The sequence below is a fragment of the Mirounga angustirostris genome, unplaced genomic scaffold (genome assembly GCF_029215605.1).
Source record: "Mirounga angustirostris isolate CCGP_5_RB_7025 unplaced genomic scaffold, mMirAng1.0.hap1 SCAF_3, whole genome shotgun sequence".
Taxonomy (NCBI): domain Eukaryota; kingdom Metazoa; phylum Chordata; class Mammalia; order Carnivora; family Phocidae; genus Mirounga; species Mirounga angustirostris.
In genome coordinates this window covers 95,853,946-95,926,034 of record NW_026991711.1, presented here as the reverse complement: position 1 = coordinate 95,926,034, position 72,089 = coordinate 95,853,946, and positions in this window count along the sequence as shown.

Sequence of the window (72,089 nt, the reverse complement as noted above, 5' to 3'; positions counted from 1 at the left end):
TGTAAATAGTGTATTTACAGATATAATTAGCTAAGTTAAGATGAGGTCACTGGATTAGAGTGGGCCCTGAATCTAATGACTGGTGTCATTATAAGAAGGCCGTGTGAAGACACAGAGAGAGAGAGAGACAGGGAAGAAGGCCATGTTACAACAGAGGCAGAGATTGGAGTGTTGCAGCCACAAGCCAAGAGGTACCAAGGGTTGTCAGCAACCACCAGAAGCTAGGGGACAGGTATGGAACATGTTCTTCCCCACAAAGTGCTGGCACCTTCGTTTCAGACATCTGACTCCTGAACTGTGAGATAATACATTTTTGTGTTTTAAGCCACCCAATTTGTGAAAAAATTTTAATGGCAGCCCTAGGAAACTAATCTAATATCTTTTCATGTTTCAGATTATTGATTATATTTTTTAAAGTTTACTTCTGATTCCTGCATTTTATTTCCTCCAGGTTCTTTTCTTCACTTGTTTATTTATTTGTTTGTTTGTTTGTTTGTTTTGTGGTCTCTGACTTTTCTGTTGGTGGTTTCTTCAAATTACTGGTGACCCTTGTCTGGCCTTCCATGTTTAGGAGTGAGGCACCTGAAGTTAGTTGGAAGCTCTGTGTATTAGCCTGGTGGGCTTCTCTGCAGAGCATTTAAGCAGTGAGCTACTATTTTCACTGAGAGAACATCTAATGTCAACCTATTAACCTGGCTGTCTATGAGACCCTTAGGTTTATCTCAAGAATTGTCCTCAAACATCCTACCTTGTAACCATAAGCCAAGCTACTGGAATTTTTAAAATAAGGAAGAATAAAGTATTGAAAATACCGTCATGGACAGATTTTCACTCAGTTCCCTTATTTTCAGCCCTATGTCCCAGCAACTCCCACACCAAACTGTGCTTGTGTCCCCAAGTCTGGAGATTCTCAGATTTGATTTCCCCTAAGAGAAGGCCACGGTCTCTAGGCAAGGGGCTTGGCAGGGAGGGATGACTGGTTGCCTGGCTGCTCAGGGTATTTGGAAGGCAGGAGCTCCAACTATTCCACGTACAACTACCGAACTAGTTACCCTGGCATTGGTCTTACATCCCATGTCTTCTTTATGAGGTTTTACATTTGGAAGCCTTGAGCCTTTTCAAGGGTGTTCACGGCAAATTGGATCCCCCCTTTTTTTTTTAAAGATTTTATTTTATTTATTTGACAGAGAGAGAGACAGCGAGAGAGGGAACACAAGCAGGGGGAGAGGGAGAGGGAGAAGCAGGCTTCCCGCGGAGCAGGGAGCCCAACACGGGGCTCGATCCCAGGACTCTGGGATCATGACCTGAGCTGAAGGCAGACGCTCAACGACTGAGCCACCCAGGCGTCCCAAATTGGATCCACTTTTAATAAGTATCATCCTCTGTGGGTCTCCAGATTGAGCCTCCTCCATTCTAAATCAATCATCCCTCTTCCATCTGCCCCGAAGTCTGTTGGAAGTTCTCATTTGCTATTGTCTCCTGTCCAGATCTTTTGGTCTTTGTGGCTTGAAATCTTTTAAATTTTTCTTTCCCTGTTGTTTTTCCTGGTTGGGAGAGAAACTAAGTACAGATGGTCAGTCCATCCTGTTAAATCGAAAGTATTCTTCCAATTTTCAAACGATAGCTCACATCTTAAAACAAAACAGAATCTTAAAACAAAACAGAAAGCAAGTCCAACAAAGAACAGTCAGGGTCCTTTCTGGCCTGTGGGTGTTTTGATCTCTGCCAAGGGCTCACTGTGGAGAAAAAAACAAAGATGGGGTATAAAGCCACCATGGCAGTGGCAACGGGGCTGCCAGTATCAGGAAGGCACCAGAAGGAGAGGGTAAATGGGCCACTCTGCGGGAGAAAGAGGAGCAGCAGTGCTTCCCGGCCTGGGACCCAGTATCAGCAGGCCTAGACTGAACCTGCCAGACAAACTGAGGGAGTCGTGAGCCCAGGAGTGCTGGACAGGCCTCTTGGCAAGAGATTTTATGGGGCTGTGTTCATTATTGATTTCTTTATTACAAATGATCCCAGATTTAGTGGTTCAAAACAACGAACACTTATTATCTCACAGTCTGTGGGTCAGGATTTCAGAAGCAGTTTGGCCCATGGTTTCTCATGAGTTGCAGACCAGATGCTGGCCAGGGCTGTCATCAATGGAAAGGCTTTCCCGGGACTGGACGACCTGCTTCCAAGCTCACTCATGTGGCTGTTAGCATGAGGTGTCACTTCCTCCCTGGCCGGTGGCTGAGGCCTCAGTTCATTCATAAGTCTTGTGTCCATAATGGGATGGCTGGTTTCTCTCAGTGAATGATCCAAGAGAACAGGAAGGAGGCTGTAGTGCCTTTTATGACCTGGTCTCCCAAGCTGAACATCAGCACCTTCACTGTATTTGTTGGAAATGAGTCACTAAGTTCAGATTACTCATGGGAAAGGGACTTAGGCTCACTCTGAAGTAAGAACATGAAGGAATTTGTGGACGTTTTAAAACCACCACATGGGCCTCTTTGGATACCTTTTCCTTCTGTCCTTTTTTAATCTCTTCTCTTTTTACTCACCTTATCTTTGGGATGAGTATTTTCTGCTTAGAAGTCCCCACTAATTTTGGGAGGTGGGAACAAACCTACATAAAGCAGATTATCTTATTTAATCATTACAGCTATCCCTTCAGAACTTTCTGAGGTACGTACTGGCCTCATTTACAAAGTTCATGCATTCATTTAACTAATATTTCTCGAGCGCGTGCAATATTTCAGGCTCTGTGCTGGGTGCCCGGTGGGGTAGAGTGCTGAACAACACTCAGCGTCTGACCTCACCTATGTTCTCATGCCGTTTCCAATTTTGGGGTGGGGGAGGTGGGTGGGGACTTAGAGGGAAGTCGAGATATGTGCCCAAGGTCATAGAGCTGATAAGCCACCCTATACTGCCTTCGTCAAAAGGAGGGTAATAAGGGCAGGGACTGAGGGCAAAGAGGGAGAGGGTTTCTTCTTGGCTGCCCAGCACTACTCACTGCCGAGGAGAGAAGGAAGGGATAGGAGAGTCTTCAGGCAGAGAGGAAGCCATGCAAATGTCAGAGTGCCTACTGGGTCAAGGCTTTGGGAAGCAGACTCCTTCAACCCAAGGAGTCAGCCATATGTGTGTCCTGGGAAGGACCGACAGGACAAGAATGGTTTTGGTCTTCCTCACATCATCTGTGCAGACATCTCTCCCTTCTGCCTCCCATGGGACTTGGTCTGGACTTTTTCCAGCCAATGCATTCAAGGACTGAGCATCCTGTGACCTCGGGCCTCAGAAAGAGATCCAGGGTCAGTCCAGATGCTAACACGTGCCGGCATTCGGGGAGAAGCTTATTACAAGTTTGGAAACAAAACTTGGACAGTCTCAGGGGATTAGAGCAGGGGCTCAAGCAGAAGGGAGACATTCCAAAAGCCAGAGTGAAAAAGAGGAAGGAACACTTGAATTTCCAGATGGGGTGGGCTGATCCTGGAGCTGTTGGAGCCTGGGTGGCTGTTGGGAGCTTTTCTGCTCTGTTGCGGTTGTAATTACAGCGTCTGAAAGCTTGCGTGACATTGCTAATTTTAGAGAAAATAGGACACTGATATCTGTAAGAACACTCAGGCTCAGGTGGCTGATTAGTGCTTCCACGTATCGCAGAATCAAACCCAGAAATAGTGTAGGCATTAGGAAATATTATTATTAGAAGAATATTCGTAACGACGGAAATGAAAAATGTAAATGCCAACTCTTTAGAGAGGTTTAAAGAGATTAATTGGAATAATAAAACAACTGGAAGTCAAATTGGTTATGGAACTGTGCTTCGAACTGATGAATTCTATTTGAAGTCTTTTTTCCTTTGGCACATTCTTTTTTGGCTCAAATGTAAAAATAAATTAGTGAAACATCAGTGAGTGAGCTTCTCGAAACCATGAAGGACTGTGTGATTTGCGATATGCTGACCAAGTATTTCCCATTCGCTGTAGGAAAAAAAAAAATGTTCAAAAGAAAGAAAGCTGTGAGAGGAAGAGTGTAGGGTAGGTATAAGGGCAAACTTGTGGGCAGAAAGTGAGACCCAGAAATGGGTTATCAAAGATCATTTAAGAAATAATTTCTACAGAGAAACTGGAGATGCCGGCTTGAAAACAATAACAGTGGGATAGTCTTATGACCACAACTAGAAATACTGTCAACAGGAAGAGGGTTTTCAGACCCAAAAAATGAAATAATGGAGGTGGGAGATAAGAAGGGAACAGTGTTTAGGCAGGGCATAAATAATGCACGGTCTTATTTGTTTGTTTTGACTACGAGAATAATTCACACGCAAAGAGTGAAATTAATCATTATTGTCAGGGATAATAGCCTGAAACAAATTTGACCAGAACTGTGTGTTATAGCACATAGATGCAGGCTAAAACCTTATCACGTTCTCTGACATGGCAGTGGTCAGAGTATAGTCTTAGAGTTTGTAAGTTTAACTTTCAAGAGGGCTGGGAAGACTAGGAACTTCGCAGCCAACAGTGATGGGTTGGAATCGCGTGAGTTTCTGCCCACTTTATTTTGCAGCATCCCCTGGTACCTCTGTGTAAGGAGAATTACAGTGTTAACACTTCGGGCTTGGCGAGATTGATGAGGCCATGTGTGTACAGCCTCTTGGCACATATTACACACCTGCTGGTATGTCTTCTTTCCCTGTACTTGAAGGGAAAACCACTTGTGAAAGGGAACTTACAATGTGATATGTTGCCATCACCTAAGCTGCCTGGGCCCCAAGCCTCGGGTCTGATCTCCAAGGTTTATGTCTTTTTTTTTTTTTTAAAGATTTTATTCATTTACTTTGACAGAGAGAGACACAGCGAGAGAGGGAACACAAGAAGGGGGAGTGGGACACACACACTTTTTTGTCCTGGCAAAGGCTTCCCAATCAGAAACCGCATCAGCCACAGGAAGCTTTCTAGGGGCAGGGAGTGGGGCAAGGTACACTTGGCCTTCCCGCAGAGCAGGGAGCCTGATGCGGAGCTTGATCTCAGGACCCTGGGATCATGACCCGAGCCAAAGGCAGACACTTAACAACTGAGCCACCCAGGCGCCCCTCCAAGGTTTATATCTTGAGCAAGACTCTGGAAAATCAGAACTTGGCCTATTGGACTGTCCCTAAGCTTGGGAAAGCTTTACCTGGAAATCCAATACCAAAGTGTTCTGGATTTCATGCTGAAGATATTAAAGGGAAACTATTAGAATGATTAAATGAAAATAGAATATGTGCTAAATATCTGTGATTCTTAGACAGTAAAATTACTAAGTCATTAATCATATTTTATAAAATATATGCAGACAGCCTGGCTCTAACCCTTACTGGCTGTGTGGCCTTGGCAAGGTCACTAAACTCTTACTCTCCGTTTTCCCAGCTCTAAAATGGGGATAATAATAGTACCCACCACACAGCGTTGCTGAAGGGACTGAAGGAGATGATGTGTATAAAGGTGCTTAGTGGAGTGCCTGGCACAGATCGGGCACTGCATCAACACCAGATAAGAGGTAAACAAATAAAATCCTCATCCTTCTTAAAGTGTAAAGGATACGCGGAGTCTGTGCAGCCCTTTGGTGACTTTTGGCTCTCAGCCTTGGATATATAATTAATCACAGTACAACGAACTCTCGATTATCTGCACTAGTGAAGGGCAGAGGTGTAGATATAATAAAAAACAAGGGGCAGTCTAAAAGTCATTTATATCTTTGGCTTTGGAACAAAATCAGAGAAAGACACATGCACATGTGTGCACGTGCGTGCATGCACGTACACACACACACACACACACACACTTTTTTGTCCTGGCAAAGGCTTCCCAATCAGAAACCGCATCAGCCACAGGAAGCTTTCTAGGGGCAGGGAGTGGGGCAAGGTACACTTGGCCTTTAACAAAGGATATAAAGGATAAATAAGGCATGTTTTAAATTTTAAAAATACAGAATATACACAAATATAGTTATCATTACTGTTAATAATAGTTTACTTGCAGATTTTTGACAGTTGACTAAAAGCATGAATCAGAATGCAGGAAGCAAGCTGTTTCTATTCCAACTCCCTGGGACAAACCATGTACTTGTCTGCTGCTCCATCCTACCCAAATGAAATAGAATTTTGAGCTGATTACAGAATATGATTCACTTTTATATTCCTCTAACATACCTAACTAATATTGTGCTTGCCACAGAGTAAGAGGTCAGAAAACATTCCAAGTGCGAACTGATGTCTTTCTGGGAGATAGCTGTTTGGGCGAGTGTTGAATTTAGACCTGAGACAGAGTCCTCCACATGTCTGAGAATTCTCAGGCAGTGCGTGAACAGCTCCATTTCACCTGAGATGGTTTTCAGCTTTACATTCTTGAAGCTCGTGGCCCCTTCTGGAGGGCTTACCCTGGCTCTTTTGCTGAAATACTTGACAGTGATAGTGTAAAGGAGAGGGTTGGAGACTGAGAATGGTACAGAGAAAAGATGTACTAGCAGCCTCACCATGAAACCTGCAAGAATTTTCAGAATCCCCCCCCCAGGGGAAAATCCCCATCTCTTATTCACAACTTTATTCACTTAACCAACATTTGCTTAGCATCTCCTGCAGATCAAGTATTGTTGCTAAACACCAGGGAAATAGACATCCACGCATTGTATCATAATTGCTTATAGGCCTTTTTCACCTCCTGCACTCAACTCTGATTTGCATTGGCATGTGCCTCCTGTAAGTGCTTAACTGCTTGATTTTCTTTCCTTTCCTTGTTTTTTTCCCTCCTTCTTCTCTCTTTGAATATATAAGGGCAAGCTTGTGTCTTGTTCATCTTTGTGTCCCTAGCACTCAGTCCTTGACGAATGAGAGAATGAAGAAGTGAAGGGATGAGGATGCCACAGAGCCATTTTCTCAAGGAACTCATTGCTTGATCAGGGAGGCGGCATGTCAGTAACTGTTTGCAGAATAGTACACAAGGTGCTGTTACCAGGAATGGCTCAGAGACAGGGTCTTCATCTGTTTGTGTGGGCTGGGTAAGGCTCACAGAGGAAAAAATGCATGGCTGGGGTCTTGAAGCAGGCTAGGATTTAGCCAGGTTGAGAATGAAGAGGAAGGCATTCCAACAAAGATAAGAAGCCTGTGCCTTTGCAGGGCATGTCAACGTATGATCGGAGGAGAGTGTCTCCCGGGAAGAGGAGCGGGAGCAGGGGTGGGAGGATGGGCAGGACCCTGGGAGTCAGTTACCCCCTCGTTCTTACCAATGGGCCACTGTGGATTCCTGTATTAAAGGCTGATTGCTTGAACATTTCCCTTCTCTCTCTGAAGTGTAGGTGACAAATCCTCTCGAGGACAGTCTTTCATGCCTTTCCTTGGCTCTGTAGCACCCGATAGGGGTCAGGGCATGAGGCACGCACAGTCAGGCCCTTTGGCCAGACTCCTGATTCTCAAGAGAGGAGGGTCATCTATACCTTGCTCTTGCACTACTATTCGGCCACCGGGTTTTATAGGGTTTTGACAAAGATTATACCCTTTGTCTCTGTCTGTCTCTCGCTCATCATCCATCCATCCACGATTAAGAATAGCAGTCACACAGATGACCTATTTTTCAAAAACGTATGCTCATCAGTCAGTGGGGAAGATAGCAGCATTGGGGTCTTCCAACACATGACTTGCATTGGCGGGTGTCACCGGTGAGAGTTTAACTGCTTGATTTTCTTCCCTTTCCTTGATTCCCGCCCCCCTCGCTTTGAATGAATAAAGATGTCGCCGTTCTTCCATCCAGATCGCACTCGCTGATGCTAGCTATCTCAACTGTCCACCCAGAGATGTCATCTACTGGGGCAAACCACCCAGGGCTGGGGAGAGGAAGAGGGCGTGAGAGAATTTGCCCTTTTCTGTTTATCTGGGACCTGCTGGAAGGCCGCTGCCTCCCCTTTCTGTCAGCTGGGTCAGGAGGCTTGCTTAATATCCGCCCCCAACACGAAATATTTAGCGCTGGGCAGGCAAATGGAGGCGGGGGTGGGAGGAGGCGTGGAGGAGTGGGGGGAGGAGTGGAGGAGTGGGGGGAGGTGGGTGGAGATGCGCTGGGCTCTGTGTTGGAGCGTTGCCGCCCACAATGGGAGGGAGAGGAACAGAAAAGGCCAGGCACAACATAAATATTTCCTATTATGGAGAAACTAAAGTCACAATGGAATCTGTCATGCTTGTGATATGAGAGATGGACAATATTTCGGGACTGTTGCCATGCTGGCACCTGAATGGAGTTTATATTTTGTTTATGGAGCTGAATCCGAAGCCTTTTATTTATTTATTTATTTATTTATTTATTTATTTATTTATTTTTGGTCCAGCCTGTGTAATTCTTCTTCATGGGAGCTCGAAATGGCTGCGGAGCAGCTCAATATTCCATTTATTTTATTTATAAAAGAAATTCAAAGGCTGAAAAGATGAAGTAATTGACTTACTGGGATGACAGTTAAACCCACTAAATTTAATCTTATCCTCTCAAGTACAACATATCGCGCTTACAAATTATCACCAGGCACCAGGCAACCCCGAGCTCCTCACCTAATGCAAATGGACTGGAGGCCTCTGTTATTGTATTATCTGACTTTACTATCAGCATTAATCCGGCTTAGCTCACTTAATGATGCCACTTGTGGCGCTCTGAAGGCAGCGGAGAAGTCTATAAACTACTTCCATTAAAATGCAAATCGGGCCCTCGGAGAAAATCAGTGACACAAAAGTGGGCGAATCGGCCCCGCGCGGCCCCGGCTGCCGCCGCCCGCGTGATGCGGGGGTAATGACTGATGTGCTGATTATCCGGCCCGCAGCGGCCCGGAGAAAGGGAGCCAGCCTTGCTCGGCGCGCCACAAAAGTGCTCGAACAAGCCGGGGCATTTAATTTCTGAAGAGATTTATATTTTTTTGTTGTCAGGAAATGAACAAATACTTATCAATGTAAAAACTCCTATCTCCCATCTCCCTGCCAGGTTTTTCATACTGATATTATTTGCACCCCATAACACAGGAAATGAAAAATCTTCGCTGCCTTTTACCTCCGCCACTGTATCTTCACATTCTCTGCGAACAGATTGCCTTCTCCCCCCTCCCCAAGCCCCCACCCCACCCCCACCCTCCGCCTCCCTCCCGCGGTAAACAGAAAAGAAAACTTTTCTGGGCTCAGGATTGAGAAATGTCAAGGCTTCGGATTTTCCAGCCCCGGGGACTTGGGTTTCAGGGACCATGTGAGGGTTGCCTCCTCCGCCCCTGTTGGGGTTGGGGGGGGATTGAAAAGAGCCGGGAGGGCTGCGAGGACCCGGCGCTCAACGGTAACATCTGTTTTACTTAAGCAGCCTGATTCCGTTTTAGGATGAAAAAGTATTCCCTTTCAGCACGAGGAATCATGGGCTCTGGGTCTTGTATTGATTCAGAAGAAGGCCTAATAAAACACGAGCAGGTGATTTAGTTTCATATTTTGATTCCTCTGTTTAAACAGTTTCTCTCAAGTTCTCCTGTGTCAGCTCGGGGGATCGCAGCATCTCGGCTTTGATGTGGGAGGAACACAAGGGCCAGCCCAGCTTGGCCTCCTCCTCTCTTGCGGGTGATGCCCGAGTCCAAGGGCAATGCATTTCTCACAATCCCACAGGCAGCCAGCCCATCCTCTGCGGTCAGGCTCTCAAATCTGCAAGGATTTATGGTCCTTGCAGAGGGATCAATACTACATTTTAAATATTACAATACCTTTTATCGAGACGATATTACAACAAAAACATTTTCTCCTGTCATGGGACCCAATAAAAATTGATTTCGGCCATCTCATTGGTGGGGTCCCCCTGAGCTCTGGGTTTGCCACATCGGGGGATGAGTGGGCTCACAGGGCCGGCGGGTCCTGCCAGGAGGCCTGGGGCCTGAAGACCGGGGTGATGCAGCCTGTGATTGATACAGGGTGCCCCGGGGAGGACTGGCTGGGAGGTAATCTCCGGGGAAAGTGGGCTCAAATGGGGAGGGCCTGAGATTTATCATGAAGCCCTCAGACAGGGCCAGACCATCTTCTGTGCGAGCTTCAGTCCTCTCCAGGGCTGGCCTCCCTCGCTGGACAAGGCCCTCCCTGAGGGCACGAGCTGCGTCCGTTTGCTTTCCTAGGCCCTGCAGTGTAGGTCCCAGTATGTACTCCATGAGGGTTTGTTGAATGACTAAAAGAGTGGAGGAAGAGACAGTATTATACTCTTACCCTCTATCTCTGCATAGGCTCAAGAATCGCCTATTTACAGATACAAATGGATTATCCTCACACAGAGAGAAAGATTCCCTCAGGCCTTTTAGGTGTACTCGAACTTGGCCAGCCCTGCATGGTGCAAGTATAGAGTTGCACCTGAAGTTGTATCCTGGCTTCTTCACTGCATTGCTGTGTATCTTGAGAGCGTTCCTGAGTGGTTCTAAGCCTCAGTTTCTTCATGCCTGGAGAATCGGCCATATTGAAGTGTCGAGGTTCTGATGAGATGCTCAGAGGAAGCATCTAAGGTGAGACCCTTCTTCGGTGAGCTGGATGAGGTGTGGAGTGACAGGGGTTCCCAGGCTGCCTGTTACCAATCCATAACAGAAAACAAATGAATGCAAACCATTTCTTCAACTTTAAATGTCAAATCGTGTATTTTCTCTTTTCTTAAAACTTTGGCACATGTCTTCCTGTAAGTGGTTCCCATGTAATGAAATTGAATATATCCAAGTTTCAATGTGTTGCTCGTTCATTATCCCACAGATATTTATAACTCGCTCGCCACATTCCAGGCACTGAGCTAGGTGATGCGATACCGCAGCAGCAAGAAAGATGAGATCGGGGTGCCCAGGGGGCTTCAATTCTATGGGGAGAGGTAAAGAAAATAAGCAAATGAGTAAATAAAGACTATAATGGCAAATTGTGATAAATGCCATGAAGGAAATGGAGAGGGTATTGTGATAGGGAATGTTCTAGAAAAAAAATACTCTCATTTCTGGGTAATTGACCTGAACAGATGAGAGAATGAGTGTGTGTGTGACACCCAGCCAGCATGTACAACAGCTGGCTCCAGGTATCTCTTGCTGCATAACAAAACACCCCAAAACTTAGCAGCTTAAAATATCAACAACATTTATTTTGCCCATGAGTCAGAATTTGGGCTGGGCTCAGAGAGGACAGCTCATCTCTGTTCTGCTTGCCATCAGGTGGGGGATATCAAAGGCTGGGGCTTGGGTCATCTGGAGGCACTCTTATCTGCACATCAGGAGGATAATGCTAGCTCTTAGCTGGGACCTCAGCCAGGGCTGTGACTGGAACGCATTGCCTCCCCAACAGGCTACTTGGCTTCCTCATGGCCTGGGGGCTGGGTTCCCAGGGCCAGCGTCCTGAGAGAAAGAGCATCATGTGGAACCTTGTATGGCTTTTTGTGAACTGGCTTTGAAGTCCTGCTCTGTCACTTTTGCTGCATGCTGTTAACTAGAGGTGAGTCACTGAGGTTGACCCATATTCAAGGAAGTAGAAATAGACCCTGTCCTTCCAGAGGAAGAGTGTCAAAGAATTTGTGGATGTACTTCTAAACCATCTCCTCAAAGGGATGAGAAGCATTAATTTGGAAGATGTTATGAAGTGTACTTTACCTCCATGCATCATCTCCTCCCCCAGGCGATTGTCTCCCGTCTGGTCTTGCTCTTGTCTAGTCACCCTACCGTGGCCTCTGGACTAAACTTCTGGTTTTCCTCTGATTGTTTTTTTGTCATTTTGTCACTCTCTCCCTCCAGGACTCTCAATGGTCTCTTAGAAAAAGCCCAGGTTCCTTGTTCAGACTTCCAAATCCTTGTTTATCTGGCTCAGTCTTCTTACTTATTTTACTTCCTAAACCAACAGAAAGAGGCTGAATTTGAGGGTGAAACCACTCAGCTAGGTTGGGCCAAGTATTTTTTTACCTAAATGAGTCACATTGTGCGCTTCTTCGCTACTGTCAACACCCAAATTCTACTCACCTTTCAAATCTCAGCCCAAGCCTGCTTCTTGTAGGACATCTTCCCTGACCAAACCTGGCTGATAATAATAACAATGATAGCCACCATTTATTGAGTGCTTCCTGTATGTTAGCAAGTTCACTGTGACCTTTGTATTGATTGCCATTAATTCTCACAACAACCTTGTAAGTTGCTCATTGAACAGACAAGGAAACCGAGGCTTAGAGATTTACTGTAGGGTTACTCATCTAGTCTGAGGTCATTTGGGATCCAAGTCTAGCTGTGTGCTCTGAGTTTTAGCTCTTCCTACTAGGACATCTGCAAAAATCAATACCATCGTTACAAGGTAGAAAGTGATAAGCAGCTAAGTCATAAAGAAAAAGTACCTCGTGTTTCAGAGGTGAGTGGTCTTCTCACTCTCTGGGAGCTAAGCTATCAGGAACTTCCCTATCAATGAGATGCTGTCACAGAGCAATGAATTCCAAATTGAAGGTTTTTGTTTGTCTTTAGCTGTATCAGGCTCAGGGCCAGCCATGCTTTTAGGAATTTATTATCATGATTTCCTTAGGCCTCCCAATTACTAACTGGCAAGTAATACCTTAAGACCCAGGAATATTGAATAGAGAGAACAGTGGGCTAGGGGTTAGGCTACCTGGCTCTTTGTTCTACCTCAACAATTTTGAAATAAAGTTTTGTTGGGCTGGATTTAATGGCCCTCAATTCTCCCCTTTCCTGTATGCATGCCCCTTTACAATGTGTCTTTGATTCCTGTCCCATAACCAAGGAGGGAGCTGGAATCTGGACTGGCCTTGTGAACTTGCTTTGACCAACAGCATGGGGAAGCAGAGATACAGTGGGATTTCTTTTTTTAAACTTAATTTTATTTTATTGTGCTATGTTAGTCACCATACAGTACATCATTAGTTTTTGATGTAGTGTTCCATGATTCATTGTTTTCGTATAACACCTAGTGCTCCGTGCAATACATGCCCTCTTTAATAACCATCACTGGGCTAACCCATGCTCCCACCCCCCTCCCTCTAAAACCCTCAGATTGTTTTCAGAGTCTGTCGTCTCTCACGGTTCGTCTCCCCCTCTGATTTCCCCCCCTTCATTTTTCGATACAGTGGGATTTCTGAAGCTGGCCTTAAGAAATTAAGCTTCTGCTGCCCCTTCTTATGACTCTGCTCCAAGACTGCCCTGCTAGGAAGAGGCTGGGGTGAAGGGCCACATAGAGGGAATGGCTCCCGCCATCTCTGCTCTCCCAACCACCCTAGACTGAACCCTGCCCCCTTTGGAATGTTGCTGTGGAGGCGAGAACTGAGCAGCCAACCCACAGAACCTTGGGAAAGGTCACTTGTATTAAGTCACTTGGTTTAATGTGGTTGGTTACACAGGGATGGATAGTGGATCCACATGGGCATGATCCCGCTGGGGAAAGGGTTTTGAAGAGCCTTTAGAATACAGGTGTGGAAAGGGGCTTTACCTGTAGGAGTGACATGGAATGGGGTGGGAGAGAAGGCTTGTTATCTCTAGGAATTCGATAAAGTTGGAAGAAAACAGGCACGTGGAGGATGTTCAGAGCAGGAGTTGGTATTCAAATACTGAATGCAATAAGAATCATTGTACTGGAAAATTCCAGGACTGGGAGGACCTTCTGGAACCACATGGTCCAGGAATGGCAAATAGTTTTCATCGTTCTCCAACTCCAGCTGATTGGCAATGGCTGCCGGGAGTGCTGTGCTGGGAATTCTGAGGTTTTGTCTGTTTTCAACAGAAAAGGGGGCTTTGATTGATTTGTAATGCCTGCTGTGGGTGTGGGTCTTACTTCAGTTACTCTACTGTGCAAAACTCTTCACAGGCTGTCTCAGCACTTTTACCCATGCTGTATGGTCTCTTTGGAATGCTCCCCCTGCCCCATCACCATTTTTCTAGCTGGCTCATCCTTCAAGATTTGCCTTTAATGCCCCTTTCTTGGGGAGACCTGTCCTGCCTAAAGTAGAACTCCCTATTAATGCCTCTTGGTTGCACTTGTCATAATTTGTTGATATATGTTTGTGTGTCCTTGCATATATGTGTGTGTGTGTGTGTGTATTTGTTTTAATTACCCTTCTTCATCCCCTTCTCACAATACATTCATATAACGGCAAGCTTCCTTAGGGCAGGGCTATGTCTATTTTTCCCAGCGCAATAGGTGGTCAGTACTATTTGTTGGAATGAGACTCAACAGTCTCAACATGTTGAGAGCTGATACAAGACACCAAGTCTGGACTAATCCAATTTCCTTTTCTGACATGAAGTGGTAAGGTCACATTACTTGCTCCCACAGTCCATCAAACCACAAATTCCCAGTTTAGTGCCCCTTCTGAAACATCAACTCTGCAATCCACATGGATGCATTTCAAAGATTTTAGGCTCTGGGCAGGAAGGGGCTGAGACTGGGCTGGAGCAGGCAGCCAATAGCGACATAATCTACTGATGGGGAAAAAATAACGATCATCCAAATTGACTTAAACGTTGTTGCTTTAAGCTGAGGTTTGGCCATGCTCCTTGGTGCTCTTAGGTGATACCAAGTTGTGGGCATGTGAGGGGTATTCTGTCTCAGGCTTTGTCTCTGCCCCCATCAACACAAATGGAATGTTCAGGAGTTGAACTGCCATGTGGTTGTAGTACCCTGTAGGTCAGAGGGAATATATTAAAAGGATTAAGAGATTTTCATGGCCCCAAATATCTTTTGGACATTAATAGTTTGAATATAATATAAATTGAAGATGACAAATAAAATCAGGAAAGATATTTTGTCTCACTATCAAAATTAGAAGCAGTAAAAATAAATCAATTGACATGTGTCCAAAGCAATCACCCTATTTAATGTGGGAAGCCATCTGTGTTCACCCAGAACTTCCACCAAGGGCAGACCCATTTCACTCTTTGCAAATCCTTTTCTTATTAGAAATAACCAATGTTTCCCTGAGGTGAGTCACCTGCTCATTGGGCTAAAGACAAACTAGCTAAAAAGCACTTCCCCTAAATGTCTATTGAATAAGAAAAAACATTTTGGCAAATTTTTATGACAGCTGATTGATAATGACCATTTGTGGGCTTTCACTAGTAGTGCAACACTTTAAAATAATTCTACTATTTTCTCAGTCAAAACCTTTCTTCTTTCTTTATGGTGAGTGTTGTCTCCCTAGATCTACCCTCTAGGGCAGGGTTCTAGCAAATTTAAAGGACCCAACTGTAAATTTTTTTTTAAGATGTTATTTATTTATTTGATGCAGAGAGAGAGAGCACAAGTAGGCAGAGCGGTAGGCAGAGGGAGAAGGAGAAGCAGGTTCCCCGCTGAGCAGAAAGCCCTATGTGGGACTCCATCCCAGACCCCCGATCACAACCTGAGCTGAAGGCAGGTAGATGCTTAACCCACTGAGCCACCCAGGTGCCCCGCAACTATAAATCTTTTAAGCTGTGCAAGCCACCAGACCCACGTTGCAACTCTGCCACGCGAGTGTGAAAGCAGGCATAGACAGTACGTGGGTGAAGGAGTGTGGCTGTTTCCAAACGAATCTTATTTACAAAAACAGGCAAAGTGGATTTGGTCTGCAGGCTGTCGTTTGCCAATGCCTGCTTTAGAAGAACGGATTCCGTGCCTTTTATTCTGCTCTGAAAGATGAAAACTTCAGTTGCTGATTTCCAAAAATTGCCTCTTGCCTCCTAATACGTAATTAATATAACTGCAAAGTAGAGCCGAATTTGTATGCTTTTAAAGTTATTAAAACAAAAAGACCAAGCTCATTGTGCCGCTAAAATGAAGGAACAGTTTCTCATTTGAGAAACTGTTAAAAAATTAAAACGGTGAATAATTTCCAAATTCTGCTTCTATGCAGCAGCCCTCCTGCATTTGAAATTTTCAAGTAGAATAGATATTATTTCCCACTGATGAGCCACAAATGGGCTGAAGATATTTGCATACCTTTTTATACACAATATACACCAGTACTCTAGCCTCTGATTCTTCTTACCAAATTCCATTTAATTTGTCATTAATTAGTAAATTGTTATGTGAAATGCTGCAAAGCATCTTGGGTGAAGCAGCCAGCATGATGATTATTCTTCTGGAAGCTATCTGAAATTGTTACTACTGAGCAATTTCCATGAAAATAGAAGGGTCTTTGGAGCTGTTCTTTTAAAATAAGAATAAAATGAACCAAATGGGGGAGAACAAATAAAGGCAATAATAAATCAAGAACAAAAGACAGGAAACTAGTCCCCAAAAAAGTATCTAGGAAGAAAGTATATTAGCTTATTTTTGCAAAGAGTAGATGCTTCTTCAACTTTCCTTTGAAGATGCAATGAAAACAAAACAAACTAAAAACAAGTCCAAAAGTCAACCTTCAGAAGTCCACTTCCTATCTGCTTTAAGAATCTTCACATCTCTGAAAGCCTTTATCTAAGGTGGAAGGTGGAGGGAATCTTGGCAGAGTACAGGCAAGTTCAAGTTCCTTCCTTTTTTCTGTTACTCCCATCAGATGCAGTTGCAATTTCAGAATTTGCTTTGAGTGATTATCATTGTTTATCTTCCTTCCTTCCTTCCTTCCTTCCTTCCTTCCTTCCTTCCTTCCTTCCTTCCTCTCTTCCTTCCTTCCTTCCTTCCTCTCTTCCTTCCTTCCTCTCTTCCTTCCTTCCTTCCTTCCTTCCATCCTTCCTTCCTTCCTTCCTTCCTTCCTTCCTTCCTTCCTTCCTTCCTTCCTTCCTTCCTTCCTTCTCTCGCCTTGCTTGCTTGCTTCCCTCTGTTTCCTTCGCTCTTCTTCTTTCACTTAAAGCCAGGCTGGTCGCATTCTCCAAATAGATGGGATTTTTCCCTTCCAGTTCTTTCCAGTGTTTAATTCCTCCTTACTGCCACCTCCATAACCAAGCTCAAATGAAAGGCGAGCCTCTTTGACCCTCTGCCCTCCCTTTCCTGCCTTCTCTTCTCCTGGGTTTCAATGGTTGATTGAACGGTGTGTTAGGTTCACTGAACTTGGTCTTGGCTTCAGTTCCACCCAGAGACAAAGTCTGCTTCCAGGCCAATTTCCATATGAAAGCAGCCGAGATCTCTTTCCCCATTTTGGAATTCCGGGCAGCACCCTGGGCTCGCTCTTCTCAGACTCAAAGTTTTTACCCAACTTTTCCCCACCCCCATGTTTCAACCCACCCCTAATCTCCTCCCACTCCTGTTTCTTGGGCCACCAGATTTCCATTTCTTTCAGCACACCACTGTGGCCCTGGGAGAGTGTCTGTGAACCCAACTCAAGAACAGCTTGCTTCATGTTTCTCTGAGGCGCATGACGTAAGAGAGGGATTTGTTTACTAGGGTTTGAGATGGGCGTCAGGGAGGCGGGAGGTGCCATGCTGGACGGTGAGGGAGGGGCGCGTGGATGTTTGCTAGGGCTGACTTTATGAAAATCCTAATTTTCACTGCCAACTATTTAGAGACAAATATAGCCCCATTAAAGAATTTATCTGCTTGTCTGTAGATCTGCTTTGGGTCTTAGGCAAACTGCCTCCAAAATTTCTACTTCCAAGATGAGGTTTTGCCAAACTCGAAAACGAGAACAAAAAAGATGTTGCTCCTTTCCATTGTGTTTCTGGTGTAAGTAAATGGCCTGTCCGGACCTTTAAAAATGCCATTGGCAAAAATAGTATCTCCAAGCTGAAGGAACCCTGGAAGCCTGTCTATATTTGAAAGCCACAGAAATGGGTGTAGGTTGACAGATGGGAACATCAGCCTCAGGTCTCCATCCATGTCAAATCAGAGAGATTCAGAAGTTGCTGGTGGCCAAATCAGCCCTTATTTATTTACTGGCATGTGTTAATATCGGAGCCTTGATGTTTCCGCTGGAAGGTCCTTCCGGCGTTAATACCTGGTCACATTTTGGTTATGGTCTGAACAATGCTTTGCTTCTTCCTTTTGCTGGGGAACAAGCACAGTGAATTATAGACTTCTTGTGGGTGCAGCAAATGCCGTAATTGTTTTCATTATGTCTCCTAAAAAATGTCACTTCTATAGTGGGTGCGGTTGTCTAGAAGACACCACAGGATTGTCCCAGAATCCTTGTTGTAGTTATGAGGACCTGCACTTGTCCATGTGCATGAAGGGTGTGTGTGTGTGTGTGTGTGTGTGTATACGTGCGTATGTACCTCTGTGGGGTTTTTTGAGTGGGCTCACACATATGAGCAATGTATGTGTGTGTATGTGGTATATTTCCGACCACGTGTGCACAACGAAACTTGTGTATGGATGTGTGAGTGTGTGAGATGCATATGCACATGGGGTAGGCACATGGATGGACACGTGCATATGCACCTAAATGTGTATAATTGGGCATGTGTGTCAGGGCATGTGTGTGAGGGTGAGTGTGCAAGTCGGGATGTGGAGCCCATCCGATAAGAATCATAGCTGCCAAAGGCTTTCAAGACTCTTATATAGTCATATTCCCAGTGGGCCCCAGACCTCAGCCTCTGCCTCAAGGCACAGTATGCTCTCCTGAAAGGAGAAATTCTTGCAGTACAGAATGTCTGCTGTTGTGACCTCAAACTCTCCTAAGTTGTATTGGCCAGGTCCCCAAGAAGCAGCCTGGACATCACCGAAGATGCAAGGTCTAAGCAAAAACATATGTGCACACCTCTGCCTGGGAATCCAATGGCCTTTAAGGAAAGGGATCTATCTCCGTGTAAGAGTGAGCCGTGAAAAACTGTCCGGCCCCACTGTTTGCAGTGAAGGTGCCTGGTGTCATTTATTATGCTGACCAGGTTCCTTCTCATATGGATTATAATAAAATAATCTGCCCTTGTTTTATCTCGTAGACCCTTTATTGTCCCACATCTGGCTTTTGTAATGAATTCATACATAGGTGGGTGACAAAAAGGAAGAAGAGTTTAAGTATTATGACAGTGTTAGTATTGATCACAGAATAGATTAAGAGACAGCTAGGAGGAATTTCTTCATAGGATCAAATTCTCCCTCTTCCCCCCACCCCCCAGCCCCCGAGCCAGCCAACAGCAGTAGACACCAACGTTTGTCAATGCAACAATTTCAAGTCTTGAGCAAAAAGCCTCCCATCTCAGAAATTTTGCATCTAACAAATCACAGCATTTTGTCCTTAAATGTATCCTGTGGCGATATTTTGGCAGGGTTGTTGGACTGTGGGATAAGGAAACGAAGAATTTTCAAGAAAGGATTTCCCACCCCCAACTGCTACACACTGAACAGCATTGTCCAGGGAGAGGTGGTGATGATTAATCACGTCCAGTTCCCTAGAACCCATTCTCCCCTTCCCCCTCTCCTTTCCATTTCTTCCCCTTTCCATAGACTGCTATGACAGGGAGAATGATTTACTGACTAGTTGCGGATAACAGATATCATGTCTTACATCCAATCTAGTTGAGTGTCTTTTAAATAAACAGGCCTAGCCTGGCCTTGGGCCCTAATGCCATTGCCTTTTTCATGGCCTTTATCCTGAACACTTTGTCTTGGCTCCCAGATCTTGTTTGCTTGGTCCCTGACCCCTTGACTTACTCTGCAGCCAGACCCAGAGTCTCAGACTCCGCTAGACTCAGCTCTTAGACTTGCATCCCCAGCGCTGACCTTAGCCTTCCATTCCTGATTCAGTTCTCATTTGCCTTTCTGCTTATTCTGTTTCAAGGCTCGCTGCAGAAGCACTTTGCATGATCCCACCCAGCGTCACTGCTGGGTTCTCATTAGTTCTGGGGATGGAACCCCAGCTTTTGGCCAGCTGCAGCTGTGTTTTGAGAATTATTTCAGGAAGGAAATTGAATAGAAAATAAAGACAGAGAGGTCTGTGGTTTATTGAGCATCTATATCCTGCCAAGCACTGTGCAGAAGAGCTTTATGTATGTTACCCGATACAACAGGATCCGTGTTAGGACTCCCAACTAACCTTTGCAAAAGCTGAATCTAAGACAGAGTAACTTGCTCAAGGTCACTCAGCACAGCTAGTGAGTGGAAGAACCAGGGTTTAATCCCACATCTAATTGTTCTTCTGTTATCTTACTCTTTCCTATAATCCCCACCCTAATCACAATGGTCTTCGTGTCTGCCAGGCTCTGTCTCCAACTGATTGCGCACAATTATTTTTTTATACTTTGAAAACACTGAGATATAATTCACATACCACAAAATTCAACCTTTAAAAGTGTATAATTCAGTGGTTTTAGTATATTCACAAGGTTGTGTTACCATCACTCTCTCTCAAATTCCACAATTTCATTACCACAAAAAGGAACCCCGTGCCCATGAGCAGGCACTCCCCACCCGTTCCTCTCCCTAGCCTCTGACAACTGCTAATCTGTTTTTTGTCTCTATGGGGTTGCTCATTTTGAACATTCCTTTCACATGAAAGTAATCACACACTATGTGGCCTCTGGCTTCTTTCACTCAGCCTAATGTTTTCAAGTTCATCCGCCTTGTAGCCTGTTTCAGTACTTCCTTTTTATGGCTGAGTAATATTCCTTGTGTGGGTGCATTACATTTCTTAAAGACAGCCTTCACAACTACCCTATGGGGTAAGTGTAATTATCATCTCCATAGGTAAACTGAGCCATAGAGATTAAAAGACTTGCATTAGGTAGGTCCTATTCTAGGAATGGTCTGCAAAATGCAAAAATTTCACCTTTGTATTTTCAGTTCAAATTGTTCATTGTCCATCCCAAGCAGATGATGGACCAGATTTACAACCACGATGTAACATGGTTATAGGATGTTGCAGGATGTTTCCCTCATGTTACGCGAGAGTTCCACACAGGATGCACACAGGGGGAGGATGCACCTCCCCCACCCCCACCCGCCCCAGGCTCTTTATGAGGATTCAGGAGGTGTCCCTGACCCACCCTTAGGCCTTGAGCCCTCCAGCGGCCTCCTCGGCCTCTGCAGTTCTGCAGCACAACCAGAAACCACGGTCTGGAGGGGAGGGTGGATGAAGAGAAGCACATTCATGAGGAGACTTTTGATGATGCCTCTCAGTGGGCGCAGTGCATCCATCATGGCTTCTGCCTCAGTTGGAGCTGGGGGACTTGCAGTTTTTTCTTCCATGACAGGGATTCTAAGATTCCAAGGGCCAAGTCGTCCTGCTTTCACGGGGCTCGCACTCAGCGGGGAGAGAGCCCATGCACAGACGTCCGCGGCCATAGCACGCTGGCCCCCACGCCGACATTGAAAGTGGATGACCATGAGGGCGGGAGCGGCTGTCGGAGCTGCAGAAGAAGTAGGGCTGAGGTGGGCGGAGGGGGGTAAAGTCTTCAAGGAGTGCTGGAGTTTTGTCAAACATCCCAAAGAGGCTAGAGCTGGAGAAGGCAGTGCAAGGAGAGGCCGAGGGCTAGGTATGAGCTGGGTGTGGTTGGAGAAAGATGACCCAACCTGTCTGGCTGGAGTTGAAAGGCTCTTAGGAGGGGCGGGTGAGGGAGGCTGGGAGGAGACTGTGGCAGGACAAAGCATTTGGAGTTCATTTGGTAAGCGGACAAAGGTGGGGCGGGGAAGCTGAGGCAGGGTCTGCCCGAGCATGCTGTTAGTCTGCTGGTCTCACAGGGAGTGTGGCATCACTAGGGGAGCGTTTTCTGACTTCATTGCCTCTTGAGAAGCGATGGCAGAGATGTGGGGCTCGGACCAGCCGAGAGGGAACGCTGAGGATGGTGCGGTCACAGGCAGCAGAGGCTGTGAGAGCGAACTGCAGGTAACAAGCAAAGGGCTGAGGCATTGCCCTCCTGTGGGCAGATGCCCTCAGGGAACCCAGAGTGAGCCTTCTACTCGCTACTCTGAACTGGCCAATCTGGTGGCCAAGTTAAGGCTGTGGGCGCAGGCACAGGGAATGAAAAATTGAGCTATCATCTGGGACGGATTGTGCCTACACGGAAGCCAGAGAAACACGTCCATAATTCATCTCAAAATCTCTGTGAGTCTGGAGGTCCAATTTGAAAATGTAAATGCAAAGCTTTTCATTCTGATGATAGCCATCACTTACTGGACTCTTATCTTCGGGGCATGCTCTATAGCAGGGAAACCGCTCAGAGAGGTTGAGTGACTTGCCCAATGTCAAACAGCTAACAAACGGCAAGGCCAGGGCTCTCTCCTCATGCAGCTGACATCAAAGCCCATGCTTGCTTACTCACCCATGTTACATCCAGACAGTTCTTCAGACCTTGTGTTGACAGAGAGGCATCTGTGTGTATTTTCATCCCAGTCATCTTGATTTCTGACTTCTTAATCCATATGTGAGGAATGAAATACAGCCCTGGTTCTGTTTCCTTGCTCTGGTTGAAAATGTAGGTGCTGAACACAAAGCCAGATTCAAAAATGTGGGACATCGGTGTCTCTTCTACTTTATACAGTAGTTCGGTAAATGCTCTTTGTTCATACCCGTGAATTTTATGCCATAGCCCTGTGGCTGGAGTTTCCTGCAATGGCCCAGCTATCTAGTGCTAGTATCATTACATTCAAGAAGTTACTTTTTTTGGTAGAAGGATTTCATTCAAACAGAAATAGACATTGTCATGTTACAGCTTTTTTCACACCCTGGCCTCTTCGTTCACGATATTTATTGGGGGAGTAAAAACGTGTTTGCACACATGCTCGTGTATGCACTTGTGTGTGCTCACATACTCAACCTTCATTATTGGCATAGAATGAGAACGTTAGGGAGTGGGAAGTGGTCTGGCAAAGGCAAGTTTCTCTGGGTCTGGGGAGGTCCACATGGGGGCCATGCTAAAGGGATGGGGTACGAGCGGGTGGGAGGGCGCCTCCCCTGACCTTTCCACTCGGGATTCTGGCACAAATACTGACATTCCAAGCATCCTCTCCGAGGGCACTGCTTGGGGTATGGGCTGTTCACATCAAGCCAGGAAATTTCATCCATATGTTTCTGATTCATTTACACTCATAAAAATGTGATTTTCAAGAGCGACGTGACATGCAATAAGTTTTCTAGGCCTTCTCTCCTGCTCTGTCTCTGCTCAGAGGAGCGGACAGATCCATTTTGCCAAGAGAAAACGAATTCAGACCGCAGGATGCTCGACCCCAGAGGCAGGAACGCCAGCAAGGTTCACACAGATGGTCCCCTGCTAGGGTAAGGTGACTCCCACCAATATACCATTAGGCCGCAACTGTGTCCGAGACAGGCTTCTCCCTTCCCCAAGGAGCGCTGGCCTAATAACCCAATGATAATGATGGCTTTTTTCTTTGCTCTTTTTATTTTCTCTGTTTCTCAGCCTTTCATTTGCTCTCATTACCCTAGGAGCATTGATTCCCCTGCTCTGCTGACTGTTCATTGCAACAGCGGTTGCATCTTTGTTCCTTCGGATTAGCTCATCGTGAGCCAATCCATTCACTCCCTTTGTTTTCTGTTTTTATTAACTGAGATATTGCAAATTGCCAGAAAATAGTGGAGCTCTGTTTCGTTCTCCCATCTGTATTGCCTTTCAGGCCATTTGTCTCAGGAGCTGTGTCTCTTGGCCTCTAACGAGTTTACCTAGTTTTGCCATCATACTATATACCTGGGTCTGTTCTTGTCTTTTTTGTTGAACTGGCCAACCCTGTTTGATTTGCCTTTTTGCTGATCCCGGAGGTGGTGGATGAGGTCGGCTGCTCTGATGGCACCTCTTCCAAGCGATGAAAAACACGGAAAGGACTCTGCTCCCAATTAAGAGAAACATGGCAGCTTTGGAGGCCCACAGATTGGTAAGTTAACCCTGACCCTACTACTTCGCGGTTGCATGACCTAGGGTCTCCATTTTCTCCTCTGTATCGTGAAGATGATAAAACCTATCTCACAGAGTTGCTATTAAGGATTTTAAAAAGTTAGCTTGTGTTTGTCCCTAATACAGGGCCTGGCACACAGGAGGGGCCATTTCATGTTAGTTAGTGTTGGTTTAGACAAAGGCCACCAGGAACAACCTACAGTTGTGCAAGTTGTGTTTATGGCCCCTTGCGGCCAGGGAGAGCATAGACCTGGGAGACCATGGGCTGTCCAAGTAAGAGGGTGTTTGAAAGAACCTATAATAGGATTTGGGCTTCGTTGATTTTTTTGGGGGGGAATCTAAGAAAGATGAGATTTGATGCTGTCAGAAAATGGGGTTATTGTATAATTGGGTATCTCCCTCAATGGAGTAGTTCAGGCAGAGGACGGGGAGGAAGTAAAGGTGTTGACTGGGGGTGGGGGATTGAATATTATTTGAATTCTTGTCCTGGACAAGGCGGGGAATTAAGCACCGCAGGATCTGGGGCTGGACACACAGAGAAGGAAGACATCCCCAGGGACTGCAGAGTATGGAGCCATCTGATGACTGGGGCAAAGCCAAACACTGAGCACACAGTGGATCTAAGCTAAGGGAGAACACAAGCACAAACATGGAAACAAACACAGACAACCAGAGAAGCTCGGGAAGCAGCGAGATAAAGTTAGAGGCTCAGGTATTGGAAGGTGGAAAAACCTTATAGAACAACAGAGTGGAGAGGCAAAGATTTTACTAGATGTCTTGGTCCCCCCTACTCATGAGATGGAACTCTTGAAGATGCTGGGCCAGTTCACCTAAACACAGCATATCAGGAAGCCATGGGGGAAGCATTTGACTGGAAGTTTGAAAGGTGGGGAGTGACCAGATTATTGACAGTCTTAAATGTAGCCTCTCTGTCCTCCACTCCATGCCTTTATTTGTTGGGATTAATAAATTGCAACAGTTAGGTTTCTGGGTGGCTATCAGGACATTACTGAAAGATGAGTGTTTCCTAGAAATCTTTCTTATCCCGAATCACTAAGATGACTTGCCTCTCTCTTTAGCAGGACTCTTAGCAAACTGCTATAAACTAAATGTTTATGTCTCCCACAATTTAGACGTTGAAAGCTAACCCGTAATATTATGGTATTTGGAGGTGGGGCCCTTGGGAGGTGAATTGGTCAGAGGGCTCCACCCTCATGATTGGGATTAGTACCCTTATAAGAAGAGACTCTACAGAACTCCCTCACCTCCTTCTGTCATTTGAGGACACAGAGAGAAGAGGGCCATCAGTGAAACAGGAATCAGGTCTTCGCCAGATACTAAATCTACCATCACCTTGATCTTGAACTTCCCAGCCTTCAGAACTGAGAGAAATAAATTTCTGTTGTTTATAAGCTACCTAGTCTATGGTATTTTGTTAAAGCAGCCTGAACAGCCTCAGGAACAGACTTATTACGTTTGCAAAGGATGCAGCTCTTTCTTCTCCCCGTGACTCATAATTTACCACCTGGTTGGTGTGTCTGCAAAGGGATATCTTCTTTAGCAGAGTCAACGCCAGGAACTCCAGCCAGTGTTCACCATTCCTGCTCTGGGCAGAGAGGACAATAAGCAGACAACCCTTAGCTTTGACGGTCTATGGCCAAGCATCCCTCTTAATTCTTCTACTGGTTCTCTAGACTCTTTTCAGATTATTTGTCTTATTTCAGACAATTTAGCCTCCTTGATTTTCCTGATTCGTACTCCCAGGCAACTTGGAATTCTAGTCTTTTTTTGCCTTTTAGATTTCTTGTCTACCTTGAGAAAATTGGCCTATGGTCCCAAATTCTCAAATTGCAGTGACCACCAGCTTCCAAGTCCAGCCTCAGCTCTGACCCAGTTCCACACCTCCCCCTTGTTCAGGCCCTGATTTTCTTCCTGGATCCCCTAACACCCATCAACACCTCTCTTTTGGCTGTGAGGCCTGCCATTGAAAATGACAGAGGTGGAGAGAATATATTCAGTAGGGAGTAATCTTGATTATAGAATCAGCCTGATACATATTGAGGAAGATATATTGATGGAGGATCAGATCTATTGGAGGTTTATCTGGTTTGTTGAGGGAAACTGTCTTGGTTCTCAAATACTTTGTACCGATGTGGTGGTGCCAGAGTGGGTCTCCACTGCTTCCCCAGAGCTCTAGGGAATTATGTCCTGCTTTGTGCCTAAACAGGCAGCACACAGCTCTGTTTGTTCTGTGGTCTGCAGAACTGTGGGGTCATTTTCACCTCATGGAACCCTACCCACTATCTGCCCTGGAAACTTCCAGGTCCCACTGCCATATTCTAAGTTCAATTACCACAAATGACCAGTCTCAAGCTGGGCCTTGAACTTAATTGTATTCTCTTTTCACTTTTGCCCCCAATTTTCCCCAGGTTCCTAATTTTCCAAGTGCCCCTTTACTCTTGGCATAAGATACTGCACCTATCTTGGAAGGAAACGAGAGAAGCCAACGGGTGGGATGTCTCCATCTTGCATAAATACTATTGCATAAATACTCCCCTTCTCTTCTCCAAGGGAAATACAAGAAGTGTCCCTTTTTCTGTTTAAAGCTACCTTCCCCTACTTCCTAAAGGACCATTTTTCATTTTATTTCCCCAAATTATGCAGTTGTCTCAACACCACTTATTAAATGTGTCCTACTGACTTAAATGTCAACTTTACCATATACTAAATTCCATATGTTTTCAGAGTTTAGACTCTTATTGTCAAAGTTAAACAAGGCTGGACACTAAAGTGTTGAAGACATATTTTGATCAGTCATGTACTATTACAATGGGGAAAAGAGTCTAGTGTGAACTCAACTCAAATTTGATTTGTACAGAGGTGACTGGGCTTTTTAAAGGGAGAATGAGGGAATATGGAGGGATATAAGCTGGACTTGGTAGAGTCAGGGAAGTGAAAACACACAAAAAAATAGGAAGAGAGCTTCATCTATGTGCAACTGGTTTGGGTTTGCTAACTGACACTTACAGAAGTTAGGCTACCACCCTCCCACTGAGGCTGGAAGACAAGCATTGGCTAGAACAAATAGTAAATTCTTTCAGCAACCTTGAGTTTTCTCAGGTGGGCACTTTATGGAGGGCTAGGATCATCTTAAGGATGAGGCCATGAATTGTTAGAAACTCTATTGTGTTTTATTCAAGTTGTCATAGGCCACTGCAGAGGCCTACTTGAGAAAGGGCTCAAAGGAGCCTGGCTAAAAGTTTGGTTAAGAGGAGAGTCTTGGTCACTGTGCATCCATTGTCTATTCTTAGGTCAATGCCATAGCGCTTCAAGTATTACAGCTTTATGTTGCATTTCATACTTCGTAGACATTATTATGACATGTTTGTTTATTTATGTATTATCTCCTTGCCAGAATGCAATTTCTACGAAGTGGGGATTTGTAATCTTTGCTTACTTGTTGGGTCTCCAGCACATGGTGAGGACTCTTGTCACTCTCTCTTTGTTCATTGAATGAATTTCCCATGCCTTTAATCTCTCCCTCTCTAATTCTTCCTTCTTATCAACATTTAAACAGACTTTTTCATTTAAAACAATATAGCAATTGTCCCTACACCCCATGCTCTCACTACCCATGGCTCTATCTTTTTCTATGTCTTGGCAGTCATTTTTTTGGGGGGGAATAAATATATGGAATTTCTCAGAATGTTGTCTAAACTGTATCTTCAATCCATTCACTCCCCACTTCCTGCAGTCTGACTTCCACTTCTGTCACTCCCTGGAAATTCTCTTGCTATGAGCACCTACGATATCTGCTCCTAGAATATTTGGTGCCCGTAAATCTCAACTTAAGCGAGATGCCTCCTCTGATTTCTAGAGCCAGGTACCCACCTCTGATAAACTATTCCCACCTGTTTTCTCACACTATGCACAATGAAACATAAAATCCTCCCTTTCCTTTTCTAACCTGCTTTTCCACGTTCCCCATCTTAGAAAATGGCATCCAGTTGTTCAAATGACAGGCCCAAGACATCCTAAATAGCTCCTGCTTCCTTTCAATCTAGTTTCCAACATCCAACTAGTCACTAAGCAGCCCCTAAATATCTTTTGCTAGTTCAGGCCATGGTCATTGTTTGGATTACTACAGCAGCCTCCAGTTGTCATGCCTCTTGTCTTTCTTCCCCAAGACTCTTCTCCATCCTCTAGCCAGAGTGAGCTTTGGAAATGAAATTCTACTCCTGTACTCTCACTGTAAATCCATCCCTGGCTCTGACTGACTGTGGAATGAAGCTCCGAAGCATGAGTGTGTATCTCCAGTCTATTCTTCAATAATGACATAAAGTACATAAGTCATTCTGAGACTTAGTTTCTTCATCTGTAAAGTGGGGATGATAATCCTTGTCCTTCCTATTTTGTAATAAGGATGAAGTGTCTTCAGATATATAAGTGCTTTAGGAAGTAAGGAATGATAATCCACTGCTCAATGCATAGCTGTTGAGTGGGTGAATGAATTGCTTCTGTCACTTTGTTCCCCTATCCAGGCTGGCTGCATGTGTAGAGGAAGCAGAGCAGTAGGGAGGTAATTTCTAGCCCCTTAAATTTGAGGGGATACTGCTTTACAATCTGAGACCAGCATGTTCAGTGCTGACTTTTCTTCTCCTCAGTTGTCTTTATTGTATCCATTCATAAATCCAGCTGTCAGAGAACCACTTCAAATAAGCTCTCCTCAGCATATATCACCACCCCCTGAGGAGGGTGTGTTCTATGAAGTTAGGGGAATAAATGTAGATTTTTCTAGAAGGAAAGAAAAAGGAAGGACTTTCACTTTTATTCAATTATCACTTCAGCAGCTGCCTACATGACTTGGAAAATTCCCCTCACTTCTCTCGATGGATTCTCTATTGCCCAAATCCCCGTTCTCACTGGCTGACAGAGACTGGTTTGCAGTGCCGAAAATATTTGATGTTGAAATGTAGAGGGAGGTGATACCAGTATCTGTTACTCCACATTAATCTCTTTATTATTTCTGACATAGATATTGTAGCATCATCCTAGATTTAATAGAGGATAATGATAATATAATTCAAATGCATTAGGTGTGATCCGGGGTGACTACAGTCTAAACTTTTAATATAAAATAGATATTCTGTATGTGAAGGTAAATGAGCTTGAACACAGCCTCACACAATGGGTATCACAAAGGCACTGCCTTCACAATAGGGAGTGAGAAATGAACTTTTCATTACTGGATATGATTGACATCTTTTTGTGTCCATTCATGGCTGCAAAAATCCCAGTGTCATAGCAGAGAACATGAAGAATTTCTCCAACAGCTGTGATGGAGACTTTAAGGCATGAAGTTATGGAAGCTAGAAGTCAATTGTTTCCAAAAATGTGGAGCAAAATGAAGTAATTTTCCACCTTGCTGTTAGTCAAGATGTTTCCTTCTAAGGCATTTTTTATTTTCACCCAGTGGTATCTAAATAATATATATCTTTTCAATAACCACAGGTGGTAGGTGTCTGTTCCAAGGATTTCCCTTTAAATGTTTCCAGCAGGCCCCCATGGAGCTAAAGAACCAAGAAAACCAATGCTCAATGCTTCGGCTCCAGCCCATTCTAGTTTCTTAGAACTAACTTAACTTTCCCTTTTTTTTTTCTTTTCTTTTCTCTTTTTGTTCCTTGTCTTTCATGTGGGTTTTACATCTGGATTTTTCCTCTTTGCCCAATGACCCCATGGATTAGGAATTCAATTCTGACTGTCTATTTGTCCCTAATTTGGTACTTACTCCCTTGAGTTGATTTTTTTTTTTTTAAATCAGTCTCTCTGATGACAGTTAAAAGAAACTCAGCACCCTCTTTCCACTGCTGGATCTCCAGGGGCTCCTCCCAGGCCCTGCGTGCTCTGCAAGAAAGCCAAGTGACAGGTCATGAGGACAGGACCATGAGCCCCACTTTATGGATGACTAACTAGGGCTTGGAAAGGTCATGTGCGTGGATCATCCTAACTCCCAAGTCAATACTTCGGTTCATAGGAGACTGGGAAAAATAACTGGAATGGAGATAGTTTCCTATATGTTTCATAACCAAAATATTTCAGAAAACATTAAAATGGATTCACACAGGTGGTGGTAGTTTCTTTAACTTTGGCTAGAAGAATTTCTTCCTTTAGATGTGTGTTTCTTGAGGGCTTCTCCTGACTCTAAACTATTGAGACTTGGCAGGAAAATTTATTGCCATAATGAAAACAAGAAAAAAACAACCACCCAAACAAACAAGAAAAAAAAACCTATCAAAGATCTCAGAATATCTCCTAAATGTGAAATATAATAATATATCTTGCAAAACCATGCACTGTTTAGCAGGCTTATCATGGATCAATTTCCCACCTAGATTTACAAGGAAAACAAAAAGCATTCCAGTTTATAAATCAGTATTTCCTAGCTGGTGAATTTGGTTTGTTCTTCTGAAGGTACTAGACTCAAATAGGAAGTCATAAGAAGAATCAACTAATTTTATAAAACTGAACTGGTGAATCCAAGCTGCAAAAAGACATTTTATCTTAGAAATCACCCTATCACACTGGCAGGTTGTTAATAAAATATTAACACTGGCACACTTAAGGCAGGTTGTTAATAAAATATAAGGAAAGAGAGCTGGAGTAATTTGCCTAAGGTTAAAAGTTTCTGTGTTAGGCAGCTTCTGACAGGCCTCCCAAAGATTCCCCCCTCCTGGTGTTCAGACCCTTGTGTCATCCCATCTGCCCCACTTGCAGACTGGACCAATGAGTTTCTTCTAAGGAACATAACATGGCAAATGTGATGGGATATCGCTTCCATCATTAGGTTATAAAAGACTGTGATTTTCATTTTCTCTCTAGTATTTTCTCTTGCTTTCTTGTTTGCTTTCTCCAATGAAGCCAACTGTCCACATTGCAAGATGCTTTATGGAGAAGCCCATGTGAAGGAACCAAAGGAGGCCCCCAGCTAATAACTCATGAGAAACTGAGGCCTCAGTCCTACAGTCCACAAGGAACTGAGTCCATCCAGCACCCTATGAGTGAACTTGGAAGTGGATTCCCCAGTTGAGCCTTCTGATGAGACCACAGCCCCACCCAACACCTTGATTGTAGCCTGTGAGAGACCCTGAGCCAAAGCATCCAGCTAAGCTGTGCCAAAAAACTATGGGATAATAAGTGTATTCTTATTATTCTCCTGTGTTGTGGGGTAATTTGTTACACAGCAATAGATGACCAATGTAGCTACAAAGTCGCTCAGCTAGAGTTTGAACAGAGAACTTATGTGACCCACAAACCTATATTCTTTCTACATTACCCTTAAGTCATCCCTAACATTTATTAAACATTTTCTATGTGCTGGCCATCATGTTAGACACTGGGGATGCAAAGGCACAATTCCCTTTGAGAAAGAAAGACTAGGTAAAGCTTCATAAGGAGTTAGGATTTGAATTTGGCTTTGCTTCACATATAGGGCAAATGAAGAATAAAGAAGACCTTGTCCCGAGCATGGGGAGTGGTGTGAGCATGAATACAGAGGCTAGGATCAACTTAGCCTCTTAATGAATAGACAAGCTGGACAGTTCTCATCTGTGGCTTAAGAAAAAGCAGTTCCAATGAAAAATTGTATGTGTCCTTAGGATACACCTAAAAAGGGCCTATTTAGTTTTGTATATGTAGCATTTTTAAGAAATAAAATTAATTTTACTAGAGAAAAACTCTGAGAACTAATCTCACAAGATATCTTTGAATTGATAAAAGTTGATCTCCACAATACGTCATTGAGTGAGTAAAGCAAAGTGTGGGATAGTAACACTGAAAGGATGAACCAGAAAGTAACCCCCCAAAACAAAACAAAACAAAATAAAACAATAAAAGGAGAAGTGGAGGATAGAGGAGGAGTGGGAATGAGGCTACTTTGAGTGTATCTTTGTCTTTGTATAGTTTGACTTTTGAATTTTATAAATGTCTTAAGAAAATTAAGGAAAAACAGGGGTACATGGGTGGCTCAGTTGTTAAGTGTCTGCCTTCGGCTTGGGTCATGATCCCAGGGTCCTGGGATCGAGCCCTGCATCGGGCTTCCTGCTCGGCGGGAAGCCTGCTTCTCCCTCTCCCACTCCCCCTGCTTGTGTTCCTTCCCTCACTTTGTCTCTCTCTGTCAAATAAATAAATCTAAAAAAAAAAAAAAAAGAAAATTAAGGATAAACAAATATAACAGTTGCAAATGAAGTGAAATAAATCAATCTAATTATACATGAGATTAAAGAAAAGAATTATCCCAAAGATTACTGAGCCTGCATAGGGTGTATGTAGGTCTCCCCGCTTTTTGGAAGTTATCATTACACCACCACACTTTTATGGGAGATTGGACATTAATACAACAATGCCTTTTTTTTTTCATAAACATGAAAATTCTCTTCAGATTTCTTTCAGTTAGCAAAAACAGGTACTAATGTGGGTTTTTCATTAAAGCAAAGTGGCATAATGTGAGCTTTCAGTGAGCAGGGGTGAGGGGATACATTCTGACTTACAAAAGGTTTCACTGGAACACTCAACTTTCAGATAGCTGGGGTTGGGGTGGGGAATCTGTATTTTAAGAATATATAGAATTGACTCTGCTCAGTATTTTCATGTTAGAAGTAATGCCAGTGTTATAATTTTGAAAACTAATGCCTAGTATAGGGGAAAGCAAATAAATTATGCCAGTGTTAGCCAGAGCAAGATTTTCCATGTAAGAGAAAAGAAATGTGGTATGAGAACATGCACCTAGCTCATATTTTTCTATTATCTGCCCTAAACCTGGACTCAGTCATTTCTCCATGAAGCTCTGGTTCTCTTAGTAGAAAGTGGTACTTAAAAAACATAATCTGGGCACTAGAGAATACTAAAAAAACTATTCGCTGTGTCCTTTTGTTGTCCAAGCTTCTGGATACAGCTGCTTTGGTTTAGTTTTACCTCCAGCTCACAATGGGAGTAGTAGGAGATGAGTTTGGAGGGGGTGAGTACTGTCAGATGGTAAAGGTGTTAAATGCCTATTATCCAACTCTGGACATTAGCTGATCAGTGGAGGGGAACAGTTGAAGGTTATGGGGACTGAGGTGCCTGCCGTTGACAGTGACAAAGAATAATGCTTAGCCTGATATACATTACGTACTTCAGTTATGTCATCTGGATCTAACATTGGGGTTCATAATTTCTTGTTTGCCAGTGTTCCATAACCTAGTTCTAGAATGGATACAAAACATTTTATATAACTTTGCAAATCCGGGTAATATGTCTTGCTATGCCACTGGACCTCCTGCGCTTAACTCAGCAGGATTATAGTTTTACCTTGCTATCAAGTTATTGTCATAATTGTAAATATCTTTTGAACTTTAAATAAGCGAGTAAAAGTGTGCCTGGCAGCGCACCACTTGCACTAACCCAGAATGTCCCCAAATCTACATCTCAGGAAATGTGTTTGCTTTGTCGTCACTGTCTATTTTGTAAATCATAGAAATGATACACCTAGGAAAAAGGATAATTGATAGAGTACAGACTATTAATGATTGAGAAAATAATGGTCCTTCTACCCTCGCCCTCATTTCCTAGGGGTTTTTGATTTTGACATCGGTTACCACCATTATTCTAAATACTAGTCCAGATAGTTTTTGATTTATGGACTTTCTCATTTGGAAGATGAAGAATTTAACTCATCTACACATAATAGTTTCACTTTCCTTCCTTGGTCTCCTCTGAATTTGTTGGTTAAATTGTTATTTTGCGTTTTGTTGATGATCTTTAAAGTGTTAATTAATATACTGGAATCTCTATTTTTGGTTCTATCTGGTTTAGACACTATCTCTTGATACATCCTTATTCAGAAATAAACAACCTCTATGTTATTTTCTTTTTTTTTTTTTTAAAGATTTTATTTATTTATTTAAGAGAGAGAGAATGAAAGGCAGAGAGCATGAGAGGGAGGAGGGTCAGAGGGAGAAGCAGACTCCCCGCTGAGCAGGGAGCCCGATGCGGGACTCGATCCCAGGACTCCAGGATCATGACCTGAGCCGAAGGCAGTCGCTTAACCAACTGAGCCACCCAGGCGCCCCTATGTTATTTTCCATTTATTCTCCCCTGCTCCACTTTCCATCCATCATCAGCTTTATTTTTTTGTATATTAACAACATTTTGGCATTACCATTCTGTTCTATAATTATAATTATGTGTTAAGTACTTTGTCCATAGGTTTAAAATCAATGAATAAAATTTATAGTATCATGATATGTAAATATTATTTACTGCAGAACTAAATACTGTGATTAGATCCGTGGAGAAAATTAATTTTACATCATCAAATTTGTGCTGCTTGTAAGAGAATGTTTCAAGTGTCAAGACCAATGAGATTCTCTCTCTCTTTTTAATATGCCATAAATTGCTCAAGTTAATAACATAATTTAGTGCATTTTGCTTTTGACTTTTCGTGACTTTCTTGTGCTATTTTTAATTTTGACTAGAGCTTATCATTGTCTTTCTTTTTTTTCTTTTTGAGAAAAGAAGCTATCCCATGTCAGCATGGTACTTGGGTCTTTCAGCTCCCACTAAAATCATAATATTTCTTGAATAAAATGTATTTCCTTTGAAGAAACTTTCCTTGAGGCCCTCTATCTGCTGGTTCTAATTTACATCAAGCTGGTATTTCTTTTACTGAACTTTGTAGTAGTTTATGTGTTTTTGAGAACCCACACTTCTAAAACGTCTTATTTGACTTATTTCCTAGATTCCCTTCTCATTTTCTTAAGAACATCCTCAAGTAATTTTTTTTTAAAGATTTTATTTATTTATTTGAGAGAGAGAGAATGAGAGAGAGCAAGCACATGAGAGGGGGGAGGGTCAGAGGGAGAAGCAGACTCCCTGCCGAGCAGGGAGCCCGATGCGGGACTCGATCCCGGGACTCCAGGATCATGACCTGAGCCGAAGGCAGTCGCTTAACCAACTGAGCCACCCAGGCGTCCATCAAGCAATTTTTTTATAGAGTGTTTGGTAGGTAAACTTTATAACCTTATGTATAAGAATATCTAACTTTACCTTCATTGATAGTTTTTCTGGGTATAGAATTCAAGTTCTAAAATATCATTTTTCTTTAGAACATTGAGGACACTGCTCCATTGTCTTGCAGTATCTGGTCAATCTTGAGTATCTTTCTCTAGTTCTGAAAAATTTCTCTTCTAATTCTCCACTGATTATTTCTCCCCTCCATGTTTTCTTTTCTTTTCCACCTGGAAGACCTATAGGTAGATGTTGATCTCCTGGATTATTTTTCTGTGTTTCTTACTTTTATTTTAATATCCCATATTTATATTTCTTTGTCCTTTTGCTATAATTTTTAGTAGCTTTCCCTAACAAGTTCTTTTAACACTTTGGATTTGTTTTTATTTAGATTGTCTTATTTTTAATTTCCAATATTTGTTTTAAAATTTTTCCTATTGCTCCTATTCAGTAGTAGCCTATTCTTGTCTTGTAAATTTCTTTGAAGATATTTTAATTATTAGTCTTAAAACCTCTCTTTCCTCTGAAGTCAGAAATTCTTTGGTCCTTCCCTTCTTTCCTGCTGGTTTCCTCAAACATTTGCTGATCCTTGATATCTTTTCATACAGTGAATTAAGATATCTTTTCATACAGTGAATTAAGCATAGAGATGTGTACTACACATGGTTGGTGTGGGTTTCCTCTGCTGTCTGTTTCCCTGACATACCTCATTCCCCACCAAATGGGGTCGTTCCTTGGAAGTTTTGGTTTGTGGGTGGTTGGTCCATCCCAGGCTTCACATTGGGGTTTTCCAGGTGAAGTAGGCAATCTTGCCTCTTTTCAAATACCAAAGTAAGCCAGCCTTTCTCTGAGATGCCACCATCCACACTTGAAGTCTGGACTTGGCCCTGGTACATTTGCCATGTTAGAGAGGGCTCTCTGGTTTATGCTGGGGTATACACTGCGTCTGCCAATCTCTCTGTCCACTTGGGCATGGTGAATAAGGAAGATGCTTTGGGGCACAGTTGTTGGATATATCATTTATTGGCATCATTCTGATTTCACAAAGAAATCCCCTCTGTCCTTCCTTCGTCAATTCTGCAACCTTCCCTTATTCCTTCTCAAGGTGAATTATAAATGAGGAGTTGATGGGCATTTGCCGACGGGGGTGGGGGGAGTGGGGGTTTACCTTTTAGCAAGTCCTTCAAAAGTGGTCTGGCTTCTCTGTTTAGAATGTGGGGGTGGGCGGGGCTTTACCTTTGCTGCCAGCTTTAGTGCTTCAGCAGTAACTGAGACAGGAAGAATAGTCCTCTTTTAACATCTGCTTGAACCTAGAAGGGTACTGTATGGTCTATTCACAGTCTGGACTCTTCCTTCAGACCAGAGTCTCTCCAGGGCAGGGACTGTATCCTTTCCATCGTTATTTGTGTCCACCAAGGATGCTGATGCCAGCAGGAAGGCTGGCTAATTATGATGTGGATGAGCAAAGAAGGGACCATCAGAGGAAGGAGAAGACTTACAGAGGACGGCGGGGAGTCGAACTGAGGCAAAAGGCCCCCTGAATTCTTCCTCCCAAGTTTGAGACCCTGGTTGTGATGCTCCAATGATCCCAGAGCCCAAGCTGCTCTGTTTTTCTAGAAATAATATGGCCAAGGCTACAGACTTAACTTTGTAAAGTGTCAAGCCTTGGGGCAAAAAGAGAAATAAAACAGACAAAGAAATAAAAAAGCCGAAGCCCGCTGGTTAAAGGCGGGGAAGAGAGCCCTGTCTGCTGACGTGCTCTGAAGTTCCTCTGGGCTCCGAGTGCAGCCGGCTCCGCATCTCCAGCTGCCTGGTGCATTTATGCTTTACTCTGAAAATGTGAAATTGGGTTCTTCCGTCAGGAGAAAACCTTCTTGACAGTTCCAAGTGCTCGGCGGGAGTGTTTGGAGCGGGGCTGTTCGGGCGCTGCGATTAGGCCGCGCGCCTTGCTGGCTGACAGTCTGTCACTCCGGGGGTTAATCCGGGCCCAGCGGCTCTGCAGGGAGGCCCGGACAGACGGACAGACGCGCGAAGCGCGCTCCGAGAAAGAAGCCTTAGCCTCACTCATTCACTCCCCAGCCCGTTGCTAAGAAGGGGTCTTGCCATGGGGTGGGGGGGATAGGAGCCACTTTCTCCCTGGGGCTGAGATAATCCAGAAAATCTGTTCACGTTCTAGGGGAGAATGTGACACCTTTGGCCCCTCCCATTTCAGCACTGCAGACGTCCGTGACAATCCTATTAAACACTGGAAATAAAGTAATTGAAACTAGTTTTGTTGCACCCACGAATACAGGCTCTGTCGTAGAGTGCTATGACAGAGTAGAGTGCTATTTTATTCCATTTTTGCAACCTGCATGTAAGTAGAAGAACCCAGATTTGAAGGCGGGTCTGGCTGGTTTCAGAGTGCTTTCTCCTCCACTAAAACCCCCGTTTATCAAAGTATAGCGTACTTGTCAAGCACTGCATTAAAATCCCCTTCCTCTACTAATTAGATGATTTTAAGTAAATTAACCTCTTTGGGCTTCAGGTTTCTTATCTATAAAATGGGGATAATAACACCAACTTTATGATCTGTTGTGTGGGTTAAATAAAAAATATATATAATTACATATTACATATGGCACACATATAAATATATATTATATATGATACATAATGTATAAATCTATAGATCTATATTACATTTATATAATATAAAAACATTAATATACTTACGTTATATAAACATATAATATGTATATTATATATATTATATATATATAACGTATGTATATTATATACATATATGACTCAGTACAAGCCTGGTGCCTAGTACACATTCAATAAGTATTTGTTGTGTAAATGAAGAAATGAAGAAAGAACAATAATAGTCTTCTCGAACACCCATTTCCTTAGAGGGGGTTTCACCTTCCGCGTGGACATTTGGACGTTTGGGACTGGGTAATTCTTTGCTGTGGGGGGCTGGCCCGTGCATCACAGGGTGTCTGGCAGCATCCCTGACTGCTACCCACTAGAGGCCAGCAGCAACACAGCCCTCCCCAGTTGTGATAACCCAAAATAGCTCTGGACCCTGCCACATACCCCTTTGGGCACAAAACTGAGAACTGCAGCCTTAGGGAGACCCAACGCTGCCTTGGACACCATAGAGGAACAATGTGTAAATAATAAACAGTTTGGATATTTAACATAAGTAGTGTAGACTTCGTGGGCGGCCGGTCTCTACTCAGCCCTGCCGTTATGGTACAAAAGCAACTACAGACCGTGTGCACACAAATGAGCATTCCCGGGCTCCAGTAAAACTTCACAAAGTCAGGCTGGCCCACAGGTGGTTGCTTGCTGGCCCGACTAGAGCCAATATAGAAGGAGCAGAAGAGGAGCATCCTTGTGGGATAGGCCACACTCTTACTGAGCCCCATGGCCTGGGACTGGCCCTACATGTAGGCAGAGGGGATTTTGTCTATACGTGGACTGTGAGAAGGACCCCTATTAAAAAGCCCTTTGTCTCATAGGCTAGGCATGGTGTCTGCAAACTCCCCACTAAAGCGTCATCTTGTGGAATGTCAAGCATGGCTTTGACCAGTACCCTCTTTGTAAGAGAACCTTCCCACAAGAAAACCAGAAGGTAAAGCTGCGTTCAGGGAGTACCACCTACATGTGAGTCTGAGTTTCTCCATCCAGAGGGCTTCTTGACCCTCCATAGCACTGCACCCTGTAAGAGGGTAAGGGACAAGAATGGACCTGGAAAGAAGGGGCAAGTGTGTACAAATGGGCAGCTGGGTCCTAAACAAACAGTTGGCAGACTTCTCAAATCTACGAATAAAGAACATCTCCAGTTTCAACTGAGAGGAAATGACACAAAAGTCAACTCTGTTATTTGGCAAGGGTGTAATTAGGCTCACAAATGGAACTTTATTAATAAGGAGTACTGAAATCCTTCTCTAAATAGTACCCTACCACCCTTGCGTCAGCTGCCTGCAGGTTAAAGCATGTCCCCTGCTATGATGACGCTGCTGTACACATCCATCTCAATAGGACACAAATATCCTGCCACAAACACACTCTCCAGGTGCCACAGTTAGAGTCCCTGCCCAGTGCAAGCAAGAAGACTGTAGCTGGAAAATTAAGGAGTCTGAAGTAGATTTGTTCGGGATCCATGCCTTACTTCATTTAGCTCATATCTACCTCCTGTTACATTTTAAATATCTCTGACACGAGGGCATGCTACCTTTTTTGACATTACTGTTGTACCTTCCTTTGCAGATGAGGAAGCCAGTGAGTTGTAAGCAGCAGTCATGAGAGGCTTCAAGAAGAGCTCTTTAAAGGGATTAACTCAGTTAGATCCATTTCGCCTGTCTGCTCTACCCCTTCATTTCTGCCTGAAACTTAGTTGTGATGGCTGGAGTTTTTGCAACCATGCTGTAATCAGGAGTCTGGGCTGTGGGTGACATAAAGCTGCCATCAGGTCCTGGATGGTCTATCCTTGGACCTATCATATAAGAATGAAAACCAAATGTCTTTAAGAAGATATCCGGGGAGACTTTGCTATGACAACTGCAGTAGCTTAAAGATGACCACAGATTCTTTTCCACTCTTACCATAGAGCGGTAGAAACTGTTTCCCTTATCTTTAAATCTGGGCTAGCCCTGTGGCCTGTTCTGACCAATAGGATGTGGCACCTGTGATATCTGCTGGGTCTAGGCTTTAAGGTATCTGCCACTTCCGCCTCTGCCACTTAAAACATCCCCTGTCAGAACCCAGCGGTCTTGCTTGAGAAATCCAAGCCAGATGACGAGACCATGTGGAGAAAAACTGAGACACTCTGTTGGGAGTTGGTTGGACAGTGAGGTAGTCAGGGCCAGGGTCCCCAGCAAGAATATACGGAGTCAGGACAGCTAAAATAAAACAGCACTGACATCCTGTTTTGCAGCTCAGATAGGAGTGCACTGACATTCTGCTTTGCAGCCTTTGCAGAAAGGACTTCTGCAAAACATCCTAAAATAAGACAATTAACCATAAAAGCATTTGTCAATATCACGGGCAAAGGGCAGTTAAGACCTAAGCCCCCAGATGTCAGCAAAAAAAGGACCATCAGCACATGGACATTAACCTAATAGGTAGACAGATACGTGACCAAAGCCCTGACTGGCATGACTCAGCACACCCTGATTGCTTAAGGAAGTTCCCCAAAAGACCTCATCAAAACCCCTACACTTAGAAACTCAGAGGACAACCCACTCGGGTCCCCCTCTCTCTCCGGGAGCTTTGTGCTCTTGCTCAATAAACGTTGCTTTGCTGCCTACCACTCTTCGTCTGGTCTACCTCTTCATTCTCTGAAGCGGTGTGACCAAGAACTGCGGGCATTAAGGGGACACAGAGTCCCGTAACATGATCAACAGCCCAGCTCTATTCTCTGCTGATTGCCAACACTGACTTCCAGCCAAGTAAGTCAGCCTTCTAGGATGTGCCAACCCAGTCACACTTCCAGATAACTGCAGCCCTTGCTAATACCACATCAAGCCCAAGAAACACACAGCTGATCCCAGTCTTCCAGATGATAACACAAAAGCATCAGATACATGAGTCCTGTCTCCGATGTACCATCTCATCAAGTCTCCAGATAACTGCAGCCCACTTGGATAAGCTGACACCAGCTGGAACAAAAGAACCACTTGGCTAAGCCCAGTCAACCTCTAGATTCATAAGAGATAATAAACTAAGAAATAATAAAACATAATAAAAACAAAAATAATAATAAAATAAATTGTTTTAAGGCACACCACTGTGGTGACTGAATATAGAAACCATGCAGAAATAGAATTGCAGCCCTGTGCAAGTAGGGAAGCAAAAAACCAGAAAAACTTCAAGTCTCAAGCATACATTAATCATTTAGAAATGTAAGGGCTTAATTCCCTGCCTAGCTGAATATTTTGAAAACCAGTGAACTGAGAAATAAACATGAAACTGGCCTAATCTTTAGATGTTGGGGCTAACTAGCAGTGAAACCATCTCTCAGGTCTCCTATTGATGAACCCTTGGGTGAGAATTACAAAGCACACAGGGAAATACAATGTATAACTTGCAGTATGTGCAGTGATGGAGAAAAGGTCACAGCCCCAAGTGGTAGGCAATAAGAAAGAAGAAAGGAACTTTAAAATTAATGTTTAACAGAGGCAAAAGTAAAGGATTAAATCTGGAAGGCAATAATGGGTTATTATGAAAAATGAGCAGGAATAGTTGGACAAAAAATTAAATTGGTATTCTAGAAGTGAAAAATTAAAAATAATTGAAATGTAAGAAGTCTTGATGGACGTGCTAAACAGTAAATTGTATATATCTCACACACACACACAAAGAATCAGTAATTTGCAGCCAGATCTGAAAAATTAATTAAAATATAGCACAAAATGCTAAATAGATACAAAGTAGAAAGAAGCGAAAAGACAGGCTGTGCTGGGAACTTCCACCGCATGTCTAATGGGGATTCTAGGAAGAGAATATGGAGTAAATGTAATGGGTTGGATAATTTTTCTAGAAATAACTGAGTACTTGAGTTGGAAATTATTCTGACTCACAAATAATAGCATATTCGACACACTGAATTGATGACTATGATATGCGTAAGTGTACCTACACACACTATATATACACTATATATAATATAGACCATATATACTATATATGAATATATATATGTATATAATTTGGAAGCAATTGTGGCTTTATTAGAAAAGAACTCATTTTCACATCATATCTTTTGTAATTTCTAGTCATGGTAAGCCTGGATCTTTGGTCTTTTCTCCTAGAAGGCTGACTTACTTGGCTGGAAGTCAGTGTTGGCAATCAGCAGAGAATAGAGCTGGGCTGTTGATCATGTTACAGGACTCTGTGTCCCCTTAATGCCCGCAGTTCTTGGTCACACCGCTTCAAAGAATGAAGCGGTGTGCCCAACTTGCACAGGGCTGCAACCTTGATTCTATTTCTGCATGGTTTCTATATTCAATCACCACAATGGTGTGCCTTAAAACAATTATTTTATTATTATTTTTGTTTTTATTATGTTTTATTATGTCTTAGTTTATTATCTCTTAAGAATCTAGAGAATCCGGCCCCTCTCCACATCTCTTTGCCTTCTGTTACTGCGTTCTGTTATCAGGAATGGCCAATCCCATCGCCGGTGTCTGCCAGAGCTCTGCCACCTTTCAGAAGCCTCCTCGGACAACCACAGGACATTGTCTCTATTTTCTCTAAAATTTTACAACCCTGGAATTTGTTCACTTCTTTGGCTCTTGGCCCCTTGGCTTTTTAATGAGCTCTTTGGAGGCTCTTTCAGGTTGAGGGCCTCCATTCCTATTTCTTGGACTCCCCTGTGACTTGATTTGTTCTCAATAAGTGGTAGTTCCTTAATATAGAGGGATAGCCCTCTTAAAACTTGTGAGAGTAACTTCTGGGGAGATGAAAGGGATAACAATGAGAAAGGGGGTTGAAGACGTTTGTAAGAGTGTGATTTGACCCCTGCTGGCTCTCCACACAAACAACACATACCTCCAGTACAACCACCGTAACTACTCCTACTGTGACCACTATTGGTACTGCTATTCCTGCTGATGTCTAGCGAAGGCATCCAAGTGAAACACAAAAGGCTTGAGAGGAATCTGCCGTGAAACTGTGGACTGAGAGGACGACTGATGGGTGGTGGAAGCAGGTAGAGGGAAGAGTTCTGAAAAGGTAGGGGAAACGCGGGAGGAAGGTGGGGGGAGAATGCTGGGAGAGGGAAAGAACGGAGACCTGGCAGTCACTTTCTGATTGGCTGGGATGCTGAGAAGAAAAGAAGCGAGACAGAGCACCACAAGAACGGCTGACGGAATTTATTCCCACAGGAGGGAAGACACTGAAGCCACCCCATCCTATCGAAGGTACAGAGGCTCTGTGCCCAAGAGCAAGCCCAATGAAGGGCTCAGAGAAGCAGGGTTGTCTTCTCTGGAGATGCAACTTCATTCTTTCAGTGACCCAGATTTAGTGGAGTGATTAGCAACTATCTCAGAAGTCATGAAGGCCAAAAGCCTTCTCTGGGTATAGCCTCAAATCAATCCAGCTTGGATGGGAACTGGAGCATTGTGAATGTGACAGTTTGGACTCAGCCAAGAGATGATTATTTTGACTCTTTTTCCCCAGAGTGATAAAGCTAGAGAAATAACCTGGATCGATATTGCCAAAACCACCAATGGACTTGTCATAACCACCAATCCTTAATCACTGACCAACTGGGTTCATTTCCATAGTTTTTAATTTTTTACCATCTTCAGAGGGAAAATACCTTTAACCCCAAATTTCTCTAATACTCTGGATGAAGTTCCTATCATTTTATCCCTCCAAAGTCAGATCATTCTTCTCTTGGGTAATTTATTAACTGAGCTTTCTATATTGTGTGTGATGGCCCTTGATTCGAAAGTCCTGCTGAACACATCAATCTATCTAGTTGCTGACTTTTAACTTCCTGGCTCAATCAATCACAAAGCACCCTAATCCTTCTTGGCTTGTCCTGAATTACATTTGATACCAGTCCAACCTTATCTTTAATAAGCTCACCTAGGTAATTTGCATATAACAAACAAATTAGGTCCTCCAATGCTTATTTATAGGGTGCCATAGCCATAAATCAATCTAGAAATAACCTGCTTCTAGAGGCCTTCTGGCTAAATGGGGAACAGAACCTAATAAATTAAAGTTAGTTCCTTTTCTCAAGTTCAATTTGTTCTTTACATTTATGCAGTTCTTTCTGTCATTTACAATTAACTATTAGATTTAAATCAGGCAAGAAAGTCATACTACTGTTTTGGATCTTTTGGCATCAGTTCTTTGATTATTTTGAGCACATGACCACAAATTTTTTTTTTTAAAGATTTTATTTATTTATTTGAGACAGAGAGAATGAGAGAGACAGAGAGCACATGAGAGGGGGGAGGGTCAGAGGGAGAAGCAGACTCCCTGCCTAGCAGGGAGCCCGATGCGGAAGTCGATCCCGGGACTCCAGGATCATGACCTGAGCCGAAGGCAGTCGCTTAACCAACTGAGCCACCCAGGCACCCGCACATGACCACAAATTTGTGGTGTTTCTCTGTTCTACTTTAGTGGCTCAACTATAAGTATACATGTGGAATGGTACAGAGTAGAGCTATAGAAGACCTAGATTCTCCTTCTGGATTTGACATATGGTATGATTCCTGTGATTTTTGGGGTAATATGCCATCATTCCCCCGGTTTCCCCACTTTAAATTAAGGGGGATGGAGCCCATGGATAAGTTTCAAGTGGTCTGTGAACTCTTGAAATGACATGCAACCTTTTTAATGTGTTTGTGTATTATTTTCCTTTTAGAGAGGTCCAGAGCTTTAATCAGAACCTATTTCTAGCATCAAAAAGCTAAGAAATACCAGATTAGAGTACATTGCATTCCTATTTCAGTACCCACATAATATAATTTGATCATTACTTTGTGCTCTCAAGGGAGAATTCTATTTTTCAATAAGTCATATTTTTATGCACTCATCTGTGCTCTCTAAATTGAGTGCACCTACAAATCAAGGGTGTGAGGAAGGATGGACTTTTCATAAACTATCCTGGGATAATTGGTTATTGATATGGGAAAAAAATCCCTACCTCACATCATACACAAAAACCGAATTCCAGTTATATTAAAAACCTAAATGTGAAAAGCCAAAATGAAAAACTTTTAGAAGATATGGGAGAATATGCAGCAGCAAAGCATTTCTAAAATAAGACAAAAATTTATGTCATGGTAAGAAAACATGGATATATTTTACTATACTATAGTTGTGAACTTCTGTATGATCAAAGACTTCTTGACAAAACACACACAAACTAAAACAAGATACTTCAAAAACACATAACTCACAAAGTGTTAATATTTTGAATATATTAAAATTTTCTTTCTCTACACTAATAAGAAATAGATAAAAAATAGAAAATGGGGAAAAGATATGGAGAGGTAATATAAGATAGAGGTGCTATGAAGGGCCTCTACTATTCATATCCCTTCAAGCTCTAACATGCCCTGCTGTTTCTAGAGCCCTTACTTATTCTGCTATTTATTTTTAAATTTATTCTGTGCTATTTGCCATGGTTCTCTGTTTCATATGGGCAATTCTTTATGTTAAATCTCTTGAGACAAGCACTATGTTTTAAACTTTTAAATATATTTATTTATTAGATAGCTCCTAGCACATCACTGAATACCTAGGAGAAACACACAAAAATACCATAAATATACTTTTTTCTACATTTAGACATCCCTAAAATTGAGATGCACATTGCAATTTATGGTGTTTGACACCACCTGCCAGGTAGCCTTCAAGCCATAGTTGCTTTTAACTGCACAAGCATGAACTTGGTTATCACTATTCATCACTATCATCTCTTCAATCGAGTTATGTGCATTGTTGGAACTACATTTATTGAGTTTAATTATTATTTAAATATATTTTTAAAAATAACACTATCATTTGATATTGGACACAAAAAGTTATAGTGAAGACAGAAGGCATAAAAACAAAGTAGTGGGACAAAAAGCAAATACTCATCATTGAGAAATGGCCACAATTCCACGTCTTCTTGCAAAATGAAACCCAAGTACTTTATGGAGTCTCAGAAAAGAAGGGACCCACAGGTAGCTGAAGCTGTCCCTGGAGATATGTGCAAAAATATTGTCTATCATAGGCTAAGCAACGCAACCCAAGGCAAGAGAAATTGCCAAGTCTCAGAAGGAAATTCAAAGCAAGAAGGGGCTGATGTAAATGATTCAAGTTGCCTCTTATTCAATCAAGAAAAACTCAGCAAGAAAACTGGAAGAATGCATGTTAGCAGCTTAGAATAACATTCTAGACATAATAGTGGAGCACTCTTTAAGACATGCTGCCTCAGCAGATGCACTTGATGATATCATGTGGATAAACACAAATGTTGACTCTCAAGTCAGATTCTGAATATAAAGAAAATTTGGAAATATTTTAATGATTTCACTTTTATTTTTTCTGTATGCACCATAGTGAAAGTTGATAAAAATCTGGGTAAATATGTCTAAAAGATCTCTTTCAATAAGCTTACAAAATAAATACCACTAAGTGATAAAAAAAAAAAACAGACTGTGTCATAGTTGTATATAAATAAAGGTGCATCCGATAGTTAAGATAATAGAAGTGATTGTTTTCATTAGGTTGTGGTCTACCCTTTCACTGAAACTGGCATGGCCTTGTGAATAGCTTTGATGGGGAGAATATAGCAAAAGTGCTGATTCCAGGCCTAGCCTTTAAAAGATCTGGGCAGCTTCCGGGCACCTGGGTGGCTCAGTCGGTTAAGTGTCTGCCTTTGGCTTAGGTCATGATCCCAGGGTCCTGGGATTGAGCCTCACATCTGGCTCCCTGCTCAGCGGGAAGACTGCTTCTCCCTCTCCCACTCCCCCTGCTTGTTTTCCCTCTCTCACCGTCTCTCTCTCTTTCTGTCAAATAAATCAATAAAATGTTGGAAAAAAAAAAGATCTGGCAGCTTCAACTTTTACTTTGTTGGAACACAGACACCATTCCATAACGAAGCTAGTCTAGACTACAGGAGGAGAAAGTCCATATGGGGGAAGAATGAGGCACCTCAGTGATTGCCAGCATCAAACGTCAGAAAAATGAGAGAGGCCTTATTGGACATTTCAGCCCAAGCTGAATGTAGCTGCATAAGTAATCTCAGCTAAAACAACATGGAGCAGAATCACCCAGCTGAGCCCAGAACAACCTGCAGAATTATAAGCAGTAATAAATCATTGTTTTAAGAAACTAAGTTTTTTGAAGGTGCTTTCTTATGCAACAATAGATAACTAAAAGGGGTTGTTACCATCACAGAAACCTCAACATGTTACCATCACAGAAACCTCAACATCATGACCTAAGCCAAAGGCAGACACTTAACCGACTGAGCCACCCAGGTGCCCAGAAGCTGCCCAGATCTTTTAAAGGCTAGGCCTGGAATCAGCACTTTTGCTATATTCTCCCCATCAAAGCTATTCACAAGGCCATGCCAGTTTCAGTGAAAGGGTAGACCACAACCTGATGAAAACCTCAACAAGATATCAAGAGGAGGCTGTCAGGGCAGCAAGAAGATGGCAGAAAAGTAATAAAAAGGCTCTTCATGAAGGCTAGAAAATGGTAACATTCAGTGTAGGCATTGCTATTAAAGGTTGGGGAAGAGGGAACTATATCATGTAATGGCAATGGGGTAACTTGGAAAAAGAAGAATTATCAGGTAAACTTGTGGATGTAGCTAAGAGTATTTCCAGGCAGACTGTGGATAATACCAATAGCTTCTTTTAGAAACACAATAAAAGGTTGCAAGAGAAAATTGAGTTAAAAATGAACTGTTTGGTTTTCAAGCATAATTTAGAAGAAATACAGAAGACTTAGAACATTTTCTCCAGCTGACGAAATATTTTCAAAGGAAGAAATGGCCTCATGGAAAAGAACAAGTCTAGAGTACTTCCAGTAAAAGTGTGCTTTGGGTCACAATTAAATCAATAGTGTAGCTGAAAGACTCTTTGTTTTGAAAGATTTAAAGTGGTGCTTGTAGACCATTTCAGCTAAACAAAAGAGCCTCTAAAAATCTTAAGACAGTGTCTCTCAGAAGTGATATGTCTTGGAATGAATTACAGATGTAGCTTTGAGGCATAGAATCAACCCAATAATAGAAAACCCACAGAATTTTTAAGAGGATTGTATTAGTGAAAATAGGGAGATGTTAGTCAAAGGATTAAAAATTTCAGTTACAGGGCATCTGGGTGGCTCAGCTGGTTGTGTCGGCTCTTGATTTCAGCTCAAGTCATGATCTCAGGGTCGTGAGATTGAGCCCCATGTCTGGCTCTGCACTGAGTGAAGAGCCTGCTTAAGATTTCCTCTCTCCCTTTCCCTCTGCCTCTCCATTCCCCCCATCCCTCGCCAACCCCAGCTTGCAGGAGCATGTTCTCTCTCTTTAAAAAAAAAAAAAAAAATTCAGTCAGTTACAATATGCATACGTTCTGGGGATCTAATATCCATCATGGTGACTGTGTTTAATAATATGGTATTGTATACTTGAAATTTGCTAAGAGAGGAGATCTAATTAGCTTGATTGTAGTAATCATTTTACAATGTATATTTATATCATATCATCACATTGGACTTCTTAAATATATATAAGTTTTTGGTCAATTTTACCTCAAGAAAGCTGGAAAAAATAAAGATAAATAAATAAAAAATTAAAAATTATTTGACTATTTATGTGAGGGTTTATTCCTAGGCTCTCTATTCTGTTCCATTGGTCCATATGTCTGTCCTTATGTCAGTACTACACTATTTTTTTTTTTTTTAATTATTGTAGCTTAGACTATGTTTTGAAATCAGGAAGTGTGAATCCTCCAACTCTGTTCTTCTTTTTCAAGATTGTTTTGTGTAGTCAGCACCCCTTGGGTTCCAGATGGATTTTAGGATGTGTTTTTTTCTTATTGTATCACACACATTGTCATCATCTTTAACAAGGATGCCATTAAATCTATAGATTGCTTTGGTAGTTTGTCATCTTAAAACTATTAAGTCTTCTAATCCATGAATGTGGGATGTTTTCCCATTTATTTGTCTAATTTCTTCCAGAAACGTTTTATAGTTTTCAGTGTACAGTTCTCTTGTCTTAGTTAAGTTCATCCATAACTATATTTTTAATGCTATTGTAAATGGAATTGGTTTCTCAGTTTTCTTCTCAAATTATTCATTATTAGTGTATAGAAACATAACTGATTTTGTGTATTAATTTTGTATTCTGAAATCTTGATGAATTTGTTTACTAATTCTAACTTTTTTGGTGGAATTTTTGGGTTTTCTATACATCATGACATCTGCAAAAAAGAGATAATTTTGCTTCTTTCCCTCCAATTTGGATAGCTTCTGTTTCTTTTTTTGGTCTAATTGCTCTGGCTATACCTTCCAGTACTATGTTTAATAAAACTGTTGAGGGGCACTTGGGTGGCTCAGTCAGTTGAGCATCTAGCTCTTTGTTTTGGCTCAGGTCATGATATCATGCAGCGTGGGATTAAGCCCTGTAATGGGCTCTGTGCTCAACAGGGAGTCTCTTTGAAAGATTCTCTCCCTCTGCCTCTCCCCTCACTCATGTGCGCTCTCACTCTCTCTCTCTAAAAATAAAATAAATAAATCTTTTTAAAAAAATGTGTTGAATATGGGCATATCTGTACTTTTTCTGATATTAGAGGGAAAACGTTCAGTTTTTCACCATTGAGTATAATGGTTGCTGTGGGTTTTTCATATATAGACTCTACTATGTTGAGATAGTTTTCTTCTATTTTTAGTCTGTTGAGTGTTTTGATTATGAAAAGGTGCTGAATTTTGTTAAATACTTTTCCTTCATTAATTGAGATAATTATGTTTTCCCCTTCCTTTATTCTGTTAATGTGGTATATTACATCAGTTGATTTTTATAGATTGAACCATTCTTGCAATTTAGGAATAAATCACCCTTGATCCTGGTGTATCAACCTTTTAATTTGCTGCTCAATTTGGTTTGCCAGTATTTTTTTGAGGATTTTTCCATTAATATTCATAAGGGATATTAGTGTACTGTTTTCTTTCTTGTAGTTTTTTTGTCTGGTTTTGGTACCAGGGTAATGCTGGCCTCATAAAATGAGCTTGAAAAACACTTTCCTCCTCAGTTTTGGGGAAGAGTTTGAGAAGGATTGATGTTAATTCTTCTTTAAATGTTTGGTAGATTCACCAGTGAAGTTTGATTACTTATTGGTTTTGATTGAGTTTTGATTACTGATTCAATCTCCTTAATAATTACAGGTCAATCAGATTTTCTATTTGTTCATGAATCAGTATTGGTAGGTGGTGTATTTTTAGGAAGTTGTCTGTTTCATCTTGCTTATCCAATTTGTTTAATAACCATTGTTCATAGTTGTTATGACTATGTCTTTTATAATCCTTTCTATATCTGCAACATTGATAGTAATGTTCCCACTTTCATTTCTAATTTTATTCATTTGAATTTCTCTCTTTTTATGTTCTTCCTTGATATAGCTGAAGGTTTATCATTCGGTGACCTTTCAAAGAACCAATGGTTGGTTTTGTTGATTTTCTTCTATTTTTTTTTCCTATTCTCTTTTTTATGTATCTCTACTCTGATCTTTATTATTGTTTTTTCCTTCTGCTAGGTTTGGGTTTAGTCTGCACTTCTTTTTCTAGTATCTTAGTGTGTAAAGTTAAGTAGTTAATCTGAGATCTTTGCTTTTTTTTTTTCTCTATAATTTATTCCTTTTTTTATTTTTATTTTTTTTTAATTTTTTTTATCCCCATACATTACATCATTAGTTCTAGATGAAGTGTTCCATGATTCATTGTTTGTGCATAACACCCAGTGCTCCATGCAGAATGTGCCCTCCTCAATACCCACCGCCAGGCTAACCCATCCTCCCACCCCCCTCCCCTCTAGAACCCTCAGTTTGTTTTTCAGAGTCCATCGTCTCTCATGCTTCGTCCACCCCTCCAATTTCCCCCGCTTCATTCTTCTCCTCCCGCTACCTTCTTCTTCTTCTTTTTTTTTTCTTAACATATATTGCATTATTTGTTTCAGAGGTACAGATCTGAGATTCAACAGTCTTGCACAATTCACAGCACTTACCAGAGCACATACCCTCCCAGTATCTATCACCCAGTCACCCCATCCCTCCCACCCCACCCCCCACTCCAACAACACTCAGTTTGTTTCCTGCGATTAAGAATTCCTCATATCAGTGAGATCATATGATACATGTCTTTCTCTGTTTGACTTATTTCACTCAGCATAATCCCCTCGAGTTCCATCCACATCGTTGAAATGGCAAGATGAGATCTTTGCTTTTAATGTGAGCATTCACAACTATAAATTTCCCTCGCAGCACTGCATTAGCTGCATCTGATAAGTTTTGGTGTGTTTTGTTTTTGTTTTCATCCGCCTCAAGGTATTTCCTAATTTGACCCACTGGTTATTTAGTAGAGTGTTTTTTAGTTTCCACATATTTGTAAATTTTCCAGTTTTCCTTCTCTTACTGATTTCTAGTTTCATTCCACTGTGATCAGAAAAGATAGTTTGTATAATTACAACCTTATCAAATGTATTAAGACTTGTTTGTGGCCTCTCTATCCTGGAGAATGTTCCATGTAGACTTGAGAAAAATGTATATTCTGCTGTTGTTGGGTGGACACATTGGGTTCAATTGACTTCTAGTGTTCTCAAATTTTTAAAAAACTGATCTATCTGGTTGTTCTATTCAACTGAAAGTAGGGTATTGAAGTCTTCAACTATTATTGTAGACCTCTGTATTTTTCCCAGTCTTTGCCTCATATATTTTAGAGCTTGGCTCATATATGTTTATAATTATTATATTTTTTTTGCTGTACTGACTCTTTTATCAAAATTTCATGTTCTCATATTGACTCTTTTATCAATATATGATGTTCTCCTTTGTTCATTTAACAGTTTTTGACTTAAAGCTTATTTCATCAAATGTTAGTATAGTCACCTCAGCTCTCTTTTGGGTACTATATGCTCAGAATCTCCTTTTCCATCATTTCATGTTCAACCTATTTTTGTCTTTAGATCTGGAGTGAGTCTCTTATAGACTGTGTATATTTGGATCATTAAAAAAAATCCATGCTGCTAATTGATGCCTTTTAGTTAGAGAATTTAATCCATTTATTTTTAAAGTAATTACTGATAAAGAAAGACTTACTTTTGCTATTTTGCTATTTGTTTCCTATGTGTCATATAGCTTTTTTGACCTCATTTCCTCAACTACTGCTTTCTTTTGTGTTTGGTTGGTTTGTGTGTGTGTGTGTGTGTGTGTGTGTTTTGTAGTATCACATTTTGATTCTTTTCTCAATTCTCTTGGTGTAGTTCTATAATTTTTTTGGTGGTTATCATGGAAATTACATATAACATTCTAAAGTTAAAACAATATAATTTGAATTGTATCAACTTAACTTCAATTGCATACAAAACCTCTACCTCTATATAGTTCCTTTCCTTTCCACTTAAACTACTGATGTCACAAATTACAACTTAATACATTGTATATCCACTAACATAGATTTATAATTTTTTGCATTTGTCTTTTAAATTCTGAAGAGTATAAAAGGTGCAGTTACAAACCAAAATTACAATAAAACCAGTTTTTAAATTTGACCATGTATTTGCCTTGACTAAAGACTTTTATATCTTCATGACTTCAGGATACTGCCTAGGATCCTTTTCTTTCAGCCTGGAGGACTCTCTTTAACATTTTTTGTTGTGCAGTTTGAAAGTCAATAAACTCTCTCAATTTTTGTTTGTTTTTTTGGGAACGTCTTGATTTTTTCCCTCATTTTTGAAGGATAGTTTTGCTAAGTATAGAATATTTGGATGACAGCTTTTTTTTCTCCCTCCTCTCAACACTTTTACTAGATCATCCTACTGCTTTCTAGCCTGCAAGGTTTCTTCTCTTAAGTTAGCCACTAATATTATTGAGGATCTCTCATACCCAACAAGTTACTTCTCTCTTGCTGTTTTCAAGATCCTCTCTTTCTCTTTTCACACTTTGATTATAATGTGTCACATTGTGGATCTCTTTGAAATTTATCCTGTTTGGAGTTTTTTGAGCTTGGTTTGGAGATTCATGTATTTAATCAAACTTAAAGTTTTTGGCCATTATTTCTTCAAATAATCTCTCTGCCTCTCCCTTCTTCTGCACCTCCCATAATGCCTATGTTGTGCTGCTTCATGGTGTCTCACATATCTCTTTGGGTCTGTTCACTTTTCTTCATTCTTTTTTCTTTCTGTCCCTCAGACTCCGTTATTTCAATTTTCCTGTCTTATGGTCACTTATAATTTCTACTGTCTGCTCCAATGCTGTTGAGCCCCTCTAGAGATTATCGTAATTCAGTTATTCCTTTTTTTCAGTTCCAGAATCTTATTTCTTTTAATAATCTATCTCTCCATCGATATTCTTATTTTGTTCATATATTGTGTTACTGATTTCATTTAGTTGGTATTTGCTTTAGCTCTTTAACCATATATAAGAGAGCTGTTTTACTCTATTTGTTTAGAAAGTTTGCTGTCTGTGCTTCATCAGGGATGATTTTTACCAATTAATTTTTTGAATGAACTATGATTTGCCATTTTGTTGTATGCCTTATGATTTTTTGTTGAAAATTGGGTATTTGTAAAAAAAAAAAAAAAAGCAACCACTTCTCCCAGCTTTTACAGACTGGTTTTGTGCCTGGTTAGTCATTCGCTGAGTAGCGGGCATGCTCTGAGCCTAGGAATCACCTGAGGTGAAATCTTGGGGTCTTCTCATGTCTTCTCTGAGCATGTATCTTGCCTGGGCTTATAATTGGCTTTCTCATTTTCCATTGTAAACACCTTTGAATGTCTTAATTTCCCAAAAAATCTCACCCAGATTCTCTTTGGGGCTTTACATGGTCTACTGCATGCCTCCACCCATCTTTTCCTAGGCTTATGTGAGTCTATAGTCGCTCTGCAGCTTTCACAAGCAGTGGTCACCAATCTTTCCAACCCAGGATCTGAGTAAGACCAGATCTGGCAAGACACAGACCAGTTCTTCAGGCAGCCCCCAGACAGATTAAGACATTGTGAGACTCTGCTCCCTCCAGTGAAGACTCTGCTCCTTCAAGGTCAAGAGACGGCATTGTGAACTATGCTACCGTCTCTTTCTGACCAAGACCATGCCATGCAGAAAAGCCGTGGGGAAAGTTTGAGTAAGAACCACAAAATTTTCCTATCATTTTGAATGTGGCTTGTTCCTTACTGAGCATTTGCTTGGTTGCTGTAGACTTTTTACTATTTTCCAGAACTCCTATAAGGTTAGGTCAGCCAGTTTCTATTTTTTGTTTGTTGGTTTGTCTGTTGTCTTATGTTTCTTTTGGGGGAAACAAGGGCTTGAAACTTCTGAATTTACCATTTTGCTGACATCAATCCATTTTCTACATTTTAAATGAGAGTATCAGTTATCCAATCCATGTCTTACCATTGTATGCTGGGCATTTGAGAGCTAATAACATCTTTTTAGTTTACCAATCTCCAAATCAAGAGTACTGTATCAAGGAACCTCATACACATCCTGAACTGATTCAAATGATGAGATTTAAACTTGGAACTGCTGCCATAATGAAATGAGATGCTTGAAAGAAGAGTACATGTGTTTTGCATGTGGGAGACACATGAAAAGTCACTGTCAGAGGATATACTATGGTAGGACATTTTCAAAGATGGCCAACCACCCCCCTCCCAAAAAAACACATGTTCTTTCTTGCACATACATACTCACCCTTCCATCTAGAGGTGGAGTGCATTTCCCCTTCCCTCGATCTGAGATGGTCTTGTAACTTGTAAATAATGGAATGTAGTTGAAACGGTGCTCTTGAACTACCAAGCCAAGGCTTTAGAAGATCTTCTATCTTCCACTTTCAACTCTAATGATCCGTCATGTAAAGGATCTTAGGTTAAGTCACTGAGTTTTGATAGACCACATGGAGACACAGGCTATATACAGTAGCACAAGGCTCCCCAGCTGAGCCTCAGCTAAATGCATGATATGTCTACACTGTGTGTGCAAAGAGCCACCCAGCTGAGCCCAGCTAGAATCACATATTAGCCTTCCCTTGAGCCCTGACCAAGCTGAAGAATCATAAGCAAACAAAACTGGTTGTTGTTTGGGCACTAAGATTTTTTGGGGGGTGAGAAATAGGATAGTTATGCAGCTTCACTACATTATTTATCTGAGAAAACTAACTTATTTCATGAACAGTTTAGACGAAAATATTTTCATCTATGTGGCTAACTTCAAAAAAACTAGCCCCTGTTTTAAACGAGACCCCTATATATCATGTCTTTTTCTTGTTAAATCTACATGCTAGAGAGGCAAGGGCATACATATATTTTAGGGAATCAAAATTTGGGGGATTAAATTCTACTTCTACCATTTTTGTTATGAGGCCATGTTAAGTGATTTCACCTTTCTGACTCAAGGAAGGTATACTATTCTGTAAACTAAAGATAATACCCCTGACATGGGTTTTGGGGAGGATGAGATGTGCTGATACATGGAGTTGGGTCCATCTTTATATCTGCACAACCCACACAATGGCACACAGTGATGTTATTGTATAAGACATGAAGCTCAGCTCTGGGCACACAGTGGGCATGTGGACGGTGATAATTAGAGGAGCCTTCTTCTGTGATAAGAGGGGTATTCTTAGGGCGCCTGGGTGGCTCAGTTGGTTGGGCGACTGCCTTCAGCTCGGGTCATGATCCTGGAGTCCCGGGATCGAGTCCCATGTCGGGCTCCTTGCTTAGCGGGGAGTCTGCTTCTCCCTCTGATCCTCCCCCCTCTCATGTGCTCTCTCTCTCTCATTCTGTCTCAGATAAATAAATAAAATCTTTAAAAAAAAAAAAAAGAGGGGTATTCTTAGACACTGAAATGGAAACAGCCCTCAAACAAAGGAATCTGTCATAGCAAATGGACAGATGTTTGGGTTATTAAGTTAATTAAACTGATAATATGAGTTTATGCTTGTAAAGGGATTAACAGTGCTTGTCTACAAAGTAAGCATTAAATAAATGTTAAGTAATATTGTTGTTGTTGCCTTTATCACATAGATGAGGGATTTTATCTAATATCCTTCTGATCACACCTAGGAGAAAGTGTTTACGTCAAGTCTTGTGTTTGGTCCTGGTCCCCTCATGCTGGTAAAACCTTTTTGGAACTTATCTTTTCCCCACAAGGGCAAGTAATAACACTACAATCTGTATCCCGTGCTCAACAGATGCATCTATTTCATTTTGACATCCTCGATTAGCCATGCTTCCTCCCTACTGTAGACATGTTTGCTTTTTGGCATAATTGAGTGGCTTCATTATTATTACTATTTTCTAAAGAACATAAACTTGGAGAAATGCTTGATTGCTAAAACTAAAATGCTCCAAAGGATGTTCTATTTCTTATCTTTCTTCCCTTACCTTCCTCTCTTTTCACTAACTTGATAACCTGCCATGTTCCAAGGAGTATTTGGACAACAGAGTATTTTCCAGTTTGCTTTACATTAATTTAGTTAGTTATTCCTTTGTTCAGGCATTTTTTTGAGTGTTAATGTGCTGAGATGTGAGTTTTGACCTGGAGGGTTTCATCCAAAGTCTTTAGGACACACTTGATGTCACCATTTGGCTCCGGGGTTAGAGTTCCACATGTCTGAAGTGTCCCACCAAACAGCCTTCTGCTAAGTGATCTGGATCCCTTAAGTTCAGATCCTTTACTTAATAACAATGTCTCACCAAACTTCTGGGCTGACAGGATTCGTTCTCTAACACTGCTTAACAAATCACCCTAATACTCAGTAACTTAAAACAACAACAATCATTTGTATTTCTCACAGTTTCCATGGGATAGAAGTTCAAAGGCAGTGTGATTGGGTTGTTCTGATTTGGGATCTCTCATGAGGTTACTGTTGGATATCAGCTGGGGCTGCCGTCTGCTGAAGCTCTGACTGGGGCTGACAGCCCCACTTTCAAGGTGGCTCACTCATATGGCTGCAAGTTGGGCCCAGTTATTTGTAGGAGGTCTCAGTTCCTTCTCAGTGGCACCTGGGCCTTCCTACAAGGTTTCTTGAGTCTCCTAACAACATGGGGGCTGGCTTCTCTCAGAACAAAGGATCCAAGAGAGTAAGGCAGAGGCTTGCACGTTGTCAAATCCCATAGAATGTACAAGGCAAAGAGTGAATTCAAAACTATGGACTTTACTTTTTTTTTTTTTTTAAAGATTTTACTTATTTGACAGAGAGAGAGAGATAGCGAGACCAGGAGCACAAGCAGGGGGCGTGGGAGAGGGAGAAGCAGGCTGCCCGCTGAGCAGGGAGCCCACGCGGGGCTCGATCCCAGGACCCTGGGATCATGACCTGAGCCGAAGGCAGACGCCTAACGACTGAGCCACCCAGGCGCCCGAAACTATGGACTTTACTTAATAACAATGTATCAATAGTGATTCACCATGATAACAAATTTAACACAGGAAGGCAATGTGTTAATAACAGGAGAAACTGGGTGGGGAAAAGAGGGAGAATATGAGAACCCTGTACTTTCTGTGCATTTTTTTGGTAAACCTAAAACTGCTCTAAAAAAAAATCAAACCTCTTTGAAAAGCATAGACTCTTAAAAAAAAATAGTTGCTTTGACTGGGTTTGACTTCTGTGTCTATTTGAGAATGCTGGCAGACACCGTGTAACATACTTGCCACATGATAAGGAAAGGATGATGTTTTCTAAACATCCTATTCCAGGTTCCATTTCTGGAAAGACTTGTGACGTGACAGCACACCAAATTTGAACCTATGTTCCAATACTTACAGGGACGTGACATGAGGAACTTGCTTAACTGTTGTCTTAGTTTCCTCATCTGTAAAGTGGACATAATAGTGTGATATCTGCCCCCATAAGGCTGGTATAAGGATTAAATAGAGGAAACATATATAAAAGACTAGTCAGCAGTAGGCACCAATAATGACAGGGTTTTTTTTAAGATTTTATTTATTATTTGAGAGAGAGTGAGCACGCAGGGGGGTGGGGCAGAGAGAGAGGGAGAGAGAGTCTCAAGCAGACTCTGCACTGAGTGCGAAGCCTGGCGTGGGGCTCGAACTCACAACCCTGGGATCAGTACCTGAGCCGAAACCAAGAGTCGGCCGCTTAAATGACTGCACCACCCAGGCGCCCTTGAATGATAGTATTTGTAGGGCAAACTGAGTAACTGTGTTCGAAGAATCATCATTACATATTCTACCTAGGCTTATACTTCATTGAAAATAAGAACCATGATGTCTATTAAAAATTCTCTCAATGACGCTCAACTTTACTGAAGCATAGGAAATAACTGGGAACCGTAATAGTTCCAAGAAATGAACTAAAATGCGGCTAACGTAAATAAAAAGGAGTTACCTACTGGCTTTTCCCAATTAATTAGCATATGCCCATTCAATTATTCATACCTTAGGGAACTCATTTAGGCAATCAGGTATCCATAAATATTCATCTTATTTACCTCAGTGTCTCTGTCATTAGGATCGGAAATTGGCAGTGTTTTCTCAATATATTTCACAACTGGTTGCTTTGAAAAAAACTACCTGGGACTAAATTCCTATGTCATTAATGGTGAAAATGATCCGCCACATGAATGCTGAATTCACAAAGGGCTGCTCCAGGCTTGTGGCCATCCCCTGGCCTGAGGACTCCATCATCCGCTCGAGGCAGCTCAGTGGGCTGGGCTGACTGCCGAGGTGCCATTCTGACCTTCGGCCACTAGCATGTGCTCTTGAATAGTTTTTCATGGCAGTCAGGCCCTGGGCCCACAGGAACCGAGAGGCTACACCTCTGGATCTAATTTGTGGAAGAGGCAGAAAGAATGCGATTCATAAGGGTGAAAGCATGGTGCCTCCAAGGCAGACGTAATCTCCTAGGAGTAGACCCTTCGAGATACCAAGGATGGCCCCGACGGCATTCACAGCCGACCATGTGCTATCAGGATGGGCCACCTCATGGGCGGGAACCGGTGTGACATGAAAAGGCAGGGCCCCCTGTTCAAAAAATCAAGTTTTGAGACAGCAACAGTGGGGCTTTTCCAAGTGCGAGGCCCTGGGCCACCGTATACGTTGCAAACCCTCGAAGCCGGCCCTGTGTGCGGCCCACTCCTTCCCTCTCCCTAACTGCCCAGCCTCAGACAGTAAAACAGGGACCAGTGACCCTTCCCGGTTACCAGGAAACCAGTTCACCGTATAAATAGTATTTCTTGAACGCTTCTCAGAGCTAGCTCTCTGACATTATCTCCAACCCTTAAAATTTTTCTATTTCCAATCATTTCATTTACCTTTAAGGATTAAGCTCTCCTTGCAGGCCCTCTACCCGCCTTTGAGCGGTGATAGGAAACACCGCAATTTTTTTTTTTCTTTTTTAACAGAGCAAATTACCAATGTTGCTTCCCCCCTCTTGCCCTCTAGGCTGCAGACAAAAGCTCTTTTCATTGTGTCAAAGGGATACAGTCAGGCGAACAGTATAAACTAGCAGGATGATTTAGTTTCAAAAGAGAAGCCTAGTCTAAACTTTTTTGATCTGCACTTGAAATAAATCAAGATGGTGCGGGACGGGTCATGAAAGACCCTTTGAGAAGGGAAGGTCTTCAGAATACGGAGCGGGGCCAAGTTTCTCCTTAACTTTTCTGCCCACAGATTGTGTAAAAACTGGGGGCAGGGTGGAGGGGGGGTGTGGGTATCACGGACCGGCCTCTTGAAAATCTTTTCTTGCTTAATGGTAAGGAAACAATCCCAGAATGTCCCCACCTTCGGAAAGGAAGGCTCCTTTTGTTGGAAGCTTAGCAAAGCGACTTTGGTTGCCATGAGGACAGAATTAGTACGTAGGAGCAGTTTAGGCTGGGCGCCTCTTGGAAGCCAGGCCCCCGTGCAGCCAACAAACAGCATGAGTGGTCCAGGTTTCCCAAAGCTCGGCTGCTCATTAGAGCCATCAGTTAACCCCCTGCCCCTGCCCATTGCCTACTTATTGTAATTAATTTTATGGCCCCTTTAAAAAAAGAGAGCAAAAAGAAAAGAGAGATCGCTACATTTTCTGCTACATTGCACAAGCAATTGAAAGTTGCAGGGAAAGAAGAAAAAAAAATCCAAGCACCAAATGTTTAGCAGGCTTTTCTTCTATTTTAAATGAGCAACCTATTTAAATCAATTATCAGCTCAAAATGAGCAGACTGATCTAATTAGTCTTGGCCCCTGGTGGGTTAATGAATGAAAGGGAGGTGCTGGGTAGACGTGGGCTTTCTCTGGAGTCTTCGGAAACTGACCAAACTAACACAGACCCTCTCTGGGTTGCTAAGTCTTATCAAGCAGAATTACAGACAGAAATAAAGACACACACACACACACACACAGTGTAGAATAACAGAATGAGGGGAATAAGGGAGAATTATGAGTTCCATCAACAGAATGACTAAGCATTGCATGGCATATTTTCAGCTTGTGTTTTACCAGCCAGTGATCATTACCGCTGGATAAGTAGTTCAGAATTGTAAATAAATCAATTCGTGTTTTCTTTAAGCATGTTTGAAATGGAACAACGTATTGACTTCAGGAGAAAACATGCTGGTGAGTGATGATAGCGCAAGCCCTGAATCTTGGCACATAGAACCTCCTTCCCATTCCCGCCCCGGTCGTGTCTTACCCTTTATTTAATCATAATGGCCCCTGGACATTAATATATGGTTAATTAAAGAACTAATATAAGGAAGCAGGAGTGGAAGATAGGATGAACAGTAAGTTTGTGAGTGTTGGAAAAATCTCAACTTTCTTGGGATTTTTTTTTTTTTTGTCTTGCTTTAATACATCTTTTTGAGTATTCCACCACGCAAGAAAGTAGATATTTGCTTTTTGGGTTATGACATTTCTTACCCCAAATGTTAACTCTCTGGTAAATGTTACAAGTGTTTACAGTTTGGGGATTTGGTGTCTGTTACCTTGTGGATTCCTCTTATCTAATGGAAATGACATGGGCTTGGAGGTCCAGCAGACCAGCTCTGCTTCTGAAATGCATGACCTGAGGTAACTTCCTTTCTCTAAACCTCCGTTTTCTCATCTTTAATATGGGGACAATCCCACTCAGTTGTTCTGAGAATCGAGATGGTGCGTGTCGAGTGGCCACCATCTAGTGCCCTGCCTTTCTCCCTCCTCACTCAGAAAGGCATACCCAACTGTGCTTGGGCAAAGGGCAGAAGTGCCCTTGTGTTTTTCAAAAGAATGAAAGAGGGTGTGGATTTTTCTGCACAGATTTTCACCTGAATGAGGTCATTTTTTTTCAAGACTCTCCTTGAAAGAATGAGAAAAATGAGTCTCCGGTAACCAAGGTCTTGCCTCCAGTTGAGGGTGGGGAATAAACAGGGAGACTCCATAAATGTCCCAGCTCCTCTAAGGATGTAGCCAACAGGTTTTTCTGGGTTAGAAAAACATCAGTGAAAAACTGAGAAGAATCATCATTGTCATTAGGGTTTCAGGAGGCCAATCATGGGGTGGGGTGGGGGATGGGAGAGCTTGGGTGAGGTTGTTCAGGCCGCCTGAGCCGAGCCTATGATGGAGTGAAGACCTTCTGGAAACACTTCAAGACATGGTACCGGCTATGGAAGAACCATTCTCCATTACTCCTCCACCCAGTCCTCCTCCTCCCCGACCAGATTTTATTTTATCTGGGGCAGAGAGATTTGGGAAACACTGGATCATCTTTGAATGACAAAATTAGTACGGGTATATTGGCTTTTATGGTTAGATGTTTCTTGCTGCAAAATAGCTATATCCTTAAAGACATTTCTAAGAACTCCGTCTTTAATCAATAAAATGTCCAGAAACATTGGCCTTTACAGAAAGCAAAATCCTATTGTTTTATGACTGCTTGGAGAGATCGTGGTTCTTTTTACCAAGCACTCTATCTCACCGAAGAGGGAAATACTGTTCACCTTATCATCCATTGTTTTAGGCTGGACCATCTCATGGAGGTACACCATGCCCCATTGCAGATGAAAATGGGAGATTCTGAAAGACGAGGGAAAACTTTGCAGAATCTCATGTGAACTGGAATTTGGCTTTATGGGGCAAAGAGTGGGCGTGGGAGCATTCAGGAGTACACATAACGGAATGCTGGAAATAATTTGCTATTTTTAGAGACACAGAAAGACAGAGAAAAAAGGGAAGAAAAATCTTTTGCAGTCCCGGAATGCAAACTTTGTAGTTCATCATAGTTTCAACACGGGTTCTTACAATGATTTATTCAATTAACCTCTTGCCTGTAACCCCCCATCTTTAAATAAGCAGAATCTGAGAACAACAATTATAACTTTGCTAACGAGAAGCTGGGTAAGTATTAAGTGTTTAAAAATCCCACTATTGGAGCCTGGTAATTTTTAAACATATAATTACCTCTTTTATTATACTTTGATTAGATTAAAATTAATGCATTATTAAGTCATGATATGTTCAACCATCTAGACCTCTGTATAGACACAGATAGCAGCTCCCTTTTTTCCCCTTCCCCAGGTCTAAGTTAATTAAATTCCCTTTAATTATAATTTACTAAAAAGCTTCACTTTTGCCACTATTATGTCTTTTGAACTTTGAAATTTGAAAAAAAAAAAGGACCTTAAAATGGTCTTTTACAGGAGAAATGAACTGTCAGCGAATTCAGGCAAAATTAATTATTTCAGCTTGATAAACCTTTTCATCTATTTGACTCCTTATACAGAAAAGCCAATTAATAATGTCAAACATGCTTTGCCTCCAGGGACCTGCAAGTTCTAATGAGTCTGTTTACTGTGGAGTGGCTAGCAGAATGAGCTTCATGTAGAAATTTTCTAATCGCGCCACACCTGTCAAGCTCAGTCTCATTATCTGTGTACCAAGGGCAAACCTCATTTTGTCAGTAGCGGTTTTCGAAGAACTAACAGATGCCTGGGGGAACATGCAGGACTGTCCGCCAGTAGACGAGTCACTTAATTACCAATCAGAGCAGCCAGGGTGAATGCCTAATGCTCCTTAGTCCCCAACCTTCTTCATCCCAACTGCACGCGCCCGCGTTATCGGAGACCCGGAGCCTGGGTCCTTCTCTGCGCCCAGTGCTCGTCTGCTAGGACCCTTTTCTCCTGAGGTGATGATTGATGAGGCGCCTCTGGAAACAGTGATTAATCAAATGTGTATTGTACCACGAGTGGGCCAGTCGGGGCGGGGGCGGGGGCTCGGGATCCACCTGCCGGCTAGCTGATAATTGTTTGATTGGTGCAGGGGGGAGCCTGTAGAGGAGGGATGGGCACAGCCACCCCTAAAAGAGACCACGTGTCCCTTCCCGCCATCCATTTGCCTCTTTGACTTGGAGGACGCCCCAGTGTAGAGATATTTGATGGCATTCTGGAAAGCCCGCGGTACTTCAGGGCAGAGCTTCTCAAGCTTTGCTGCCACCACGTCACCTGAGGATCTTGTTCAAGCCAGCTTCCAAATCAGTGGGTCTGGGCCGGAGATGCTGCATTTCTGAGGAGCTGATGCTGACGCTGCAGGAGTGTGGACCATATACTAAGGCCAGAGTGGAGACCAGCAGTCCTGGACAAGCTGCCATGCTGCTCTGAAACTTAGATCCCCACCTCTCTAAAATATTACGGAAGACTCAGTTCCTCCCGATTGCCTTTAGAATAACAGACAGGCTCCGTTGAGTGCACCTGTGATCCAGGCTCTGCCCAGCTTCTCCACCTTGCCTTGCCTCCGTCTCCTTCTTGCAGCCTCTTGGAGCTCCCTGTGAGCATATGCTGCCTGAGCCATGCTCTCCCACCGTCTTGCTTGGCCAGTTGCCCCCATTCCTCTTCAAGACTCTCTTCAGGCATTGCCTCTGACAGAGTGCCTTCCTTGACTTTCCTCCCCTAAGCCCCAGACCATCTTAGCGGGCCCTCCTTTGGGCTTTTATTGACCTCCTAGAAGCTCACATTACGCTATGGTATCATGATCCACTTCCTCATTCACCTCTATCACTAAGTTGGGAGCTCACAGAGGGAAATTATATCTTTAGCCTGCTGCTCCACCCCGCCCCCATCTCCAGAATCTGCTTTCTTTTCCCGAACGCCACTTCTTCTTCTTTAATCACAAGCACTCATAGTTTCTGGACTATTATAGCCACTTTCTCCTCACTGGTTTCTCCGATTCCAGGATCTCTCCTGTCTCATCCATCCTTAACACTGCCAGCAGAACTATGACCTAAAGTGAACTTTGCTTATGTCGAACACCATCCCCTGCTCCCAGCACCTCGAAAGCTTAAAAGGGCCAGTTTCCCCATCCCCAAGAATGGATCATACTGCTGCCAACTCTGAGTTCTGAAGATCAAAACGCTTCTTCATTCTCTTATTTGAAGAGACTTTGCCTTGGCTGGGTCCAGATCCACAAATCTCAAGGTGAATTGAGGTGCACCGTGCCGGGGAAGGACTGAGATTTGAAAAGCAGGCTAAGAGGCAGTGAGACTCAAGGTTTAGCTGTTGAAGAGCCCTAAATACGAAATGGAAGTCTGTCATTTATGGGCATCTGTTTTGTTCTGGCTCAGTTTCTAATTTTGTAAAATTGAGGGATAATCTCTAACTGGTTTATCATGATAAGGATTAGAGATAAAATTTAATGAATGTTGGATATTTATTACTATTTATTGAAATCCTTGTGAAAGGGCTTTGACATTCGATAAGTGCCATCTACCTGCAAGGCATCCGTACTATGACTTTTCAATTTATTCACAAATGTTTTTCCTGTGTCTTCTCTGAGCAATGCAGAGTCACTGAGCCATGAACTCAAGGTCTAAAAGAAATCAGACAGGTCACATAAAATCAGGCAGTGGGCTTTGAGGACATCAAATATAGTTAACCTCTACTTTCATTAGCTTTATTTCCCCAGGAAAACTGTGTTTCTGGGGAAATCTCAAAGTGTATCCGATTCAGCTAGAGCCTTCTAATTTCTTAGCCCAGGGAGCAAAAGGAAGCTGGAAAATGGAGCCTGATTAATTCTGTCAACACTCTACTAGATTGCTTTCTATGCTGCCCTCCTGTTGAATGTTGGGCAGAGAGATGGCTGGATGCCAAGGGACTCTTTTGTCCTGTGTGTATTCTTCAACCAAGCTGACATTATTGTGTCTCCCTTAGACCTTTAGACTGTTGGCCACCATAAAATATCCCCAGGTACTTGGCAATGATTAAAAAAAAAAAGTTTTGAGCAGCATTTCACATTGTTTTCTTTCAATAAGTGGAAAAGGCTTCATCCATTCTTAAGTATGATATTTTCCCATATAGGTATCAGTTTGTTTACTAAAGAGGGCATCTCTAATTTTATAATGACAGGAGGAAATTGGGTCTTGATATGGAGAATAGTCACTTTAGAGCTGTGTCTTTGGGGAGGGGGATTTTCATCCTGTGTTCTGGGAAGTCCTAGGGCTTCCAAGGAAATGCCTTGAGGCAGGTGGAGTCACAGGTTTCCCCCATCTGAGTTTCGTCAGGTCTGCTTGTATCTGTTTGATATGCTGGTGTTTCATGAACATTTTACTTGAAAAAGAGCATGGAGGCTTTTAAAAATGCTGGAAACCATTGTTCTAGCTCAAATTTCAGTGCTAACAGGGATGTTCAGATCATGTCATTTTAGGGTCCTTATCCCTCACCACCACATACTTGCTTATCACAGCCAGGATTGTTCGTCCTGGCCTGTAACAGAACTTTCACCTGCATTCCACCAATAGCCTCCTCATTACACCCAAAGAGCTTTACCCCTTACAAAAATAGTGACAGAGAATCCACAGTTTATTATGCTGACATCATTACTGATAAATAGCTACCAGGGAGGCCATCCATCTGATCTCCTCCTCCAGGAGAGTAGAATGTGTGTAGAGGAGATGGATGGCCAATTTAACTCAAATCAGGAGCAGCCAGGAAAGCTCTTTGGGATTCCAATGATTCCTATGATCTTTTGGGATTGCCAAATGTCCTTCTACATTTTAATGGAGAACTCATCTGTAGGGTCACAAGTGTTGGGCATCTTCAGATTGCTTCTGTTGACTTTATTTACACCTAGAACATTGGACTTTCTGTGACTATGGAAAAAAAAAATCCCCCTTTGTATAGTAGGAAACCACAGATTTCAGAGTCTGACAGAAACTGTTTTTGATTTTGTTCTACCATTTACTGGAAAGATACATTAGGTAAGCTAGGCATTCCTAATGCTCCATTTCCCCCTGTATTTCTGGGAAAGCAGAGCCCTCTTCATCTTGTGCCATCGAACACACCTCATGATTGAGAGCCAGCTTGTGTTATAGTGGAAGCCTTACTGATGTTTGAAGCCAGTCTGAAATGCAGGCGGGTGTCTTATAGGGAGAAGTGTTTCAAAGTAGATTTCGATTCAATTCAATGCAATCCACTGTTTATCTGCTAAGCACCTATGTTAGGTCAAGCACTCCCCATGATTCAGTGAGGGCTACTTTCAGAGGTGAGTCAAACACACATCCTGGAGCAGAGAGATGCAGCCCACAGCCAAGCTGGGGTAAGGGCTACAGTTGGAATTATAACTCTATCATCATAAATGACTGACCACATTCTGTGCACCCTCACTAAGATTGGGATGTTTCCTCTCATTTCTGTCATTAAAGTAAACAAGCAAAACATATTATATAAGTCTTTTAAAACCTTGTTAAGAGTTGAAACTTTTATCTTTTATCCCCAAAACTAACATGTAAAATCTGAGGTTCGGATATTTAGGTATTTTTCGATATTAGATTTAGATATTATCATATACATTTAGATATCATCACTCAGACGGTAGCCAAATCCATGAGAACATTTGAGAAGGAAGGGGGCAAGGGGATCCTACGCCTTGCTTCATTTTACAGTGAAGAGACCCAGGTCCTAAGATGAGGAGGGCTTCATGGAAGGTCATATCTCTTGTCCCCCAGGCCACAGCATGTTTTATGTCACATAGGTGTCAACTCAAAGGACGCCACATCATGCCTCCTAATGGCCCCTCCTGGGCAGGCTGGCACAAATTCAATATTCATGTATCCTTTAAGTCTATTTTCTTTTAGTAAGTCCGAAGCTTTCCCCACTTTATCGAAGAATGTAGCTCTCACCCTTCACAGCTTTCTCATTGCATGATTGAGTCTGTCCAAGTCTTCTGGCAAAGCTTGGGAGCACCTCTAAGCCCCACAGAGCCCCATGGTTAGAAAGAGCTCGTGGGAGTTACGGTTGATTTCCTGTTGCAGAGTCAGTTTTGTGACCTCCCAAACCTCCTTTGATCAAAGCAACTAGTAGGGCTGGAGGCAGATGGTCCACAAGCTCAGTAGTGGAGAGAAACTGGTCAGGGATGCGACGGTGAATGGTATTTAACTACAGCATCCTGTTACCTTACTAAGAGAGAACTAGAATGCTCACACTTGTTCTCTGGGCTAGGACTCTTCATGAAGTACGTTTCCAGAGAAGACCGCAGTGCTGCGTTTCCTGGGGAGCCATCATTTGCTCAACTTCTTCATTTTGATGTGCTAACAGTCCCTACTGAAGACCATAAGTATCCAGTCAATAAACAAACTACAACTTAGCCTATCTTTGACAAGTGCAAAGTTTTGAAAATTAGTCTGGAAAAGCGTATCATGAAAGTATAGACCATATTAATTTAACTACTTAGCTTTTCATGGGCTTATACTTTGCTAAACTGTGGGGATTAAGAAGTGAGAAAGTTACGGGACTTTATTCCTAAGGAAGTCATGATGCAGCAAAGAAGACCTATAAGAAAACACAGACTTGCACTCCAGGCTGGTGACTGAAGTAATAGGATGAGGTACAGAAGTGCTGGCATAAATATATCAGAGAAAACTTCAGGTATTAGTTCATTAGCCCAGATATAGCCAGAGATGGCCTGATCACGTAGTGATACTTGCCGTGGGTATGAGAGGACAGGTGAGAGCATATGGTTCTTAGGTGTCATCCTTTTCTGTAAGCCTTTAGGAGGCAAGGTCCAGAATAAGGAAGTCTCAACAGTGTGGGTGTTGGAGAAGGGCGCTGAGGTGGCCAGGGAAGAGGGGAGTCGGGAGAAGAGGGAGAAGGCAAAGGACTAGGAGGAGCAGGAAGGAAGGAATCATGAGGCTGGGTTGGGAAGGATGTCAGGCAAGGGGATGGCCTTCAGAAAGCCAGATCCACAAATGTTAGAAGGATTTATAAGCCAGGATGGTGGCACCCAAGGAAGGAATTACCGGTTTGTTCATGGGTGATATGAACAGTGCTTCAGCCAAAGTACCGGATGTGTCAGGTGATGTGTCAGGTGATGTCATGCTTCATTCATTTATTTACTGAGCTCCTTGTGGGAGTTTCCTTTTCAGCATTTTTTTTTTCAATTTACAAAATTAGATTAGACTACACAGACTTTTTTAAACTGTTTTTTATCCTCTCATGTATCATAAGCACTTTTTATTGTTGTTCGTTCTCCTCTACAGCTAAGTTTTAATGGTTGCAAGGGCATTCCATTTTTTGATTGTATCGTAATATATTTAATGAGGCTTTATTATTGTACATTTATGTTGTTTCCAAATTTTCTCTATTATAATCATGCAGTAAACACCCTTGAAGACAAATCTTTGTGCACATCCATAATTATGAGGATACATTTTTACAGGCAGAATCACTTGTAAAATTATAATTAAAATTTAATTTGTTAAATTTAGGGCAAAAACATCAGTAAGGCCTTTGACACACGTTGCTCTCCAGAGAGGTTGTACCGAACCTACCCCCGCCAGCGACATTCATCGGCTTTAAAGTTAGTATTAGGGTTTTAAAAACCTCTGTGTGTTCTTTTATTTTCAATTAAATGTGGGATCTGTTGACAAGTCACTAAAAACTGCCCAAGGAGGGCTTGGTAGAAAATATGCACATGCTCATTAAGAACGTTCACCAGATTCTAGAATACCCAAGGACTCAGACGCAATGTCAACATTTGTCCAGGCACCGCAGCAGTGAAGTACAGAGAAATAGGAGAGAGTTGCCTCCAAATATTAGGTTATAACAATCAAGGGAGACGGGACTCAGGAGTAGTAGCACTACTGTTCTGTTCTAAACTACCACCATTCCTCATGGGGATGGTGCCCGAGGTGAGGTCCTAAATATCCAGTCCAACCCAGTATGGGCGGCATGACCACAAGGTCCGTGAAATGGCCGGCGTGGGCAACCTTGTGTGGCCGTGGGAGTCAATTCAGGTGCTATCTGGTGTGGCTTTGCTATGGGAGGCAAGCGTTTGGCCCTTTGCAACAGCATTGTGACATGGGCATAACCCTCACGTCCCTCTTGGGGTGCAGGGCACATAGCAAGTGAGCGAGTGGGCAGACCTGAGACTTGAACCCCATGAGCCTGACCTAGTGCTTGTGTTTTGCCTGGCCCCGGTTTCACACATTATTCCACAGTGTTGCTGAAGACCCCCCCGCCACCCAACCTGGCTGGCACAGTGCCTTCTTCCTTTCTGTTGGCACTGCACTGGGCACCTAGCTCTGGGACAACAAAGCCGCTAAATGATATTGTGTGTCTGAATGTCAAGTCTCCACACTAGTCTATGCACCCTTTGAGAGTGAGAATGGTACTTGACCTGTCTGTGTGCAGTATCTGCTGTTACAATCAGTCTCACGCTGCTGGCTACCAACAGGAAGGTAAGGAAGGAGAGAGGGAAGGAGAGAGGGAGGGAAAGAATGAAGGAAGAAATGATGGACTTGACTCTGGTTCAGTCATTTGCCCTGGGGATTCTGGAGCTTTGTCGTGGATCCCAGGGGCCCCAGTGACTCTGGGGCAGTTGGCAATGGCCTTGCACCCTGTGGATGGTGGTAAGCCCTCCTCCCTGTGGGGTGCTCCCTGGGCCCCTCCCAGCTTGATCTCTAGGGTATACCTGCCCTTCACGTCACACTGGCGTAAACATGGTGTTCACACTGAGCTTGCTTCCAGGTCCCTGATATAAAGCCATTTAGGAAAGTATATTTTCACTTAAGAGAATCCTTGGGGCACCTGGGTGGTTCAGTGGATTAAGCATCTGACTCTTGATTTTGGCTCAGGTCATGATCTCAGGGTCATGAGATCGAGCCCCACGCCAGGCTCTACGCTAGGTGTGGAGCCTGCTTAAGATTCTCTCTCTCCCTCTGCCTCTGCCCCTCCCCTGCTCACTGGCACGTGCATGCTCTCTCTCTCTCTCAAATAAAAAAATAAATTTTTTTTTAAAGATTTTATTTATTTATTTGAGAGCGAGAGAATGAGAGAGAGCACATGAGAGGGGGGAGGGTCAGAGGGAGAAGCAGACTCCCCGCCGAGCAGGGAGCCCGACGGGGGACTCGATCCAGGGACTCCAGGATCATGACCTGAGCCGAAGGCAGTCGCTTAACCGACTGAGCCACCCAGGCGCCCAAAAATAAATCTTTTTTTAAAAAGAGAGAGAGAATCCTTTTTTATGCAGAAGCAGATCTTACCCTAATGTTCAAGATGTTATTCTTTCAAACTTTCTTTTTCTAAAAATGGAAGAAAAAAAATAGAACATGCCGCACAATGATATGCCAGAACATTACAGCTTTGTTGAGTGGTTTTCTTCTTACTTTCCTTCTTTCTTTTTTTTTTTTTATTAATGCTTATACAACAGATCCTGCTGAAGAAGCCAGTGAGAGAACATTCTCTTCTCTGGTGTGGTTTAGTAGAGTCATTATTCCTAATTACAGCAATAATGAACCACATTCACCTCGAGTTATAAAAATTAAATAATAGCCATCCCAAGATTCCGTAAGCCTGTGCTGCTCACAAACATGATCTCACTGGGTTTTCATAGCAGCCATTGTTCCCATTTTCAGGTGAGATGGAAAGAGATCAAGAGTCTTGCTCAAGGTCACACAGTGTATCAGTGGCTGATGGAGAGGAAGAGTCCAGGCCCCGGCCTTAATAACCCTACATCTTTTCCAGAACACTTGGGATTATATCACTTGGCTGTCCCTGTGGCTGGCTATGGGATTCTAACGTCTAAGTGTCTGGAGTTGGAGGTCATGGGCAGCCAGGCCAGTGGTAGCTATGTTTTTATGCATGCCTAAGTTTAATAGAAGGCTCAGCCTGAGATTTAGTGAGATCACGCTACCTTCTCCACTGGCCATAGGTCAGAATGAGGCTGTTTAATGATGCAGTTAGGGGCTTCGGCCCTGGGGACAAAAAAACTTGGCTTTAAATCCAGGCTCTGATTCTTACCAGTGTGTGACTTTGAGCAAAGTACCTCCCCCAGCCTGTTTCCTCATGTAAAATTTGCTTGAAGAGTGCCTGGGTGGCTCAATCAGTTACACATCTGGCTCTTGATTTCAGCTCAGGTCATGATCTCAGGGTGGTGAGATCAAGCCCCATGTCGGGCTCTGTGCTCAGTGGGGAGTCTGCTTGAGATTCTCTCCCTCTCCCTCTGCTCCTGTCCACCCCCCCACCTCTTCCTCTCAAATAAATAAACAAATCTTTAAAATAAATAAGTAACATTTGCTTGGAAATGAAATGCACTGCAGAAATGGTTTTGATAATTAAATGAGATGCAGAACCTCAGCACTTAGCAAGAACTCAATACCTCTTAGCCATTATGATTATTAGAATGACCATCACGAGGTGGATGGGAATTCAACAGAGACCTCCTTCCTGTCTTAGGTCTCTGTCATTTGGGCCCCAAAGATGGCAGAAATGCTGACTGCACCGCAGTCATAAGGCCCCCTACTCATGGAACCAAGCGAGGTTTCTAGAACTTGGCAGTCCAATCTTTGGTATTATATCAGTTTCCTATGGCTAATGTAACAGATTAACCACAAACTTAGCGGCTTAAAACAACACAGGTTTATTACCTTACTGTTCTATAGGTCAGAAATCTAATGGGCTCTCATTGAGCTAATATCTGTGTGTTGGCAGGGCTGTGTTCTTCTTCCCTGGAGGCTCCAAGGAGAACTGGTTTCCTTGCCTTTTCCAGCTTGTAGAGGCTTCTTTCCGGGCTCCTGGCCCCATTCCCCCATCATCAAAATCAGCAACAGTGTGTTGAATTCTCACATCACACCACTCTGACCTCTTTTGTCTCTTTCTTCCATTTTCAAGAAACCTCGTAATCACATTGGGCCCATCCAGATAATCCAGGATATTGCGCTCTCTGAAGGTCAACAGATAAGCTACTTCATATCCATCTGCACCCTTGATGCCCTCAGTTCTCTGGATTAGGACATGGACATTTTTGGGGAGGGGACCTTATGCTGCTTACCACAAATATCCAAGCTCTGCTAGGTAAAGCCTGGAAGCAGAGTCCAGCCTTGGGCACCACAGACAAGAGGAGGGAATGATACAAATATACCAAGCCTACAAAGGGTTTCTCTAAGAATGTTCTGTGCATCTGCATAAGAATCTACTAGGTGGGCTTGTTCAAATGCAGATTCTAGGACTTTATCTTCCATCCAAACATCTGGGTTTAGTAAGTCTGGAATAGACTGAAGGACTTTGCATTGAACAAACTCCTGGAAGTGTGTGCAGGTGATCCCAACATTCACTTAATGGGACGAACCACGTCTGTAAAGCACAAAGGCCTGTGGCAAGCATGACACCAAGAGGCAAACACAGTCTGGAGCCCCGCGATGCAGAGGCAGAACAAGAATCCATCAGTAGGGAAGAAACAAGA